We start from the raw sequence: 71,862 nt of genomic DNA on the forward strand, positions 1-71,862 counted from the left end.
GCAACGGTGCTAATGCATCATAGTTGAAATACTGGTTAGCGGGGTAGCCTGCAATAGTACAAGAAAGTCTTTAGTGTTGTCTCGTATCTATATAGTATGTAAAGCAACTTGAGGTCACCACTCCAAAAGCTAGCTGAAAGGGCGAGAGTGCTCAAGACCTTATAAACTCCACATTAGTTGCACATACAACCAATGTGAGACTATATATCTCAACATGCCCCCTCACACGAGAGTCCATTGGGCTTGACGAGTGAACAATGCAACAGGCTCAGCCTACCTGTGCTAAAAAATGCCACGAGAGAAAGTGGGGCGGCGGCGAGGCTCTGATACCATGAAAAGAACCTTGTGGTCACCACCCCAAAAGCTAGCTCAAAGGGTGGGAGTGCCCAAGACCTAATAAACTCCACATTAGTTGCACATACAACCAATGTGGGACTATATATTATAGTCCCACATTGGTTGTATGTGCAACTAATGTGGAGTTTATTAGGTCTTGGGCACTCTCACCCTTTGAGCTAGCTTTTGGGTGGTGACCTCAAAGTTCTTTATATAGTATTAATTATAATTATAGGTAGTAATTATAGATAAAGTAAAAACACCAAAAGCTTACTTACCCAAGCTGCGCAAATTGTACTGATTTAGAGTCTCTGCGTAGCGAGTAATTACTGCAGCCAAATTGGCATGTGTCTCCCCAGTGCACTTGGTGATAGCAAGGTCCATTTGTTCATTATTCTTTCGAATGTCTATATGCTTCTCTTCTTTTTTGAAGAACTTGGGATTTCTGACAACCTTAGGCAATAGCCCTGTGCAATGAGCAGGTAGAATGAAAGCCATTGTCGTGGGATTTTCTTTTTTATCCGTGTAACTATATTATGTGTGTGCGAGAAAAATGCATGAAGTGTAAGAGAGACCCCAAGCTATGAATGTATATTTGTAGTGAGGCTCTTGCATTGGTTAATTTGAAGATCGATAGGGCATCTCTCTCTTGAAATCAATTATGTACACGTTGGTGAATGAAATTTCCAACGTGCAAAAAAAAAAAAAAAAAGAGTAGTTGCCGCATTCTTTACCTACCTTTCCGGTTGGATGGACTGAAGCCATAATTTCATGAGCCAATAGGTTTTGGTCTATATATCTCAACATCATGTAAAGAACTTTGGGATACATCACTCTAAAAGCTAGCTCAAAGGGTGAGAGTGCCCAAGGCCTTATAAACTCCACATTAGTTGCACATACAACCAATGGGGGACTATATATCTCAACACGCCCCCTTACACAAGAGCCCATTGGGCTTAAAGAGTGGACAATGCAACAGGATCAGCCTACCTGTGCTAAGAAACGCCACAAGAGAAAATGGGGGGCGGCGGCGAGAGGCTCTGATACCATGTAAAGAACCTTGGGATACACCACCCCAAAAGCTAGCTCAAAGGGTGGGAGTGCCCAAGGCCTTATAAACTCCACATTAGTTGCACATACAACCAATGGGGGACTATATATCTCAACAATTAGTGACTGATTTAGATAAGTTGTATTAGATTATGTATTTAATTCCCACTTGTATCCAAAAAATAATAATAATAATTTCATACAAATAATCTCAAAATTTATGTGTATGAAAAAACATTGTGAAGGGAAATTTTAGCTTTAACATTAGCGTTTCTCTTTGAGATTAATTTTTTTTATTTATAAATCACAAATATCTTTCACGGGAGACAATCATGTTCGAGTCGGGAACATTCATATCAATGTGAGGCTAATTCTCCCAAAGGGGATTACTTAAGCGAAATCGACTTTAAGATTAATTTCTTATCTTTCTAAGTGAGAGGGTATACTGATCAAAAATAAAAAAAATCAACTTATTTGAAGTAATTAAATAAATAGGTGAGAGATCTTTGACTCCGGTGTAAGAATTAGAAGTCTTACTTCTCATCTCAGCCGTTGATTTTCGTTCATCTAACGGATATCATTTATTTGAAATTAATAATTAATTAATTAATTGATATAACTCAATAATTATAACCGTTAGATTGACAGAAATCAATGACTGAGATGAGGAATAAGACTTCCAAATCTTACGCCAGAGTCAAAAGATCTCTCCTCGAAAAATGGTGTATTTACAGTTCAATATAGTAAAAATATATAAGACTGTACAAATCATTAATAGAAAGTCATTAAGATTGGTCTAGTGGTAAGAGATTTGGGTACTTTATATTAGGTAATATTTCAATTCCCAGCCATGTATTAAAAAAAAATTAATAGAAATGTGCTAAAATTAAAGCATGGAACTGATCACATGAAGTAAACATGGTAAAAGCATCAAATTATACTTTGACAACAATATAATTACTTTTGACATTTTCTTTACAAAATAAACAAAAGCACAATAATAAAGTCGGAGGACCCATAACACCCCAACAAACCAGAAATTTACCAAACTCTCACACCAAACCAAAACATTAATTCCCTGTGACAACTCACCATCTTCCACAAGAAGCAGAGACCCAAACCAGTAGACAATAGACCTCAACTGTAATTCAACCCTGAAACCCCCGCATGCCCCTTTCTTCAGTTGTATTAGGGCTTTTATTTTCCTTGGGTTGAGTTAAAATACTCTATTTTTTCTTCTTCTTTTTAAGAACAAATTTGACTAAAAAACTTAATGTGTACATGGATCTTTCCACTTATAAGGTGGTCACTTAATCTATTCTTTGACCAATGCGGGACTGCATTCACTCACACATGGATTCCTCAACATCCTTTCCCAAGTGTGAGTCCTAGCTAGGCTCACGTTCTTTCCCCTTTCGAGGAAAAATTTATTTGAGTATTCATGGAGTTTATCAATGAGATCAAACGCAAAAAAATTAAGTCATAAATACTTCACGTCATTGCTTTCCTTTTAAAGTTGTATGTGAGTAAGTTTCAAGCACATATGGTGTATAATATTAATTTAAGAGTAAGTTTAGGGACCTCTAAAGGTTGAAGTCACACCATATATATAGACCCTTATGGTGTATAATATTAGTGTATAGCGATGTGCACAAACTCTAGGCTGTTGGAGTTTGTTTGACCTTTGTGGAGTTGTTGTTAAAAAAGTGTGAAAGTAGTTGGAGTGATTGGACACTCACTAAAATTAGTGCACCACATCTTTTACTTATATTCTCAAGTCACATTAACAAGGACATATATCTCTTAGAATCAAATACGTCCACGATTCAATATTAAATGATTGGTGTATGTATCTTCCCAACGTGATTAAACATATTAAGAAGACCGAATTACTGAAGTATCGATAAACCTTCGATCTACCAAATTGTCGATCTTAATCTGATTTATAAGAAAAAAAATGCTGAATTCCCTTATGTTTTTGTTTCAAAATTTGGTTATCCATCCATAGTGGTCCCAATTATGACACTTATCAAGTTGTCCAGCTTGTAGACCAATTCCTGACTATGTTGTTTCCTTCTCTTTTGTTATTCGGGGCTTTGCCCCGCCCAGTTATAAAAAGCGAAATATGTTTGGAATGATTTGATACAAGAAACAACAAAAGAGTTTAATATTTCAAAAAGGATTCCAAATTTTACAAGATAAAGATTAAAGTTGAAGACAAACCACCTACTTGTTAAAACTTCTATTATTTATGGCTATCCTCTTCAGGCCTAGTGTATTGGGCTCAATATCAAAGCTCACATCTAGAATCTTTTAGAGGGTGTTAAGAACCTTGAGGTCACCACCCCAAAAGCTAGCTCAAAGGATGGGAGTGTCCAAGGCCTTATAAACTCCACATTAGTTGCACATACAACCAATGTGGGACTATATATCTCAACACGCCCCCTCACACAAGAGCCCATTGGGCTTGAAGAGTGTACAATGCAACAGGCTCAGCCTACCTGTGCTAAGAAACGCCACAAGAGAAAGTGGGGGGCGGCGAGGCTCTGATACCATGTTAAATAACAAGAGAAAAGAGAGGAACATTTGAAATATTTCTGTGTAGGTTCTGGATCTGGTCTTGTTTTGGTGTTTGGACCTCTTTTTGTGTTGACGCACAGATCCCTCTTCTACCGGTTAGTTTTTGACCTGTGCTTTCTGCTTTTTTTTTATTATGGACACTTCTGTCACTCCTGTCTCCAATGTTTCTGTTTCTGGGACTCCGACGGGACAAAAGTCGGAGTCTACTATTTTCTCAAATTATATCCTTGCTCCGTTGAGTATGGATAAATTGGATGGGTCCAATTATGATACTTGGTCTTCCGATCTGCGACTCTGGTTGGATGGGCAGAATTACACATCTCATCTCACCACTAAGGCTGAATCTGTGGCGAAAAATGAGCGCACACGATGGAAGATGATTGATGCTCAGTTGTGTAGTCTCACTAAAGCTACTCTTCATCCGTCTATCAAACAAATTTTTCGACCTGCTATTACCTGAGAAGCTATTTGGAGTCAGGCAAAGGCACCGTACACCAATGATACCCAGAGACTCTATGGTGTGTGTCAGAAATTGATGACTACCTTTGCTCCTCGGGACTTTAATTGTCCTATGACTGAATATTTGGGGAAAGCTCAGAGTCTACTCCATGATCTTAATGAACTTTTGCCTTTCACTGGTGATGTTACTAAGGAACAAGAACATCGTAATACACTGTTTATGTTGTTCATTTTATATGGTTTCCCTGATCATTTGTCTGCCAATCGGGATCAAATTTTGGGATCTGCTACAGTTCCTACACTGGATTCCGTGATGTCTACCTTGCTTAGAATTCCCTCTAAGCCCTCTACGTCATCAGCACCTCCTATGATGCATATACCCCCAGCGGATTCTGTTGACTCTTCCGCTCTTGCTGCTCAAAGGTATGGTCGTGGACGTAGAGAAGACTCTGTTGACTCTTTCGCTTTTGCTGGTCAAGGATATGGTCGTGGACGTCGAGACGATTCTGTTGACCCCTCTGCTTTTGCTGTTCAAGGATATGGTCGTGGACGTCGATTCTCTAAAGGCAAGCTCTGATGCACTCATTGTCATCAGACCAATCATACTGTTGACCGCTGTTGGAAGCTTCATGGCAGGCCACCTCCACCTTCTCGAAATGCTCATGTTGCTCAGGCTTTCTCTAGTACCTCTGCTCCAGAGTTACCTTCCAGTGCACAACCTCGAGCTGCTCTTCTGAATGAATTTGCGACTTGGTGGTCTGAAAAGCAATCATCAGGTCTTACTGCATCCATTGCTCCCTCTGGTAATTCTTTTGCTGGCATTTCTCAGTTGCACTCTATAGGCCCTTGGGCCCTTTATTCTGGGCTTCTGATCACATTTCTGGTAATAAGTCCTTATTCACTTCTCTTTGTACTACTAGTTCTTTTCCCACAATTACTATGACCAATGGGTCTCTGGTCCAATCAAAGGGGATTGGCACAGTTCTTCTTTTACCCAATTTATCTCTGGATCATGTTCTATATGTGCCCGATTCTCCTTTTAACTTACTTTCTGTTAGTCGTTTGACCAAATCCATTGACTGTGTTGTTTCTTTTACTAAAACCTTTGTCATCTTTCAGGATCGGAGTTCGGGGAAGGAGATTACCAAAGGATGTGAGTCTCAAGGCCTCTATCAACTAGTTCCCTCTTCTTCAGCCTGCTCCACTGCGGATTCTCCTCTTACTATCCATGCTCGTCTGGGTCATCCGAGTCTTGCAAAGCTTCAGAAGATGGTTCCCCATTTATCGTCTCTTTCTACTTTAAATTGTGAGTCTTGTCAGTTTGGGAAACATACCCGTAGTGCGTTTCCAAGTCGTCTTAGTCGTCAAGTTGTTTCTCCTTTTTCTGTGGTCCACTCTGATGTTTGGGGACCAAGTCGTCATTCTTCTACTTTGGGTTTTAAGTACTTTGTTACTTTTATTGATGATTATTCCCGATGTACTTGGTTATTTTTAATGAAAAAGAGATTTGATTTGTTTTCTATTTTTCAGTTATTTTATAATGAAATAAAAACTCAGTTTGGTATTCCTATTCGTACTTTTCGTAATGATAATGCATGTGAATACTTATCTCATCAATTTCAACAATTCTTTTCATCTCATGGCATTCTTCATCAAACATCTTTCCCTCATACACCTCAACAAAATGGTGTAGCTGAGCGCAAGAATCGCCATCTGGTTGAAACCACTCGTGCCTTGTTAATTGATGGTAATGTTCCATACACATTCTGGGGTGATGCTATACTTACTGCATGCTATCTCATTAATCGCATGCCATCATCTGTTCTCAATCATAAGGTACCTCACTCTATTTTATTCCCTTATCAGACTTTATATCCTTTAACTCCACATGTGTTTGGTTCTACGTGTTTTGTTCATCATCTTGGTCCAGGTTTGGATAAATTGGCTCCCAAGTCTCATAAATGTGTTTTTCTGGGTTATCCTCGGTCTCAGAAGGGTTACCGTTGCTACTCTCCCACTTTACGTTGGTACTTTATCTCGGCGGATGTCTCCTTCTTTGAATCAGTTCCCTTTTTTGGACCATCTACTACTCCTGTGGATACTGATTATGTGCAGTCGTCCTTCCCGGGTAATCTTCTTTACCTTCCGCCTTTACCCGTCCATGTTCCTGACTCTCCTTCTATCACCTCTTCTGCTGATGAGATCGAGCATAGTTCGTCAGATGTCTCTGCGGACTCACATTCACCTGCATCTCCTCCCACGGCTTCGGTCCCACCTTCGGATAGTGACCTTCCCATTGCTCTTCGGAAGGGTACTCGTGATACTCGCCCTTCGGCCAGGTATACAGTCAATATTAGTTATCATCGTCTTTCTCCATCATATTTTGCTTTCCTTTCCTCTTTGTCCTCTGTCTCTGTTCCTAAGACTACAGGTGATGCACTTTCACATTCGGGATGGAGACAAGCTATGATTGATTAGATGAGTGCTCTTCATCATAATGGCACATGGGATCTGGTGCCTCTTCCATCTGGCAAACCTGTTGTTGGTTGCAGATGGATTTATGCTGTTAAGGTTGGACCTGATGGTCAAGTGGATCGTCTTAAAGCTCGCTTGGTAGCGAAGGATTTTACTCAGGTCTTTGGCTTGGATTTCATTAATACTTTTTCTCCTGTGGCGAAAATGTCTACTTTCCGCCTTTTTATTGCTATAGTTGTTATTCGCCATTGGCCTCTCTACCAACTGGATATCAAGAATGTTTTTCTTCATGGTGATCTTGAGGAAGAAATTTATATGGAGCAACCTCCTGGATTTGTTCCTCAGGGGGAGTCAGGTCTTGTTTGTCGTCATCGGAAGTCTATCTATGGCCTCAAACAATCTCCAAGAGCATGGTTTGGAAAATTTAGCAGTGTTGTTCAACAATTTGGCATGTCTCGGAGTGCAGCTGATCATTCTCTCTTTTATCGGCATTCTGCTTCTGGATCTATTTATCTGGTGGTATATGTGGATGATATTGTCATCACAGGCAGTGATCGGCATGGGATCACTCGATTGAAACAACACTTATGTCATCACTTTCAAACTAAGGATCTTGGGAAACTTCGATACTTCTTAGGAATCGAGGTGGCCCAATCTAAAACTGGTGTTGTAATATCTCAGAGGAAATATGCTATGGATATTCTTGAAGAAACTACTCTGATACCATGTTAAGAACCTTGAGGTCACCACCCCAAAAGCTAGCTCAAAGGGTGGGAGTGCCCAAGGCCTTATAAACTCCACATTAGTTGCACATATAACCAATGTGGGACTATATATCTCAACAGAAGGCATCACATAGGATCCTCTCTTTTTCTCTTTGCATGATGCCCTGTAAACATAGTGATTTCAGCTTGCCTAGCTTGAAAATGTTAGGTTAGCTATGTAACAACTCCCCACATCTTCTCTCCCGCGCATCACAGAAACACCCCCTCTCTAAATACCCCCTCACACATTGAAGGGGCATATTCTTCGGCATGCAACTCAAGAGCTGTTACTTTCCACAAATGTGGAGCCACCTTAGTCACTCCCATACATTCCCCCATTATAGTATACCTGCGCATCACCACGGGAAACTCATGTTGAGCCTTGGTCTCTACCATTGCTACACATGGTATCCCTAGATTGACATATTTCACCCTCTATGGAACGCATTTATAAACTCTCACCAGTTCAGCTTCAAAAGTAGCAACAACTAATCATACTCCTATTTAAATAATCACATAGCTCATTTATTGATTTCTCTTGAATGATTTTTGGTGGAACCCCCATAGCATCTGTTTTCAATACTTTCGTTAATTAAAAATATTAGAGCCCAATTCTAGCTAGCATCACTTTCCCGAAGCTTATTTTTCACTCCCAATCCATCCTATGTGCCCCGTAATTATGTCACAAAAGGATAGAGTTCTTCCAAAGTGATTGAGTTGTATGTGTTACGCAACAATTAGGGGAGTTCAAAATAGGGAAGTAATATTGATAGTAGAAGGTCTATAAGTAAATATGTTGTTTTCTTATTTGGCGGAGTTATCATTTGGATAAGTGAGAGGCAGAGAAAGATTGCTTTATCAAATATTGAGGTAGAGTACATGTCCTTGACACAAGGAGGAGTGACAATTGGGTGTGATAGTCAAAGTGTTATATTCTTGGCTAAGAACCCATGCTTCCTTACCATGACCAAACACATCGACATACAATATCACTTAATTAGTAAAAAAGATAGTGGAAAATATTGTAGAGTTGAAGAAAGTTTACACAAAGGTAAATATTGTTGACATTTTGACAAAGGCAATAAGTTTAGAGAAGAGTTACCAGAGTGTCCCCCTGAATTGTGTTGTTGCAGAGCCAGTAGCCGCCTGAGGGTCTCTTACATCTGGGATTGGGATTCTTGAAGTTTGAGTTATTGTTGTTCATGCAGTGATTCAGATACATCAAAAGGTGCTGCAATCCATCAATACGTTAATTGACCTCAATTTGCATATTGTCCATACGATGGGTAACATCTTTTAATCGAGTATTTTCTGCCGTGATTTTGGGGAGGAAGGTTATGCAATGAAAGCACCATAATGTTAGGAAGATTCAGGAATTTCTCAGTTAGAGGAGAAAAAGAACCGATGTGAGAGAGAAGAAAATAGGAGAAGGAAAGATTGTCAAACTTTTCATGCATTTTTCTTGCTCCATAGAGCTTTAATACAATCTAATAAATCCATAACTGACTCAAGGCTACTATTCCGTGAGTATCCCCATATTACAACTCATAGACTACCAAGAATTTATAAAGAAAACAAAAGTTAAATGGTTTATGTATTTCCCCCTTAACAAGTGTACTGATCCAAATAACTGGGCCTCTTGCTAATCCTCTTGGGCCTAGTATTGGGATGGTCCGTAACATAAATGGTTTATTCGAATTCCACTCACACCGATAAAAAAAAAAAGTGACAAATAAGTTGTTTTTATCAATGCATATGACTTTCTGCCATTAATCGTAAAAGCAATATATTATTCCTCGAGAAGGTTTGGATTCTATGTATGGAATTTCTTTAGCTGAAAGCATTTACAGAAAATTGTTCTAATCCCTAACAGTTTCTTCTGTCCTTTTCCCCATGCTAGGGAAGTTTTTTACTTTTATTCTTACTTTTGATTAATATTCTCTTTAGGGTACATTTAGTACCCACTCTGTTTTCTATTTTTGTCAGGTGGTGTGTCCAGTTTGTGAAAACATAATGCAGGGACAGCTGAAAATTACTTTATTCGATGCCCAAAATTAAATACAAAATTAAGACTTTTTTTATTAAAGTTAATCAAAAAGAATTAAAAAAACAACCTCCTGAGATAAATTCTTAATCAAACTTTTATAAAAGTTATTGTAATATTATTTTCCAACAGTACATTAAAAATAATAAAGAAAACAAAAAATAAAAAAGGGGAAGGATCCGTTCACAAAACTTTTTTTATAAATTTTTGCAAATTACATTATAGTGTAACCTAGTGTATCTCCAGAAATAGATACTGTAGTTTGTAAGAATTTGTAGACAAAAAGTTTATAAATATAACCCTCCTCAATAAAAAAAAGAATTCCAAAGTTAATTAAAGTACTTTTTATGGGGGAAAAAATGTCTATCTTTTTAAAGGATGATCCTTTTAGGAGACGTTTGGTAGAGGAGAAATTTTTTCGTGCCCGGAAATCATGATTTTCAGGAATATGATGAAAATGTCACTTTCTCATTAATGTTACCAAAAATTATTTGGTAGACCAAAATATTATCGTAATTTTGTCCCCAAAAAAATGTAAACAACACCTGGGATTCCAAGAATATCACTCGATTGATGGTATTTTTGGATGATATTTTGCAAAAAAAAAATTGTACATAAAGCAAAATTTTGGGAAAATCATATTTTCGAAAAAAAAATTCATAAATCTTATACCAAACGTGAATACATAAAATAATAATTATCACTTTTCCCGGAATCTTAAAAAAATTTCCCTACCAAACACCTCCGGTTAAAAGTAGTGATTTTTATTTAAAATTAAAATTAAAGAAAACCTACCACTCTCTCCCTTCATTATTTTCTTTGTCTAACTCTTACTTAAAATGACACAACTTTATATCGTTTAAAAAGATAAACACTAATCCCGTTTTTGATATATTAAAAAACATCAATTTTATGTATATATAGTAAAATAATTATTGATTTTCAACAAACATATATTATCTTAGTTGATTGAAAATGAAAAAATGATTGAGCCTTAGCATTGTGAGTATGAAAAGTGATAAAAATGGAGATTGATTAACCCTCAATTACTGAAATAAGAAAATAAGGTTATGTTATGGGAAAATAGTAGTTTATGTTAGTAGGAGACTACTATATTATGTTATAGACATTTCGATAAGTGTGATGCTAATTTTTTTTCTCTTTTCTCCTTTTTAGTGATGGATCCCATCATTTTGTGCTTTAGCATAAGATATGTTCTCTCCTATAACATGATTTAATAGGAAATTAAATAGTTGGGTGATAAATAATAGTGACGTGAGAAGTAGGATATAACACAAAATTATTAGGCAATTAATTTAGGGAAAAGTAAATCTTATATTGTAGGAGAATTCAAATCTCATGTCATAGACACATTAAGTGTGGGACCCGTCTATTTAAAAAAAACAAAAAACAAAAAAATGAGTGGCACACCTTTTTATGATGTGTGTAGGAAGGGTTTGTTTTCTCATGCAACATGAGAAAAACAAACCCCGTTAATTTAAGAAATGAATAACAATTATATATATTATTGATTTTTCTTTTTTTTTTAGTCTAACGATGACTCAGCTAAACACTAGAGTTTGGCATGCCCAAATTGTAGTGGGTTCAATACCTTAGAATTACAACTTTGGAGGAAGGTTGAGTGGTTTAAACCTAAAACCAAATTGATCGGAATTATTATAGTTTCGGACATCAGTTTGTAAAAAAAAAAATTAACGTGGGTCTACAAATAGCGTGGGAGGCTGGTGTTAAAAAACTCAATGTAGAAGGGGATGCTATCAACGCCATTGCATTTCTAGACAATCCACAGGTTGCTGCAGCCATTTGTGACTGGCTTAAGAAGGATTGGGAAGTTAAGGGTAGTCACACTCCCCGCATGAGCAACGCTTGTGCCCATTGGCTAGCTCATTATTCTCCAAGTAATGTTAATGGGAGACTTGCTTGGCAGGTTCCGCCTTCAGGATTATGTCCGTTACTTGATAAGGATTATAGGGGTGCAGCTTTTGACACTGCCCCTGATTAGTTTTTCTCTCTTGTTTCTGGGCTAGTGCCCCCTTGCGCTGTGCATGAGTCAGGTTAGGTCAGGTTTTTGTATTGACTTGATCCAATTTGATTTTTATAAGTCAGGTATTTTGACCCGACCCGCCTTAATTTCATCCAAATTAGATGTGACTTGGTTTGGACTTTTTTGAACTAGTTCAGAACCAGGTCGGATCTGACCTGACTTGGTTTCTGAAGTTGATCAAATCTGACCTGATCCGTTTTTGACTTGGTTTCGTCACAAAATTTCGTTGAAATTTCTACGTTGCAAATGACAAAAATCTTGTCACAAAATTATTTTTTCGTCGGAATACTTTTTGTCGAAAAGCGACGGAATTTTTTCTATAATGAAAATTTTTACGAAAGTAAATTTTCTATCGAAATTTAGTTTCCGTGAAAAGTTTTGACGAAAATGATTTCCTCCATCAAATGTTTTAAACGAAAAAATAATTCAGTCAAAAATTAGGACGAAATGTTTTTCGTTCAAAATTTCGATAAGAATGTGTTTTGACGAAAATTTCGACGGAAATTGTTTTGAGGGAAATGTTTCATTCGAAACTTTCGACGAAAATTAGATTCTCTAAAGAATTTTTGATAGAATATTTTTTCCGTCAAAATTTTTACGAAAATTTTTGACAGAAATATGCTTCGTTGAAAATTTTGATGAAAATATTTTTTATCAAAAAACTTGACGAAAATATTTAGTCGAAAATTTTCGATGGAAATGTGTTTCACTAAAAATTTCAACGAAAATTTTTTTTTGTCAAAAAGTTTAACGAAAATGTTTTCGTCGAAAACTTTCGTTGAAATTTTAATTCTGTAAAGAATTTTGATGAAATTTTTTTCCGTAAAAAAATTTCTATGAAAATGTGTTTTATCGAAATTTTTGATGAATATATTTTTTTGTGAAATATTTTGACGCAATTTAGATTCCGTAAAAAAATTGACAAAAAAATTTTTCCGTCAAATTTTTTACAGAAATGTTTTTAGTCACAAATTTTGATGAAATTATTTTTCGTAAAACATTTTGACATAATTATTTTACGTTAAAACTTTTCTTTTAATGTAATTGTGATTTTTTTTCACATAATGGGTATGGGTCAAGTTTTGGGTCAATGGGTCATTATTAAAACAAGTCAGGTCTAAAACTGAACTAAATAAATGTGGGTCAGTATTTAAACCAGTTAAAAAAAATAGGTATTTATGGGTCAGGTCAAGGTCAGATCAAGGGCAGGAAAAGTGAACCAGTTTTTTTGCACACCCCTAGTACTGCCCCGTTTATATACAAAAAATAATAATAATATAATAATAATAATAATAATAATAATAATAATAATTTGAAACTTTTAGAACTATATCTTAAATAACAAAACTAATTACCCAATTATATTATGTATGAGATAATTATCTCATGCAAAAGAGACAAGATAGTGGGATTCACTGTTTTTAAAAGAAAAAAATGGTGGACCCTACTACTTTATCTATGTTGCATGAGATAATTATATCTTGTAACATGAAATAATTATTTCCCTTACCTTATATACTCTTATATTATTATAAAATTATGGTACTTTAAACATTTGAAGCCTAAAGCCCTTCTTTATTGCCTTTGTCGTTGGAGAACTTTTTATGTGCTCCAAGCATATGGTCTAGAGATGGTAATATAGGTTAAGTTTGGTGGGTCAACGTGCCAAAATGGGGCGGGTTGGGTTGAGATTTTTAACCCACCAACCCCCCGCTTCAAAGTGGGTCAAAATGAGTTCAACCCTATGCGGGACGGGTTAACCCACCAGGTTATAATTTTTTTTTTTTTTACAATTAAGTAATATTTCATTTGTCATTAAATTGTTTGTGATATTCAAAAAAAAAATTATCTTAGTACTTCCTAGAAAAAATAAAAAATAAAAATTTTATTTATGACATATGTTATATATATATATGAAGAATTGAAAACAAATGAGTTCTTAGAGAATATTTAACTGAATAATAGTATATATTTAAGATTGAGACCGGAAAAAATTAAGAGAAGTGTGAAATATAATAAATAAAATAAATTAATATTAAAAAAATTCATAAAATATAATTTATTTTTAAATTTTAACAAAAAAAATTTAATTAGGGGTTGGTGGGTTGACCCGTCAACCCATCATAAAATAGGGTTGGGTTCATTTTTCAGCCCATGTTTAATGGCAGACCAATTCGCCCCACCCCGTTTTTGGCGGGTTGATGGCGCGTCGGGGTGGTTCAACTCAAATTGTCACCTTAATATGGTCCCCACCCAAAAATAGAAAAAAAAGTGAGATATATGTGAAAATAAATAAAAAAATAAGGATAGTATAAAAATATTACTTTTTATTATATTTGGTGATAAAAAACAACGAGTACAAAGTGATCCTTAAGCATTGAAAATATTTTCTTATCATCGAGTCTCTAACCTTAATTAGCCTTTTTTTTAATTCATGCTAAAACAAAGAAAAAGAAATAAATATAAATATATATATATATATGAAAAAAAGTGTTTAATGTTCACCGAAACGACATCATTTTGGTAATGAAAAATTAAAAAATTAGAATGATAAAGACTATTATAACCCTGAAATAAATTAAAATTATAAAGATACCATGATTTTTGCCCTAAAACGACGTCATTTCGGTGAAAATTAGACAAAGTTATCTAAAATAACTTTAGAAAAAATGAATATATATATATATATATATATATATATATATGGGATAGAATCCTTTGACACCGATGTCAAAATTTGAAATTTGACACCGATGTCAAAATTTGAAATTTGACACCAAATCCTATCCATTGATTTTCGTCAATCAACGATTATCATTTTTGAGAATTAATATTAATAAGTTTGATTCTCAATAAATGATAATCGTTGATTGGCGAAAATCAATAGATATGATTTGGTGTCAAATTTCACCACTATATATGTGCGGGGTGGGGGTCAGGAAGCAGGATCATTTGACACCGGTGTCAAACTTTTAAATTTGACATCAATACTAACCGTTGATTTTATCCAATCAACAATTATCTTTTATTGGGAATTAAACTTATTAATTAATCACTAATTCATAACAAATGATAACCATTGATTGGCGAAAATGAACGGTTAGGATTTGATGTCAAATTTTAAAATTTGACACCGATGTCAAAGGATTTTGTTTCACTAATGTTGTTGTTCCTCGCTCCCTTGAAAACCTTATTGACTGATTCAGACAAATTAGTTGTCGTATGACCGTATCTTCATCCATCCTCATCATAACTCTGAGTCCATTTCTCTTTTGGAATGCTCTCAATCCATGTAGCCACTTCAGTATTAATGTTGCAGAACTCGGCATACAAAGCGTCAAAGTGGATTTTGTTTGGAATATATCTTGCGAAAAATACACAATGACATAGCATTAGCAAAATAGACGTGGATCTGTTTGAGTATATTACCTAGCTTCTTTATATTATCCTTCAAGTATTGGTCCTTGAAACATGTATTAAAATTGCTCCATACATAACGAAGGCAAAACACGTGGTACGTATTAAGAGGTTGCCAACTAAGGACCTCATTGCCGACTGCTGATATTATGCTTTTGTGTTGATCAAAAATAAGACATATACCAGTCTTAATTGTAATGTACAGTTGGATGGATGCCAAAAATATTCTCATGCTTCCTTTTTTGAATCTCATTATTTTTTGAACTTATTCTTCATAATTTGTTTTAAAAATAGTAAAAGAAAAATACATGACTTATTCAAAAAAAAAAATCTAAATTTGTTTTATACAATTATATTGCAGAACAACAATATTCAAAATGTTTTTGTATTAAAAATGAGATTATTGTTTCTCATATTATATGAGACAAAATTATCTCCCACATACATATAAAAGTGTGTTTCATTTTCAACAACTGCAAATGTAATTAGCAGCACCTCATTATTTCTATATCGGGCTGTGGCGATCAATAATGTTCTTTTATATTTACCGTACAGATGGGTACCATCCACCTGTATAATTGGTTTCCACCATTTGAACGCCTCACAACATTGATAGAAAAATCCAAAAAACACGTTGAAAAACCTGAAACCCATTAACAACCTACTGATTGATGACATATGGTTCATCTTAAATATGATAAATAGATTCCGAGGAAAAATGCAATTTGTGCCCGAACCATCTTGGCAGGTGTTGCGACTTCGGCAAGTGCATCGGTCGTAAAAGTAATAAAAGTGTACTGAGTATAAGATCGTTCCCACGAGGATTGGTTTTCAAGCACTAGTTCGCTAACAATGATTTAGTTGGACAATCATCAAAAGAAAGAAAATCAATAACAAGAAAGAACATGCAATTCCACAACAAGCAAAGAAAAATAGTTTAGTTTTGAAAATCAAAAAAGAGTGTAGTTAAGGTTTTGATTTCCCCAATATCCTTCTTATGTTATGGATTAAACAATCAAATAACTGCCCTTAATATAATGTCAACCGATTCCTCTAAAGTAATTAAGGTTCAATCCCTTGTTACCTTAATTCTATGTAATCTTGAAAGAATCCTAGTTCTCCAGTTGTTCCCCAAGAAAACATGCATTAACAACAAGAATCTAAAGATTGCATAATTATCCTATGTCTATCCCTAGATCATAAGAATTGTGATGAATTTATCAAATCAGGGTTCATGCACCAACGTCCCTACTGTCATATAATTCCCCTAAATCAATCTACAAGGAGTAAACTCGTAGAAAGCTAACACGAGCTGTCGAACTCGCACAAATTAATTAAATCAGATTTATTAAAATTTTGTAGTAAAGCGTCAACCTGAGTCTTTTCTCAAGGAGTTTGTAAGAAACTTAATCGCTCAGATATAAAAATAAAAATAAAAATAAAATGAAAACCAAATGAAAATGGAAACTAAATGAAACAAGAACTAAATGAAAACAGGAATCAAATAAAAATGGGAACTAAATAAAAAATAACTAAGGAGAAACGGAAACTAAAAAAATGAAAACTAAAATGGGGGTGGGGTTTAATATGATTGTAAATTTAAACGAAAATGAAAAAAAAATTAAAAGCAACTAACCCAAGAATTAGGATTCCAATAATTATCAAATCGTGGTTGACCCTAATCGAATTGGAATCCCTGCATTCGCTTAGGAACCCCTTTCTAGACGATCGCTTAGCGTTTGATCGAATACGGCGCGTCTACTCGCGCAATCGCGGAATATCAACTAGTTCGACTTGAGTTCATTGGGTTAATCAAACTAACCATTAAATCTAATGGTTAATCTCTTTCCTAAGAACACAATTGCGAATCTCAGATTGAACACCCACAATCGCATGATGCCAAACCAAGTTTGGAAAAGAAACGGATTTGGTTCAAAATAAGGCGCAGGTCCTCATGATTCAACCATGGAATCCTCAACCTTTGGGTTGATTAAAGAAAAGAGGAAAGAAAAAAGATGAAAATTCTATTAATTTTAAAACTGTAAAATTCAAATTAAAACGAAAGATGGTCCACCTCTCGCCCTTTGAACCTCTAATCAAGCTGGACTTCAGGCTCTACAAATCCAACCCAAAATAAAATAAAACATTAAAACATGGTCTTGGGCCCTAAACACATTGGGTTCTAATTTAATTTAAGTCCAAACGTCAAAATAAATTTCCAACAAAACATGTCCATCTTGGGCTCAAGTTTCAACCATCTTCCCGTTCGAATTGGGCTTCAGTTTCTGAAATAGCGATTGTAGCGCTTTCTGTTATCTGCAAAACACAATAAGAACGGAGTCAATCGGACATCTGTAGAGTGAGATATGGCCAAAATATGAAAGTAGTGTAAATTTGAAAAATTCTGACGAAAATCAATTAAACCCAATTAAAATTTAGAATTCTAATTTGACTCAAAAGACCTTTATTTAACTCAAATAAATCCTAAAAATATTAACCAAGAGTAATAAATAAGTGTAATAAAATATGTGTTATCAAATTTCCCAACACTTATCTTTTTGCACTCCTAGAGAAAAACTAAAACAGAAAGCAAAGGCTAAGATTAACCAATCCTTTCTAACAATTACCAAGCATACAGAAAATAAACAAATATCACAAGTCTTCAACAGATAAACCAATCAGGACAAAAATTCTCTAATCTCAAATCACAAGACCTGCTAATTTCAACTGCACATGCCAATTATAGAAAATGGTTCCTTACGTGAAACTCTCAATTTTTTTCTCTTAAGTGTATCAGGTAATCAGTGTATCACTCAAATCTACTCGAGAAAATCATTCTACCTTAGGCTTGCTCAAGTTCTACTTCTCCACTGCTACTAACACATGCACGCACAAAAGAGGACTTTGTGCAGGGTTGTAATAGGATGAGTTGAAAGTATTGATGAAATATGGAAAAGAAGGTTAAACACCCAAGAAATCTACAAGAGCAAAAGTTAAGAACTACACTAAAAAAATAAAATAAAGATAATGAAAAGATAGAAATAAACACATTATTTATTTTTTATTTTTTTATTTTTTATTTTTTTTGAAGAGATACACTCAAAACACATAGCGGAAATGAATCAGATAGTCACCCCCACACTTCAACTTTTGCACGTCTCGGGTAAACCCCCACACTTAAACACAACATCCCACTGAAACCAATGCTCAGTAAATCTCCAGGGTGTGGAATTAATTGGTTTTTCACTTAGACTTGTAATGTGGCTTAAGAAACAAAGAATATAAAGGCTCAAAGGGGCTCACCAAAGGATAATAATGTAAGGGATGGCTATCTGGCTAAAGTGAGTAAAAAAATAAAAATAAAAATTGAATGCCTCAATCATATTCATGCATGTAAATGAAAAATACAGTTTCAAAAAGAACAAAAGCAAGTTCTAGAGAACACTAATCATGAGTAGAAACACACAAGAAAGAGAGAGAATGGTAGAAGATGAAATCCATTAATACAGGCTCAAAATCTCACAAGGGTAAAACCAAGTTACGCAATCAGCATAACAAAATCAGTCAACAAGTAATATAATCCAAGAGTCAAAAATTAAGCCTGATCAGAATAATCTATCAAAAGAAATATGTCCAAGTTCACTCTATGTATAACTCAACAATTATCAGAAAGAAAAGGAAAATTCACTTATTGACAATTAAAGTTGAAATTAAAAATGCAAAGAAAAAGGAAATAAAGAAAAAGGAAAAGAAGACTTTTTATCCTCCTTAGAGAGGGTAAGTGGCATCAGTGAGCCTGATTTGTGCCTCTACAGGCTGCTGCTGGAGTCCCTCATAAAAAGGCTTGAGGCAATGTCCATCCACATGTGAAGATCCTCTCAGTCTGCTTATCACACCATTCTCTATGAATAATTTTCTGCATAATTGAAACAAAAGGAGGAAGAGAGTAAAGAACGATAGAGAACGATGCAAACTTGCCGGCAATGGCGCCAAATTTGACACGAGTTGTCAAACTCGCGCAAATTAATTAAAACAGGTTTGTTAAAATTTTATAGTAAAGCGTCAACTTGAGTCGTCTCTCAAGGAGTTTGCAATGAACTTAATCGCTCAGTTATAAAAAAAATGGAAACCAAATAAAAATGGGAACTAAATAAAAAGAAAAACTAAGGAGAAACAGAAACTAAAATGGGGTTTTTTAATATGATTGTCAATTTAAACGGAAATGAAAAATAAAATAAAAAAGAATAATAAAATTAAAAGAAACCAACCCAAGAATCAGGATTCCAAGGATATCCATCCTTTGACAAATAATTACCAAATCGTGGTTAACCCTAATCGAATTGGAATCCCTGCATTCGCTTAGGAACCCTTCTCTAGACAATTGCCTAGCGTTTGATCGAATACAGCGTGTCTACTCGCGCAATCGCGGAGTATAAACTCGTTCAACTCGAGTTCATTAGGTTAATCAACCTAACCATGAAATAAAATGGTTAATCTTTTTCCTAAGAACGCAATTGCGTATCTCAGATTGAGCACCCACAATCGCGCGATGCCAAACCGATTTGGAAAGAGAAATAGATTTGGTTCAAAATGAGGCGCAGGTCCTCAAAATTTAACTATGGAATCCTCAACCCTTGGGATGATTAAAGAAAAGAGGAGAGAGAAAAGACGAAAATTCTATTAATTTCAAAACTGTAAAATTCAAATTCAAACGAAAGATGGTCCACAAGATCTCTATCCATGCCCTTTGAACCCCTAATCAAGCTAGACTTCAGGATCTACAACTCCAACCCAAAATAAAATAAAACATTAAAACAGGATCTTGGGCCCTAAACACATTGGGTTCTAATTTAATTTACAAGTCCAAACATCAAAATAAATTTCCAACAAAACACGTCCCTATTGGCTCAGGTTTCGACCATCTTTCCGTCCCAATTGGGCTTCAGTTGCTGAAATAGCGACTATATCCCTTTATGTTATCTGCAAAACACAACAAGAACGGTGTCAGTCGGATATCTGTAGAGTGAGATATGACCAAAATACGAAAGTAGTGTAAATCTGAAAAATTCTGACAAAAATCAATTAAACCTAATTAAAATCTAGAATTTTAATTTGACTCAAAAGACCTTTATTTAACTCAAATAAATCTTAAAAATATTAACCAATAGTAATAAATAAGTGTAACAAAATATGCGTTATCAAAGCATTAAACATAGATATATTCATTCAATTATAAAAAGAAAAATTACAAAGACAATTTAATCCATAAACATAATAATCTAATTGGGTTCCATCCTTTAACTACATAAAAATCTAGCCTAACATAGTGAAATCAAAGACGAGAAAGTAAAGAAAATCCCTCAAACTCCATTGGTGTGATGGCGTGAAGAATCCTCAAAACCCCCAGCTTATTCTTCAATTCAAACTACTCCCGATACTTCAAAGCATGAAAGACGTATTTCTCGCTCCAAAGGAGGATTTGTTCTTCTCAATTGTTCAAAAGCTCTCTTGTTTCTGAATGAGCCCCTTATTTATAGTGATGAAATCATATCTTTTAATTTCCCATAATATCTTCAATGGAATCTTTATTATAATCTCAAATCATATCTTTAATCAAATCTTTAAAATATTCTCTTTTATATTTAAAGAAAACAATTTCCTTAAAAATATTCAAGAGAACCTTTAATAAGATCTTCAATCAATTATATGATTTAGAAATTTAAAACAAATCCACTGGAGCTCTCCAATTTATTTTTTATTGAGCTGAAAATTATTGCAAAATATTAAAAAATTTATGAGAATATTACTAAGAATAAAATAACACTTTAATTACAATTCTCATAATTTTTAATTATTTTTAAATTAATTTCATGCTCATATTAAACCTTAGTACATAATAAATTAGAGACTCGTTAGCAGGAACACATATGACTCGTCCTAATCACCGTAAATCTTAGCAATTGCTTTCTATTTTGCCTTCCACGCTTTCTTGTAAGAAACATGAAATTCAAAGAGACCAGTCACCCGTTCTTATATCAGGATCACAGGTACCAAACGTGAAGCCTTGACTATGTTTGCAATCTCATTCACAACATATGCGCATAAGGAATGTTATTTACATTCACTGATAAACACAAATAATTATCAAAACGAATAATTAAAGAATGTGTAGTACCTATTATGGCCTCAGAAATAAATCAGAATCAAGTTGTATGTGATCTTGGGAGAGGATTTTGCTCACATAACTATGATTTCCAACCCATTTACAAACCACCCAGGTGCTTCTATTATTTTGTTTAATTGCTCTTACTCGCCAATTACAACCTTGTTCATGGTTCCGACATTTCATAGGCAACTTGGTCGTAGAACTCTCAACCATTACAGCTTCTTGATGTTCCTTCATTCAGTAATGTTTTATTGCATTTTGGACATCATGCTTGGACTCGAACTCTTGTTTCATATACATTTCCCCTCCTCTTGTCCACAAACCACGGCCTAAGACTTCAACATCTAGTATATCTTCGTTTGGGTAATCCTAATTAACAGCCTCATAGTGTGGAATCGCATTCCAAAATGGTGTAACATCTGCATATTCACACATAATAGGGTAGATGCGAAAAACATGGTAACTAATAAAAAATTAATAAGTAATAATACAACTCACTCACTAACCTGATGATGATGGAACAACCGCGGGATTGGACATAGGGATACCAATCTCGTATGACATGAGATTATCATGATGTTTATCACCTGCATTGTTGTCATTCTAAGTATGGTCATTTGCCAACATAGTGTCTTCATCTTCCTCTTGCTCCTCATTATTAGGTTTAATGTTGTGAAATCGGCAAGTATACCGTTCGTTTCAAGTAATAAAGTGATAAGTAGAGTATCGTTCTCACGAGGATTAATGCACCAAGTACTAGTTTAACTATTCCCCTTAAGTTGGAAAATAAAAATCGGTTTGATTTGTGAAAGTAATCGAGTGTTGGAATTTTAAAAACAGAATTTTAAAAACAAGAATATTAAAAAGCATGCAAGAATTATCAAGAACGTCAAGAAAGTATGAGTTATGAAAAATTACAAAAAGACTGTAGCCATAATGCACTTCACCTTCGATCGTCCCTTATATTCCTATATTGCATTTTATAATTAACTAATTGGTTTGCTCAGACAATTAATTATTTCTCTATAAAATAGTTGAATCTTAATGTCTTAGTGATTTCAACCCTTTAACCCAATTAGAATTCTAATGTCTTAGTAATCCCTCTTGAATTAAGCATTAAGTAAATGAATTATAAGTCTGCAATCTATGTAAGCCTATGTCTAGGTCATGCACAAATTATTATTCTACCCTTGTGTCGTAACTAGATCGCGACGTGACGACGAAAGAAATTGAGTTTAAAATCAATGGAGTCGCCACAAAAGTTTATTTGGGAAAACATTGAAAAAACCCTTTTGTTTGAGAAAACTAGTCTTTGAAAACAGAAATGGATTCGGGAGTCGATTACGAGTAGGGAAGGTGTTAGCACCCTACTCCGTCCGTTTAAAAAACGGTCTCCTTATATTAATTGTGCAAATTATTGATAAAATTTTAATATTTTATTTCACCCACAATAATTAAATAAAATTTATTAAAGAAAAGAAAAATAATTTTTGTATATTTATTTTTGTGCTTAACGGGATGGGTCCCGCTCCGACGTATCCTCGGTACAATAGGGAACTCAAAGCTACGTCGTTCTATAGAAAGGTTTGTTTGTTGATTGATTTTAATTTCTTTAAAAAAATAACTTTAGAGAAAACTTATTGGAAAGTTTTGGATTTGATGAACTATATTTATTCAAATAATTTTTATTTTTTATTATTGTAAATTTTACAATAAATTCTGAATCACCAATTCGTCACGGCTAAAATGATTCAACAGGTTATGGGATTAACGAACTGTCTCAACTCAACTAATCCTTTAAAAATAAATTTGACGTTATTGCCTTTTTATTATTGTAAATTTTACGGTAAATTTTGAATCACCAAGCCGTCACGGTTAAAATTATTCAAAAGATTACGAAATTAACAAGTTGTCACAACTCAGCTAATCCATTTTACTATAAATACACAGTGTAATTCTATTTCAAATCAATACATAATGACAATTATAATTATAATAATTATTATTATTATATTATTGACCAAATTCACTAGATAAATATAGGACAAACACAAACATACATTATGTGAGCATCGCACACTGATCGATTCTATGCTAACAAAGGTCATCAAATAAATAAATAAAAGCTCACCGTTAGCTTTTCCTTCGTCTGTACCCAATGGATGCAGCTCAGTTGGTAACTTGGCGCTGAGTTAGTGGAGTTGGATATGTGTTCGATTCCCGCTGAATGCATTCTTGGGGAGGGGGCTGAACCTTTAGCCATCATTGTTCCTCCGCACTCCGGATTAGTCTCCTAGCCGGTTCAAAGAGTCGAAGCTCGTGGAAATACCAGAGGTAACCAACTCGTCTCAAAGAGATAATTAGGGTTGGGTAACTCAAAAAAAAAAAAAGCTTTTCCTTCGTCTGTTATAATTATCATTTTTTTTATACTTTATTTTAACATTAGGAAAGTACCTAATCTACTCTATGGAAAAGAAAGCAATCAAATCCTACGCTGCAGCTTTACATGAATTTGCATATTTAGCTTACTTCTTGTTTTATTTTTTTTAGAAAGAAAACAAAAAAAATGAAAACTAAAACCGACACAATCAGTCCACTTTCATTGTGATAAGATATCCAAGGCTAATGAACAATATAATAAAGGACAAATGGAAGGAAGAAAAATAATATTTTAATAAATGAAAAAAAAAAAAACAGATCCATCAGTGAAGTTAATGAAAAGGTGTTTTCCTATTCAAATAAAAAAGAAAATCGAAGAGTGAATAAGTCCTCTATTACCGTTGTAGAAGAAATGTAATGAGGCTTGGTGTAATCGCTAACGGAGCAGCTTTCTCTACCTTGGAGATGTATGCTTCAGGGAGGTGGCTGTTATCGTGATGGTTTGCGGTTGCTGGGAGTGACCTTCGGACTGGTGGCCGGCGGTTTTAGATGTCTTTCGCGGTGGCTGACAGCGGCGCAAACGAACTAGCTTGGCTTCATGGTGCCAGTAGGTGGTGGCCAGATGAGGGTGCTCCGGTCAGTGTCACAAATCTTACGGTGTTGAGTTTTATTGGATTTGAGTATGAAAGTGTTTAGGTACAAAGAAGTCGGGTATTTCTTCATTTTTCAGAGTAGTCGAAGCTCAGAAAAAAAATCCCTGGTGTTATGCGTTTCTGGTTTTTATAGATGAAGGAAAAAAGGAAGAAATTTCCCGATGTTGTATGGTGGGTAATAGGTAGAAGGGTGCTCTTTGATGTATTGAAAGGGTACCACCTTCAAACCATATGAACATCTCTTCAGCCTCCCATTTTTAGTTTCTGTTTTTTTTCATTCTCACACGTAAATCATGGTTCCTTGCAACAGTATCCAACATCCATTGCAGAAGCTGCATGAGTGATGGGATTTATTTTTATTTTATTTTTTATTTTAAATTTATATCTCTTGGACAAAATATGGTATCTACATCTTGTCCAGATTAAAACACTAATATGTCTATTGTGAATTCTAACCCGCAAAGCCCTATAATTTAGAGTGATCAGTTCTAAACAGGATATGAAAAAATTAACACGGGTAGAATAAAACAAACTAACTAATTAAATTATAAAATAGCAATACAGAAAATATAAAGGATTCACATTGGGTTCGTGATCCCAACTACAAAAACAAACTAGTCAGACATATCTGGCTTAAACAAATTAAAGAAATAAAAAGTATTCATGAAACAATAAAGAAGAAGAAGAAGAAAGATCAATGATCTTTGTTCTTCAACTCCGTCGGAATCCTGATCTCCAGCGTGAGCCTCCAAGAATTCTCTCCAGCCAAAGATTGTTTGTCTCTGAGGTCTGAGTCTCTATTTATAGAGTTTATGCTTTGCTTAGAAATCCTGATCACATCTTCAATGGAATCTTCACTATAATCTTTAATCATATCTTTGATTCAATCCTTCAAATCTTTCCCTTTTTATTTAATGGAAAATTCTTCTTAAAAATATTCAACAAATATTTGATAAGATCTTGAATAATTCGGAAATCCAAAGCAACTCTACTTGATATCTCTAATTTATCTATTTATTGAGCTGAAATTATTGCAAAATATCATAAATCTTATGAGAATATTATTGAAAATAAAATAACAATTTAATTATAATTCTCATAACTTTTAATTACTTTTAAATCAATTTCATGCTCATATTAACCCTTAATACATAGTAAATTGGAGACTTATCATTTAACATATACCATATAGTCGTTTTCTTCTCCATGTGTAATGTTTGATTGTGTGGGCTAGGGTACAGAATACGATACATAATGTGACTGACTATTAAGGTCCAACCCACGAATTAGTATTGATAGATTCTTTGATGTCTTAATATGCACGTATAACTCAACAAATGTTCTAAGGAAAACATCGACGTCCTCATCATCAGATATTTCAAAATCTGCATATTTGCTATTTCCACACGAGACTCTATCCATAACTGAAGATATTACCTGATTTTGTTGCAGCTTCAATTTTCGACGAATCTTCTCATTTAAATCTTCAACGAACATGCTTCGGACAAATACACTGCTCTTTTCTCCCCTTCGAATCTTAAACCGCCTGCACCGTTAACTTTAGAACCATTGTAATATAGGAATGAATGAAATTGATCCGTTGTAGCAGTGTTTTTATGCAAATAAAACAAAAACTTGGAGGGTAGTTATGGCTCAAAATAGAGAAATAAGCAACATCATAAGATACAAATTGCGAGTGATAAACATAGAAATTCTAAGTGAAACACAAAGTAAAAATTCTAGTAGAAGAACGAATATAAGAAACTGATCAATTCATTCTCAGAGCGGAGGTTCTATATATACAGACCTGGTTGTAAACTTTACACAACTATCGTAAGTGTCAGTTACGAGACTCCTATTCTTGTAAGTAGCAGTTACGAGACTCGATTCTCATATATATTAGTTACGATACTCACAACCATGCTAAACATGTTTATAGTGTGGATTGTCGGTGTTGGGTGAAAGCATTGGCGGACCCACTTGCGGGCAAATGCCCGCAAGTGCGGTCATAAACTTTTTGATTTTAATTTTTTTTTTTTTTTTTTGTAGATTGTTATTTGTCTCTTGATTCAATATATATATTAGGAGTAAATAATTTTTTAAGTCCCTAACAAAAAACATGATTCTCAATTTAGTCCTTTACAAAAAAAATTAGTCTCGAGGTCCTTAAAAAATTTAAAGTAGATCAATTTAATTAAAATCGTGGTCCATCACAAATTCAAAAAAGACCTACACTAGTCCCACAGAAAGACCAAAGTGGGTCCATAGGGATCAGGTGACTAATTTTTTTTTTATAATGGACTAAAGTGAGGACCAAATTTTTTTTAGGGACCAAAAAGGATATTTATTCTTATATTAGTTAGCAACGTAACAACGTACGAAGATGATTAAAACAACGCAACAACGCACATTGATTAGAAAGAAAACTTATTCTTCCTCCCTTGTCACGTACTCATTTCCACGTTCTCTTCATCCTTTGTTTCCTTTTTTATTTTTATAAAAAGAGATGATTGATTGTAGGTCTGACATTCTCAAATAAGTTAATATCTAGAGACGAGACCTTCACTGTGATTTTGTTTTACTTCTGTATAGGTAGTGTTAACTTTTTTATTCACCACTATAAAATAGAAGGGATAGATTATTCTACTTACCATTTTTTTGCCTACCTCTACCTACCACCCTCCAACACCGTTAGATCAGAATCTTAACTAACATTTATCTTTTTCTCTCTTCTTGAGATTTTGATCTAACGGTATTGGAGAGTGGTAGGCAAAGGTAGGCAGAAAAATGTTAGGTAAAATAACATATCCCAAAATAGAATGATGATGTATGGATGTACTGGAGTATATTCTCATATTTGTTTTGAAGGATTGATAAGATTTAGGGGGAAAATAATTGGTCAAACTATTGTCTGCAGCTTGTTATGGAAGCAACTAGATTATGAGCGGGTTCAAGCGTTGATTTAAACTTTTATATAAAAAAAAAAATCTGGGGCGCTGCCCCCGAACCCCGCCACTGATTGTGCGGACATAAATTTTTTTTCCTGGGTCCGCCACTGGGTGAAAGCGCAACTAGTTTCATCATGCTGGCTGACGAGACTAGTCCCGTAATGTGTTTTGTTGGTACTAGTCGAGTTAATTACTCTAACGGGATTGATCCAATCAACATGCCTTACGAGACTGCATGTAACAGGCTGACGTGGAGGGGTGTCACGCCAAGAATGCTGATGGCACTGATCCCATATGTCAGACCAATTTGTTTGACTGCTTTACTATGACATTTCTTCTCAAATGTGCTTTGACCTAGACAATCTTTTGCAAAACATTAGTAGTGGGACGCTTTTGCCTTCAAGAGCCTCCTCAATCTTTCAAACCTTATTTTTAAAAATAAAATAATTTAAATAGATATTTATATTTCTATATTTTTATAAAATATATATTTTTATATTTCTATATTGTAAAATGGATTAATAAATTAAACCAAAAATCATAATAAAGACATAGCAAAAAGAGGTCAGTGCTCTTTTAGTTATATTAGTGTAGCGACAAGTACAACTCATCTCAAGTAACAAAAATATAAATCTACACAAACAAATTATAAAAAAGTATTATACTTATTTAAATATACTTCTATATGAACCTAAATCAAAACGGGATTTATTACAAAAAAAAATAAAATAAATCAAAATGGGATAAGTTATTCTACTTATCTTTTTTTTTTGCCTATCAATCTCTAACATCGTTAGATCAAAATCTCAAGAGGAGAAGGAAGTGATAAATGTTAGCTGAGATTCTAATCTAACGACGTTGAAGAGTGATAGACATGAAAAAAATAGGTAGAATAACCCATTCCAATAAAAAATGGCATATTTGTTTTTTTTATCCCAGCAACAATTTTCTGTTATGAAAAACTAAAACACAAAACAAAATTTATTTAATCACCTTTTTTGAATCTCATTGTTTTTTGAACTTGTTCTTCATAATTTGTTTTGAAAATAGTAAAATAAAAATACATGACTTATTCAAATTTTTTTTTATTTGTTTCATACAATTATTCTTATAATTATATTGCAAACAACAATATTCAAAATGTTTTTGTATTAAAAAATGAGATTCATGTTTTTCATATTGTAGGAGACAAAATTATTTCCTAAATACATACAAAAGTGTATTGGCCCCATGTGAGGCCATATAAAAAGAAAAGAGAGAAAACATGAGTTATACATACTTGTATGTGTAGGACATAAAATTATCTCCTACAATACAAAAAAACACTAAACCCTTAAAATATTAGGAGAATCGATTCCCATGTTACTAGAGAAAGAAATTTCTCCTACACATTAATGGGAAATCGTGGGAGCATCTTCTTCTTTTTTAAGTGGTGAGACCCACTTCAAAAAAAAATTCAAGTGGTGGGACCCACTTCAAAAATTGAGTCTGCAATATGAGATAATTTATATCTGTGCAGGTGAATTAATTTCCCCTAAAATATTTTTTAAGGCAACACAACAAGGGCATTTAATTTATTTTTCCCTCAAAATTTCATTATCTGGTTAAAGTATTTTTTACAAATTTTATTTATTTATTTATAATAATAAAAATAAATATATTTGTATTAATAATAAGAGTTTGGTTTTTCTAAAGTTAATTTAGACAACTTTATCTAATGTTCGCCGAAATGATGTAGTTTTGAGGCAAAAATCATGATGTATTTATAATTTTAATTTATTTCAGAGTTATAATAGTGTTTATTATTCTAATTTTTTAACTCCAAATGATGTCGTTTCAATAAATATTAGATAAATTATCTAAAATAATATTATATACTTTTTTTCCTAATAATAATTAATATAATTTTTCTTTTTGAAAGCACTTTCAACCCAAAGTCTGCAGTCTGAGTCGAACTACATAACATATTTGAATACTCGCGTTAATAGTCAACATGATGCTATCATGTTTTCATAAAAAATAAAATAAAAATAAACTTAACAAATTCTATATAAACAATAATAGAAGTTAATGTTTATCATATTACAAGAAATATATATATATATATATATATATATATATATATGTATGAAGTTTATATTTCTGCAGCTGCTGTACGTGCAACAATCAAATATTTGTCATATATATTTGAAATTATTAAATGCAGAGAATTATAACAAAGATGAAAGAATTAAATGTGGGGAACCATATACCTGTCATCGCTGTACGTAAAGTGACTACAGAAATGATTTAATTATGTATATAAGTGTATGAGCTCTGTGGGAAGGGAAATTATAAGTCCCGATAACATTATTTATTATTACAATGAGAAATAATAATTCTATAATAAAAACCATTATATTTATTTTTGTGTTTTTTTTCCTCCGATATTTCGTGAGCTAGTATTAGTAACATAAGATTATTCACGTTTCTAAGTTATAACTACCTTGTCTTTCTCTCTCTTCGCTTCACTCTTTTCCTAAAATTCTGCTGCTGCGTCGCAGAGGCAGTCCCGGCGGACGAAATTGCCCTCCCTTTTCCATTGAAATCACGAAACCCTTCAATTTCTTTCCCACTCAGATTCTAACCACACCACAGTCAAAGATCCTTACTCATTCTCTCTGCACGCCAAGATTTTCTCAGAAATTAAGCTTATTTTCTTGCACTTTCTTTTCCGATTTTTTTCCACTCTCTTTTCCGGCCATGCGACCTTGAACAAAGAAAGCAAGAAAGAAGGAAAGAAAGAAAAAGAACCGTGCGGCAATGGATTTCGTTGAAGGCGTGGGAGAGAGCTCATCGCCTCCGCGCACCTTCAGCGGTTACAGCAACTACGATGTGAGGAACGACGTGTACAATCGCTTGATGGAAACCGGCCACGACCAAGCCGTGTCGAATCCCGAGTTTCGCGAACAGCTGGAAGCTCACTTCAATCGCTTGCCTCCAAGGTTCATCAATTTCATCGCTGCTCCACAGTGTTGTCAATTTATTTATTTTTTTGTTATTATTTTTGGATTATTATATTTGGATGCACTCGTATGTTTCTTTGTTTGGTCAGTATTATGAGGTGTAAGCAAATGAAGTCATTAAAGAAAGTGTGGAATATGTGGTGCGCTTGTTAAGCAATTTGTTGCTGTTGTTTCAGTTATGGACTTGATGTTAATATCGATAGAGCTGAAGATGTTCTATTGCATCAGACCCTTCTTGCTTTGGCAAGAGACCCAGACAAGCGCCCCGTCTATCATATACGCTTCTTGGAGGTAATTTGATTCGAAACATTAGATTTTCTGTCTAGAAGTTTGTTTTTAAAAATGCTGCTGGGAAACTTAGGAAATTCAATATGAGTAGCGCATCACGATAAGGCCTTTTATCCCCTTTCTTCTGCCCTATAATCCATTTATATTGCTGCTATCTTGAAGTAATATAGAATCATTGATGATTGATTTTATTGAATCTTTCTTCAAACAATTTTCACGTTTCCATATTTCTGTTAGTAAATAATATTGTCTTATTCTTTTGAATAGGTATCAGATCCTTTGTTGATTTTAAAATTTTAGATTTTTTTAATATATATATATATGGGGCATGATCATGTGTCAAACTAAAAAGTTTGATTTCAAATTTTAACCGTTGATTTTCATGAATCTAATGGTTATAATTTATTGGGTATATATAGGGAGAGATCCTTTGACATCAAATTTTAACCGTGATTTTCGTGAATCTAACGATTATAATTTATTAGGTCATATTTATTAATTAATTATTAATTCCCAATAAATTATAACATTAGATTGACGGAATTTAACAGTTAAAATTTGGTGTCAAGTGATCCTGTCCCATATATATATATATATGTATATATATATACTGAATATTAGATGCCTATCCAAAAGGTAAACTAAATTAGATTACTTGTTTGAATGTCTTTGTTTCTTTGTTAGAAGAATTCTTTGCAAGAGTCTCACTTCCTGCTCTTTCCTAATTTGTACATATGTATATTTAGTTGAACATTCAAGTGTGCGTATGTCGGTAAATTTTATTTGGTATATTCCTACTATTACCAAAATAAGGTTACATCATGTGGCTATTGCATCAGCATCAGCATTCGGTGGAGGCGCAATGCTTCTGCTTTCAATTAGTCTGTGTATATAACTTTGTAATTTGAACTTAGATTTGAAATTCGTTAATATAAAAGCTTTAATTTTGAAATTCTGCAATGTCTTCCAATTAAACCTTTTTGTTATCTGCTTTCCTGGAAGGCCTTGTTTTTTATTTTGCATGTCATTACACTTGTGCTTTGGCATGCAAGTGTCAATCTTACTATATCTTAAACAAATTACAACAACAACAACAACAGAAAGCTATCTGTTGTTTTCCTTTCCTTTGTCTTCCTGTACATCTGTTTAGTAGGCTATCCTCCACCTAATAAAATCTTCTTAGTGTGGCCTCTATTGGTTTTCTCCTCATAGCCAACCATCTTGGGTGAAATTCTGTCATCTTTTTCTCTATAGGTGCTACTCCAAGTTTCTCTCTAATACATCCATTCTTGATCTTTTCTTTTCTTAAACAAATTATGCTTTCAATTTTGATAGCAGTTCTCTTCTCACTTGCCTGATTTTATATTCATGCAATAAGTCTATCATATATCTCTGTCAGTTTTTCATGTCTATACCAAATTTCTTCTTCTCTCAATTTGCTGGGCAGAATATTTCTACTAGAACAGATGGTGAAGATCAACAAATTGTAAATACTCATTCTGTCCTAGGGTCAACTTCACATGCAACAAATGGGGGAGCTGTATCATCTCATAAGAGGTATGCTATCCGGTGAAGTATAATATAAATATGCTCATGCATTTACAGGAAGTTCTCCTGTAACTGTTGCTTGAAATTTCAATTCTGTCTCTTCATAATTTATGATTTTATATCATTTCTATCAGTACAATGAGGGATCTTGCAACTGAGTTTGAGCCCTGCTCGAAGCTTGAGGACCTAAATTTGGATGTTAGAAAGAACTCCAAGGAGACAGAGGAAAAATTTCTTACTGACAACTTTTCCCAGAGGTACCATATGAATAAAATTATAATGCTGATTCCTACTTTTTCTTTTTAATTTTTGAAATACCAATATTGCTACATCCATCAAAACTGGCTATGGTTGCAAAATTTTGTCCTCTTAGGAGAGCAGGAAAGTATCTCTGTACCTGTTGCCAAATTTGTGTCTGTGTGATAGAACTGTAACTTTCTGATAATTCAAAATCTATTACTATTGAAAATTACAAGTTGAATAAGATAATCCTGATGGATGCATTCATGTTGATAGCAGTTGTAGCAAAAACAGTTTCAAAATTATGTGGCCTTTTCTCATTTCCATGCATATCTAACTCTTAAAGGGAGAAATTAATCTTATTTTGGGGGGAGGGAGGGAGCAAATGAAAGAAGGAAGCTGTTTTTTCCTCTTGTATCAGTCTGTTTCCAGATTCATATAAAGTAAAGTAGACAAGAGGCCCCAACAGAAGCATCGTGTGCATTATAGAGAAAGCCCTTCAGGTTGTAACATTTGTTTTGTATTATTGAACTTGTTTATTTTTTAATTCTTCTTAATTTTTTCATTTATAGTGTACCTATGTATGTGTTATTTATATGTGACTTACAGCTTTCAGGGATATATCCATTATGACTTGTAGAGTTTAACCTTCTTTCATGTTGTTGGAGGAATTGGACCTTTTAATCTTGAGTCTTTATCAATGAGTATCTCACTATACTGCAAAATAAAATATTACTTGTGCTCCAAATGTTACCTGCATAAATAGATTTTTTTTGCTTGTGGCAAATAAGTTAAACATTAGAATTAAATTGTAGGCATGAACTTTCAAGTGTCCCAGTTCATGAAATAATATTTTCCACTGTTGACAAGCCAAAGCTTTTAAGCCAGGTATGTTTGAAAAGCTTTTCTTTTCTGTTTATTATTAAATTTTATATCTTTTCTAAATTAATTGAAACTCCGAAATAAAATGAGCTAAAACTTTTCAATCTACTTTGTATAAATTGTATATGTTTTATTTTCCATAGTTTTATCAACTTAACTGATTTATGAAATGAAATAAAACTTTCCTCAAAATTAAAGGTATTTGATAACTAGAGATTCATGAAGAAGTTATAGGCTATATTGTCATATAAAGCAAAGATAAAGTGAAGCTGATAGGATAATTTTTCCTACCAAAGAACAGTGCTTGTATATTGATTGAAAAAGGAAATTACATGTAAAGAACCAATTCAACCACCAATTCAACCCAAAAGCTTAGGTTGTTGGGTGAGGCTACATTAATAGTTTTTATATTTCTCTAACATGCCCACTCACACGAGAGCCCATTGGGCTTGAAGAGTGGATAATGCACAGGCCCACCTACCTGTGTTAAAAACTCCACAATACTTAATTATTTATTAATTAAACCGGGGTGGTGAGAATTGAACCCGTGATACCGAGGTTCTGATACCATGTAAAGAACCAATTCAACCCAAAAACTTAAGCCTTTTGGGTGAGAATATATTAATGGTTTTTATATTTCGCTAACATGACAAGAGGAGAATAACAAGGAAAAAGTTAGAGCAAATGCTCCCAGCTCTGGAGAAAGATTCTCCACACCCCTATTCTGCTAAGCAGAAATCAACAAACATTTTTCATGCCCCCTACTAAATGATTCCCTAATCATTTATACGCCATATCTCTTTTGATTCTATTCTTCTCTCATCTAACTAACCTCCATTAACTCATCCCCAAATAACTAATAATATATTTGTCCTTTTTGGCTTGGCTGAATTGGATTAGTATTCCTCACATGCTTCCTCATATACACTTGAAGTGGTTTGTTTGGTTTAGACTTGGACCCATTCTGTTCTGGCTTGCTTACTGTTGCTGGGCCCATTTAAATTGGGCTCATCTATAGCAATTCTCTCATCAATACCCTCTTCGAGGCAAAAATCAGGGAGTTGGCCCTTGAGGACATCCTCCTCGATCCATGTCGCTTCTTCTACAGGCTTAGATTTCCAAAGGACCAACGTCTCAGTAATAGGCTGCCCTTGAAAGTGAACAACCCTGGTTGCAAGTACAGCTTCAGGTTGAATAGGATCCATATCATCCATTGCCAAATTAGGAAGAAAATAATTAGGAAGAAAATAACACTTAACTTGAGCAGATCCGATAGCTCTTTTTAACTGAGACACATGGAAAAGAGGATGCACTCTTGTAATGTCTGGAAGTTGCAGCTTATAGGCTACTGATGCTCACCGGCAAGTATACCGATCCCACAAGTAATACAGTGATAAGAAAAGTATCGTCTCCACAGGGATTGGGATCGAATATCAAATAATTGTCCTTTTAAGATGGGAGGAATTCAAATAGGTTTGTGAGAATTGTTGATTTGGGTAAAAATAAGAACTAAAAGTAAAGGCTTATTTTTGGCTTTTTGTTATGAGAAATAAAACAGAGATTGATTTTGTAAAAATATGAGAAGGCATTGTAGCTAGAGTGCACTCACCAAATGATTCCCGCTTCTTACTCTGGATTGATTTACAATATTCATTTATATAATTACTCAGATAAATTATTATCTAAAATATTCAGTAGTTAACTCTCAATTCCTTGCAAGATTAACCCTTTAACCCCAATTGGAACCCCAATTCCTTGCAATGTTCCTAATGGCATTAAGCAATGAACCCAATAATTTAAGCATCTGCAATTAAATATACATCTATTCTTAGCATGCATATAAATTGTTATCCTACCCTCTTTCAAGATCAAAACCCCAATATTCCTATCTAGGGCTAGGGTGAGGTTCTTCTAAGATTCGTATCAATTGGTATCAAAACCTTCCACTATGTCTCAAATGCAATAGAGTGGCGTGGCTGGTGACGTTGGCATTGTATGTTCACCCAGGGCTAGTAAAAGACTAGCGTAAAGCCAGACTGCGTGGGTGCCAGGGCTGCAGAGTGTGGTGGAATGTTACGATTTTATTGCAAGGCATGAGACTTGAGTCCTACATTGGAAACATAAGGATTTGGTGTGGGGTTTATATGGATTTTGGTCTCTCCTACCTTACGAGCTAGCTTTTGGTGGTGAGGTTCTCCCAAGGTTTGTATCAATTGGTATCAGATCCTTCCACTATGTTACCCAGTTGCAATCGAGGGGCGCAACTGGTGACGTTGGCATTGCAATGTTCTCCTTGGGCTAGTAAAAGACTAGTGCAAAGCCAGGCCGCGTGGGCGCCGGGGCTTCGGAGCGTGGTGGGATGTTATGATCCTATTGCAAGTTATGGGACTTGGAGTCCCACATCAGAAACATAAGGTTCTGGTGTGGGGTTTATATGGACTTTGGGCTTTCCTACCTTACGAGCTAGCTTTTAGGATGAGGTTTTGCCATGGTTCGTATCAATTGATGTTATGATCCAATTGAAAGGTATTAGACTTGGAAACCTACAGCGGAAACATATGATTCTGGTGTGGGATTTATATGGTCTTTGGGCTCTCCTACTTTATGAGCTAGTTGTTAGGATAAGGTTTTCCTAAGGTTCATATCAATTGGTATCAGATCCTTCCATTATGTCTCTCAGTTGTAATCAAGTGGTGCGGCTGGTGACCCTGACATTGCAGTGTTCGCCCAAGGCTAGTAAAAGACTAGGGCAAAGTCAGACCACGTGGGCCCCGATGCTGCGGAGCGTGGTAGAATGTTACGATCCAATTGCAAGTATGAGACTTGAGTCCCACATCGGAAACTTAAGGATCTGGTGTGGGGTTTATATGAACTTTGGTCTCTCCTACCTTACAAGCTAGCTTTTGGGGTGAGGTTCTCCCAAGGTTCGTATCAATACTAGCCTGTTCTTATAAAAGAGCAAGTCCCCATGTATAGTAAAACTAGATTTAGCTGCTGGATCCCGTTGTAAATCTGCAATAAGCTGTGACAAAAAAGTATCAGCTTTAATTTCAGATTTGACCACATCTAAGTCCACCCATAAGAACCAGACACAATATGATGCAACTCTGCCAGATCCTCCATTCGTGAGAGTGCATCGGCAGCTTTACTTTTTGGACCCGGTTTGTAAATTACTTCAAAATGGTACCCCATCAATTTAGATAACCAAGGATGTTAGTTGGTTGTGGTGATCATTTTCTCTTACATGTGTTTTAAGCTCTTATGATCTGTGAAAATTTTAAAAGATATCCCAAGCAAATAGGGACGCCAATGCTGAACAGCCAAGACTAGAGCCATAACTTCTTTCTCATAGACAGACTTTGCTAAGTTAGAGGGAGCTAAGGCCTTGCCAAAGTATGCAATAGGCTTCTACTCTTGCATAATGACAGCACCCAGACCATTACCGAAGGCATCACATTCAATAACAAAATCTCTTGTAAAGTCTGGTAATGTTAGGACATGAGAGGTTGTAAGCGACTTTTTCAACTCATCAAATGCCTGTTGAGCCTCTTTGTTCCAAACAAACCTTCCCATTTAGTAAGTTCAGTGAGAGGATGAGCAATCTTGCCATAGTCCTTGATAAATCGCCTACAATAACCTGCAAACCGAAAAAGCCTCGAACTCCCTCGACATTCTTAGGTACGAGCCATTCCAACACAGTTGGGACCTTGGAAGGATCCAATGATACTCCTTTATAGGAAATAATGTGGCCAAGGTAATCAACAGAAAGCTGGCCAAAAAGACACTTTTTATAGTTAGCAAACAAGTGATGGTGAGGCAATAATTCCAGCAATTCTCTGAGAAGGCTGAGATGTTTCTCCCAAGAGTGGCTATACACTAAAATATCATCAAAGAAGACCAAAGCATGTCTACTTTTTGGGAAGTCATCCTCGTAAGCATGCACCGTTCTCCCTTACAAATCAGCCAAAGCTCTCAATGAAAGCACTAATTTGAAAGGATAATTTTCCTACCAAAGAAAAGTTCTTGTATATTGATTGAAAAAGGAAATTACAGAAGGAGAATAACGAGGAAAAAGTAAGAGCAAATGCTCCCACCTCTGGAGAAAGATTGTCCACGCCCCTATTTTGCTAAGCAGAAATCAACAAACATTTTTCATGCCCCGTACTAAATGACTCCCTAATCATTTATACACCATATCTCTTTTGATTCTATTCTTCTCTCTCATCTAACTAACCTCCACTAACTTATCCCCAAATAACTAATATTATATTTATCCTTTCTGGCTTGGCTGACCTGGATTAGTATTCCTCACATGCTTCCTCATATACACTTGAAGTTGTTTGTTTGGTTTAGACTTGAACCCATTCTGTTCTAGCTTGCTTACTGTTGCTGGCCCATTTAAATTGGGTTCATGTATTGCAGTTCTCCCATCAGAAGCCAATTGAAGCAATGTGAAAGTGATAGAACCGTGGCAATGGTGTATTGTAGAAGTGGCCATAGGGAATTAAAAGTGGCATAACTAATCTGTTAGAAGAAAGAGGTGATGGAATCTGCTAGATTCGAATGAGTGGGATTCTGTTAGGGGCTGTATCATGTAAATATGAGAGAGAATGGCATCACAGAAGGGTATCACAGAATTTAGCCTTACACAATCAGAAAACATTGGGTAGAAAAGAGCTTGAGTGTGTAAAGTAAATAACTAGAGTGGATTTTACATAAGAGCTTGAGGGTGGAAATTGGGGCTTTACTTTGTTAAACGTAGCTTCATTCTGTTGACATATTCAAGTATGAGGTTTTAGTTTGTTAATGCCTTAAAATATAATTGATGGGTAGCATGATTTCTTTTGATGGATATTATTTTCTTTTAGTTGTCTGCTTTGCTGTCTGAAATTGGGCTTAACATCCGTGAAGCACATGTTTTCTCCACAACTGATGGCTACTCCCTTGATGTGTTTGTGGTGGATGGATGGCCAGTAGAGGTACACTGCTACTTATGATGAATTTGATACTATTTTCTTTCCCCTGCAGACCTCGGTAAAGTTGTATCTTCAAACCTGTTATTGTTCATTAATGCTAATTTTACAATGGCATTTGTGTTGTTGCATACACTTGATAATTGAATATACAATTTTGTACTTGGTGGTTCAATTCTACTATGTTATCTTGAGCTTTGATGGCAGATGAACACAATTATTTATAAATGTGGCATCTGCATCATGATTATTTATAAATAATATTTTCTTCAGACTTTTTAATTTAGAAAAAAAAATGAATTGGTCTATACCAGGAGTTGATCTTGTAGGTTAATTAAGGAGCATTGTTATTATATTTCTCTTATGACAGGGATCTGTGCTGACTCCAAATGTCCCTGACTTTGCAATCTTGTGCTCAGGAAACAGATGATTTGTATGATGCTATGGAAAAAGCTGTAGCAAGAAGTGAGGTGCATTGTGTTTCCTTGACTTTGTATCTGCAAATTCATATGTTGGTTTTGTTTGAGATTTTGGAATTATACCTCTCTGAAGAATGAATAAACGAATGATTTTTTATATTCATTGGCTTGTTTTTCATGGAATATATTTAAGAAAAATAAGTAATAACTCTAAAGTCTAAAGTTTCCTAAAACATGGCTCATGCGTATGGGCTTTAGGAAGGAAAAATGTTTGGATTCCAAAACTGGATATGAAGGAATAGACCACTGATAACAAATTTAGGTAAAACAACTGTTTAGTAAGAGAAAGCGACTGAAAAGATATAGACCACATACTCTCCAGTCAACCCTGATGAATGTTCCAACAGCTTGGGTAGTGAGAAAAGAAATGGCTATCTTTATTAATGAGAGAAATGGAATACAAGAAGGCGTTCTTGCCAAGGACAGGGTCCCTAACTGAAAAACTCTCTCAGCCTCTCTCTGAGGGTATTCCTTAGCCTCTATTACAAAATAATAATCCTCCCCCCCATTCACGAAAGCCAACTCAATTTCCCCTTAGTTTGACAAACAATCATAAAATCCAATGTTGTTAAGAATGAGATTTTACCTAAGATCGGGAGGGAATAAAAAAATTGTAAATCGTGAGATTGATACGAATCGTAAGATCGTAACTATTGATATAATATAATATTAAAAAAATTAGTGATTACAAAAAAAAAAATTACATAATTAAAATCAAGGCGTAAAAGCAAATTGACATTTATAAGTTAAATAAAAGTTAATTAATTCATTTTCTAGTTTCGGGTGCAGAGAAGCATAACCACGACAAATACCAGTCCTTTTGTTTTCTTCTTTTCTATCCCCCAAAATACCAAAGCTACAACCTTTACCATTTTCACCATCGAAAGTCACCATTTTTTTTTCTGGGTAAGAAAGATCTATCATTTTTTTTCTGGGATTGGGCAAAAAAAAAAGAAAAGAAAGAGAATGGCAGATTGGGAACTACTGTTAATCGGCGTGGTGTTGATCATGTTGCTCCAACCGGGGTTGCTGTTTTCCTTTCTGGGAAATGGTAAGCAGTTAGAGTTAGGTGGCACGAAGAGAAGACCAACGAAAAAGCTATATTCATTTACACACATATCTTCTTCGCTCTCTATGCCATACTTATCTTGGTCGTTCAAGTTCATATCTACACCGGCTGAAATGGTTGCCCAGATCTGGCCTTTTGTCTTTTCCTTTGTCAGTCCAAGGTATTTTACCATGAGATGAAACCCACCATTGTTGTAACTTGTAACTGGCTGTCCTTTTGTTCTTGTCGACATTTGGGGCTATTTGAGTTGAATCGCAAAAACGGTGGGATCATACGATCCCACCGATTCCACGTTCTTGCATGATGATCTCACGCAACTGAAGAAGAAAACAATACTACTCACGATCTGGATCGCAGCAACTACAAAAAACGTAAGATCGACCGATACTGTGTTTTTACACGCGATCTTAACAACCATGATAAAATCCACTAACTAACTATCTGATTTGGAATATACCTACAAGAGTATACTCTCCAAATTGTCGGTTTGCTTCTTACACTCCAGCCATATCAATACCTTCCCATTGAAAATCAACCTTATCCCCAAGGTTTAAAATCAGGGAATTGACCATGAATCATCTTGTCATCTTCCCATGAAGCCACTTCATGAGGTTGATCCCTCCACTGAATGAAGATCTGATCAACATCTTTCCCCTTGTTGTTGTTGGACAGTCCTGAATCCCAACTCCTGAACTGGAGTAAATTTAAATCCATCAAATTGAATATCAGCTGGCAATTCTTCCTCCACGAAATGTTCACCTACTGTCTTTTTTATCTATGAAACATGAACGGTGGGGTGAATGCAAGCCCCTTTTCATTACTTTAATAAAAATGCAATAACTCCAATTTGCTTAAGCACAAGATAAGGCCCATAAAGCCTTGCTGCTAACTTCGGGTGTAACCTAGATGGCATAGTACTCTGTCTATGGGGTCTAATCTTAAGATAAACCTAGTTTCCTACCTATATGTCTGACTATCTGCAATGCTTGTTGGCCTTGCAAGCCATGTGTGATTGGGCCCTGTGTAAATGAAACTTAAGTTGTCTCAGAGCTTCATCACAATCCATAAGATCTTGTGCTAAGGCTTCTACTAAAGTTTACATAATGAATTTTGTGAGGGCAGGAAGGGGTCTCCCATATACCACCTCAAAAGGGTACATTGTGCAGCTAAATGGAAGTTAGCATTGTACCAATACTCAGCCCAAGGTAAGAAATCATAATTCTATGGTCACTCAAATTGGTTAGGTTTAGGGTTTATACCCTTAGTTAGCATTACTAATTAAGGTCTTATCTTGGTCACTCAAATTGGTCAAGGATATACCACGCAAGCGCACTATCTTCTTCACGAATATTTCTGGCACCATCTTTTCTATCTCCTTCTGTAGGTAAGGATATCTATATGGTCAGGGATATCTCCTGCCAACCACTCCTTGAAAAAATATCTGATTTGGAACATTCCTATGATAGGTATACTCTCCAAACTCTTGGTTTCCTTCTATCACGTGACTGTCCAGCCGTATCAATTCCATCTGTATATTTACTAGAGAATCCCTCGTGCCAACCACTCCTTGAAAAATTATCTGATTTGGAACATTCCTGAGAGTATACTCTCAAACTGTTGGTTTCTGATACGGACCCATATAGCTGAAATAGGGCCCAAGCCCAAGCAGGTCTAGTTGTTGCATCAGATAGCTGAGAGTTTGTTAGGAGGGGAAGGATCTGGAGGGGATGTGCAACAGAAAACGGTTAAGGAGGAAGAGGCGGGAAAGTTAGTGGAATAAAAAGGGAAGGCATTGGATGCTTGAGGGATCATCTGGGATCTTGGAATTAGGCTGGAACTTGGGAGAGACTAGGGCCTCTCGAATGCTCTAGAGTTGTCACTGTTATTGTCTATTTCCTTTACTGTAATTACCTTTCATTACTGTTATTGTAATTACTGATACATTGTACTTCTGTTTTCATAGTAAAATGCTTCTGTTTAGTTGTTTCTTTGAATTTGTTCTATCGATGTCTATTTTCCTTCTATCATGTGACTGTCCAACCATATCAATTCCATTGTATATTTAAGAGAGTCTCCCCCACCAACCACTCCTTGAAAAAAATCATGCACTGAAACCCACAGGGATGCCAAAATGAGTACTCTATTGCATGGAAGGTATGAAGGAAGGAAGAAATATCTGATTAAAACCCTAACATCTAATTTCCACTATGTACACCAGAAACCTGCTTAACCAGCACCATTGCCAAAATATCTTACACTCCTTCATGCCACCAAAGCCTATAAGGTGGATAATTTAAAAAATGGTAAAAAAAAAAAAGCTTGACAAACCCACTACTTACGCAAAATGCCAATATGTCTATTCCAAAGCTGCCAAGCAACCGCACTGTGTAAAAATTAATGACCGCTTGTCCAATCTCCAAAAATACTTAATACAAACATCATGTGTAACAAACCTTGTGAGGCCAACTATGAGTATGTGTTAGGAACCCACTCATCATTAGGGTGTAACAAACCCGCTTTGTTGATCAGAAATCCACTTTATTAATGGTAAATGTAATGTATATTTCATATGATCTCATGAAACAACCATAACTCGTGATGTTGGTTTAAAAAAAAATTACAATAAGCATAATTAAAAAAGAAAAGAAAAGAAAGAAATCTGATGTTAAATTTCATTCAAATCACAATCAATACATAGTTGAACAAAAGCATGAAATTTCCACAGTAGAGGTTATGCAAGCGAGTGGTTTCACTCTGCTGAGGAGTTTTGGTGGTTTCCAATGATCATGTGGATTTGAATTTTCTTCCTTTCTCTAGGGGTCATGGTCTCGTTCTTCAAATTCTCATTCAGCTGTGGAGAAAGCCTTAGCAGCAGAAGGAAAATCTGGAGATTGGGAAATAGACAGGAGGTTGTTAAAGATAGGAGAAAGAATAGCATCTGGATCCTGTGGAGATTTGTGAGTTGGGTTGATTTACCACTAATTATTTATTTATTTTTGTTTTTTTTCCTTTTTTTACTTCTTTTCCTTGGTTGTATTCTTTCTATTCCTCTCTATATCATAACATTCATCTTTCTTGCTTCTAATTGGCTTTATGATTCATACTCAGATATCGTGGAGTTTATATTGGTGAAGATGTTGCTGTTAAGGTTCTGAGATCTGAGCAACTGAATGATGCCTTAGAGGATGAGTTTGCTCAAGAAGTAGCAATTCTGAGGTCAGTATTTTTCTGCTCATAGTTTAAGACCATACTGCATAGTGCATATTATGTTTTTCTGCTTAGAGTTTCTTATGAGTTCTCTTCCTGAAAGGTTATCAAACATTTGTTCGTATTGTAAGTAGATTTTATTTATTTTAAACTCATAATTATCATTAAAATATAAACTCAAGTAGCAAGTCTTAAGAAGTGGTGTGTTATGCTACAATCAGTCTTAATTTTTTCCAAAAGGAAAGAAGAATAGGCAAGTGCGTAGATCATGCTAACAAAATGCTTAGTTGGCTGCATCCTTATAACTTTTCAATTGGTTAACACTTCAAGGATTGGATACCAGTCTACTAGAGACTTTTTAGTTTCTCAATTGATGTTTTCTATGTTGGGATTGCTCCATCTGCTACTTAGTTTTTTATTGTCATCAAGGTTATCAAATTGCAATTCAAACCCTCAAACACAGCTAATTTTTGAACCATAAATCTTAAGTGTATGGCAACTAATTTAACTCAAAAGCTTAAATTGATAGGTGAAGGCCACATTAATGGTTTTATATTATGTTTCTCTACTATGTCCCCTCACATAAAGCCAATGCTTAAAGGATGAACAATGCACATGTCCACTTGCCTGGGCGTCGAACTCATGACCACTTGGTCACATAGGCTCCAATACCATGTAAAACAACCATAGAAGTCAAAAAGCGGCGCTACCCGCGCCGTTCGCGGAATGCGGAGGACCACCACGAGAATCCGCGCCGCACCGCCATGGAAAGAGGTCGCGTCTGAAGCGGCCGATATTGCGGAGAAAAATGGCGGAGATCGCGTCTGTCTCGCTCAAAATCGCGGATGGAAAGTAAATAGAGAGAAGAAACACTGTTTTGCGTTAAAAAAGTAGATATTTTTGACATTTAATTTTTTATTATTAAAAGGGTAATGGGCCATTCTTTTCATCTTTTTTGAACCCTCTGCTTTTTATATATACTGACACACTCCACCGATTGCAAAAAGCAACATACCCACTTCACCGATTACAAAAAGCAACAGATCCACTTTTTTTTATATTTTTCTTTTCTATTCCACAACGGACCTGCTTCTCTTTTTGTCCTTTTATTCGTTGGCACTTGGCAGCTCTAGTAAGTAACATTCTAATTTTATTTTCTCTTATTCTTTTTTCTAACCTCTTATTTTTTTTTCTCTTATTTTTTTTACCCTCCTATTTTTGTTTTCTCTTACTCTTTTTTTCTACCCTCCTTTTTTTTTTGGTTTTTTTTTTTTTCCTGAATTCTTCTCTTATTTTTCTATCCTCCTTTTTTTTCTGACTCTCAGAATAGGTTAATGCTGCTGTGATCATATGTTAGGCTCATTCATACATATATTGAAACACACAACAAACCCATGTTTATTTGCTAGACACCTCTGATTAGATTAATTTTGAAAAGGAAACAAAAATATGTTTACCCACTATTTTCAATTTATTTAAATAAAAATTTTGTACTTTTTTTATTTTACAAACTGTGAATTATTAAACACACTTAATAATGTTTAAAAGTTAATAATTTTTTGTTTGTAAAATAAGTAAAAAAAATACATAATTTTTATTTCAAATAATTTTAAAGTTTGTATTCAAATACAAAATAATCTATTTTGAAAAAAAAAATTATAAATTAAAAAAAGGAGGTTATAGTTATAATTTTTTTACTATCTTGTATAATTATTTTGTTACTATCACATAAAAATAAACTAATAACTGTTACTATTGTATAATTATTTTGTTACTATTGATTGTTTTTATTTTTTAGCATATATATGTGTGGTGTATCTAGGTTCTATTAATCTATTCCGCGATTTTCGTTATTTTCGCAACCGCTACCCGCTATAGCGCTATAGCGTTTTTCAGGGTTGGGCACAACAGGCCGCAATCCGCTTTTAACTACTATGAAAACAACCAATTCAACTCAAAAGTTTAAGTCATTAGGTGAATGCCACATTAATGATTTTATATTATATTTCTCTAATATTAAGGCATACTAAATGGTAAAATGCAGAGATATAATAAAAAAATAGCTTGATATTATCATATAAATGATGTATAATACTCAGATAATAATTCTAAAATAAGAATTGACGAAATAACTTTACCATAAGTTTCACTAAACAAAATAATAAATCATGTCTCATGATCTAGTCACATGAAGTGATTGCATGAAGCCTATGTTTTTGTAGTACAAAAATAGAGCAACGATATAACCAAATAAGGTGCATAAGGTGAGCAAGTGATTGTGTGAAGTTTCTATTTCAGAAGAATGAACACAATAATGGAATAGCCAAATAGGGTGCATATGTGAGTAACTATGTGAAGCTCATGTTTCATAAGCATGAAAACAAGGTAATGGAATAATCAAATAGGGTGCATGCAGTAGCACTCTTTTAGTTCCTTTTTATTTAACAATTTAAGCTTATTTAGATTTCAATTTCTTGTATGAGACTTGATGAAAGAAAAGCAAAAAATAAAAAATTAACGAATTGTTAAATCGTGTGATTCATATGGGTGATACGAAATCACACTGATTCATGCATGTATCACATGATTCAAAGCCATCTCCAATTCATGACATCATGCAAATCTTTGGTTTGCCGAATCGTATTGAATCATACGATTTGACTCTGACAACTATGTTTGTCATTGCTTTTGTTTATATTATCTATCATATACATCTTTAGGATATAAGTTTAGAGATCAAATACATCGCTCACTTTCTCATTTAGGTTCTGTCCATCTGCCTCTCTCTTCCCTTAAAATATTTTTCACTTTTGTATTTCTGAATGCAGGCAGGTCCATCATAAAAATGTTGTTCGTTTCATTGGTGCATGTACAAAGTGTCCACATTTGTGTATAGTAACAGGTATAGATCTATCCATTTAGTTCCGCAGATATATAGTTGTACGTTATCCAATTTTATATGGAATTAATAGTCATTCCTTATTTGGAGATGTTTTACTTAAAACTAAACACTATTCTTACATCCATACTCCTCTTGGCCCCTTTTAATAGAATAACAATTGCCAATAAAAATTTTCGGAGGGCCTCTATGTTCACGACAGGATTCAAGAAGTTAGTCCCATAACTTTGTGAGAAGAGGGGGGGGGGGGGGGAGCTACCTTATTACTTACTAAAAGGCTCGCTCTCTTAAGTATTTGGAAGAATGTTTAGTTAAAATTGTTTGAAGGCATACACTTTAATTTGGCTTTGTATAGTTAAACTGATATAAGCTCAGGAACATAACTGATTACTTTGAAAACTGTACCTCTTTTTTTTATTGTATAATTTGTCTATTCGTTTCAATTTAATCTGTCAGTATATTTTAAAATTTCTGTTCTTGCAGAGTATATGCCTGGAGGAAGTCTGTATGATTATTTGCACAAAAATCATAATGTGTTGGAGCTGTCTCAATTACTAAAGTTTGCAATTGATGTCTGCAAGGGTATGGAGTATTTGCATAGAAACAACATAATTCACAGGGATCTGAAGACGGCCAATTTGCTGATGGATACACACAATGTAAGAATTCATTGAGAGTTTGAAACTATTAATTTTCTACACTATACAGCATTACCCTTTACTAAAATGGGCGTTTTCTTGTAAGCAAGCATCGTTAACGAACCAGATCTATGCAATTATCTGGGTGTCTGTATTTGTAACCCAATAAATTAATTTAATTCCTTTTATTCTATAATTGTGAGATAAATTATCCACAGGTTTTTCTGAACAATTTATTGATGAATTATGACAGATTTCATAATAATTGTAGTACATATGTTTAATTGACATTATGATTCACCCAAAGTACATGATAAATAGTATTAGTTGACAAGGTGATATGAAATTTGGAGCAAATTGAACTTTCAGAAACAGTGAATCCTGTTTCATATCATAATATATCTATGGATAATGACTTGCTCGTAATTTGTATGAACTGCTTCTGCAGAATTTTCAAAATTTTCTTATTCTGATTGACAATAACATTTATTTTGTTTTGGAGGAAATATTTCTTGCATATGTATGTATTTTTATAAAATTCTATACCATTTAATTTTTTAATTACTTTTTTTTTTCTGGATTAGGTTGTTAAAGTAGCAGATTTTGGAGTTGCTCGGTTCCTAAATCAGGGGGGAGTAATGACAGCAGAAACTGGAACGTATAGATGGATGGCACCAGAGGTTTGTTATTTGAAAAAAAAAATAAAAAAAATAAAAAAAATAAAAAAAATCTTTAGTTCTTTTTGATATTTTCATATCAACGTTGGTGATTAAGTAATGGATATTGCAAAGCCAAGGGTGCTAGGGCTTTAATAATAACAATTAAATATTCCTTCTGTTGAGTGTTGACTACTTGAGTTTCACTTGCTCTATGGAGACTCTTATTGGCCTCTAGAAATTTAATTTGCATTTCTTTTTTCAACACACATAAACCATGACAGATTCTCTTAGGAATTCCAATAATCTATCTTCAGACTCAAACTTGTACATCTGATGAAGACAACTCTTACTTTGTGCTGTGATATTTCTAAATGGTAAAATCTCAGAAGAATATTGAAGTTTTCTGTACAGAGATGTCTGATGTCTATCTATTAATGTTTTTTGCCATGCTGTGTCAAGTTCTCATTTTATAAGTCAGATGTTGGTATTTGTATTGAGGTTTTTTTTCCCTATTGTTAAACTGTTTATCTATCTGTGTGTTATTATGCCTTTTTTGTTTATTAGATAAAAGAAGAGATCTTATTAGGAGGAAAGAAGGGCGAAAAGAATGAGGGGATATGATATTCTCTTCAAACAATTCTTATAAAAATAAACATTGGAAAAAGAATTTCATTTATTAATGTAGAAGAGCTCTCTAATTTCTCTCAAAATATGTCAGTGACCTTAATTAAAGAAACCTTGGCATGTGCTGAGCTCCAAAGCAAGGACATGAACATAATTCTATCTGATAATAAATATATATACATATATCTCCTTGGTGTCCATACAATTACATCAAAGAAACGGACATAACCCTCCATTACAAAACTGTCCTCATACTCCTGTAAACTATTTCTGAAGCTAATCAGAAGTTGCTCAAAGCTCTCCCGCCTTGGGTTTCTCAACACACTAAAATTATTATTCCTAACAGAATTGACAGCTGGGTATTGTAAGAATAAAACTTCTATTCTGTAATGTACTGGTGTCAAAAGAATGGGAAATACGATGAGAACACAAGACAGTATTCAGGACAAGAAGAAAATGTTCTTGCTCAAAGAAAAATACAATGAAGGTTACACTAAAACTCTCCTTCTCCAGAGAATGTCTCTGGCCTACTATCTCTATCTCTCTTGATAACAAAATTCTCGATCTCCTTTTTCTTCTCTTACTCTCCCTAATTAAACAGAAACTTCTTTGTAGTTCTATTTCAAGACAGTTAGAAATTCCCTAATTGATTCCCACCCATTAATTGCATTCGTTTATTTTGTTCCCCCTGGCCCACTTGGTCTGCCCCCCTTTTATATCTTCTAACATAGGTATGAATTATTGGGATTTTCCTTATAATACTTCCTCCCAAACTTTTCACCTTATCCTCGAGGTGAAAGTTTGGAAACTGCTGCTGAATAGTGTTATAAGGTTCCCATGAATCTTCAAAGGATGGTAGGTCTTGCCAGTGGATGAGCATTTCTGCCTCTCCTGTAAGATTCACCCTATAATTCAACACCTGTTCTGGTTGGAGTTGCAGCCCCCGAGTTTCACACAACATAGTAAGTAGTGGTTCAGGTTGAGCTTGAGGGGTCTTCTTGAGTATAGACATGGAAAACAGGATGCACCTTGCTGTCAGGTGCCAACTCTAACTGATATGCTAATGTCCCTATTCTTCATTCGATTTTCTATGGCTCATAAAATCTAGGACTTAACTTCCCATTCACTTTCTTAGCCAGAGAGTTAAGTCAGTAAGGCTGTATTTTTTAAGTAAACCCTCCACTTGCAATTTTAGGTGCCCGCGATGCTTATTAGCATAGAAACACAAGCAGTCTTGAGCTTGCAACAAATTAGTTTTCGGGTCATTTAACGAAGTATCTTTGTCCACAACCATCAAATTCTCCTCTTCAACTGACGAGGGAATTGCTGAATGTTTGAGTACTATAGGGAATTTATCCGGTATTGTTATTTTATTCAAAGCCCTAAAATCAATACAAAATCTCCAACCTCCATCATTCTTTTTTACTAGGATCATAGGGCTTGAATATGGATCAATACTAGGTCTAATGATACCAGCACTTTGCATTTCATTAACAAATTTCTCAATTTCATTTTGTTGGTCACAGATTAGGGATTTCAGCGCATTCGTTGAGTACAATGACATGGTTGTGCCTTCGGTTAGGAGGTAGTCTTGGTGGCATTACAAAAACATCTGCATATTCTTCTAAAACTCCTCTAAATGCTCCAATAACTATCTCAGTTGCAGCTGACTCTACTTGGAGTTCTTGGTAGTCAATGAAGTACCCTTGTCCTTCATCTTACAAGGCTTTAACAACACCCTTAAGAGAAGTTGCAATTCTTAATAAAGTCGTATCTCCTCTCAGCACCCTGAATCCTCCATCAGTCTCCACCTTAATAGTCAAATCTTTGAAATAAGCCCTCATCTCTCCTAGGCTGGCTAGCCACTCCATCCTCAAAACTACATCAGCTCCCCTCAAAAATGTAAAAGTTCTGTTGAATTGGCCACTCTTGGAGCCATAGAGTCAATTCTGAACATACTCCCTCAAAAAGAGATTTTCTTACCATACCATACTTCCACTTGATATGGGTGTCTCACCATAATAGGTGCTTTAATCTCTTGCACCAGTGTTGAAGATATGAAATTGTGTGAAGCTCCATAATCTACCAACACAATTACTGCCTTGTCTCCGATTTTCCCCCACAACTTGAGTGATCTCTTAGATGTCAACCCCTTAGTTTTGTGCATGGATAGCTGCAACGCTTGAGATTGCCCATTCACCAGTCCTTGCCCTTCCTCCTCTTCTTCACTACCATCCCCTTCTTTCATCTACATCAAGTGAAAATTCTTATTTTTACAGGTAAATATTTTTCATCACACCTAAAACATAAAGCCCTTTTAATCTTTTCTCGGAATTCAGCCTCTGGCAGCCTCCTAAACCCCTTAGTCCGCCCTTTTTATTCCCCACTATATCTGCTAGTGTTTGATTCTATTACAGAATCTCCATTTCCCGTCATTCTAGATGGCAGCACAACTCCCACTTTTGTAGGTAGCAGTCCTAGCTATTGGAAGACTGCACTTGTTTTTCTCATCAATAATTTGCCCGAAATCCATTAGCTGTGGCAGTGAAGTGGTGGAATGAAGTTTCAATTCAACCCTGATTTCTTCTTGTAAGCCATTCAAAAAAAAAATACCCTTTAGGTATTCACTTCAAAGGTCCAACATAGAGCTCGAATTCAGCCCTGTATTCTTCAATTTCTGTGGTTTGTTTGGGCTCCATGAGGATCTCATATGGATTCTGTACCATGGTTGGCTGAAATCTGCGAACCACTGCTTTAAAATCTGCCCATGTAGGTGCTTTTGCTCCAATCTCCCACCATTGAAACCATGATAGTGCCTTCCTTTCCATGGCTCCCATCACCACCTGTAATCACTCTCTTTCTTCCACCTTCTTCAATCTCCCACCATTGAAACCAAGATAGTGCCTTCCCTTCCTTGGCTCCCATCATAGCCTTTAATTCTTCCCCCTTCTTCAACACGAAATATCTTTCCACAAGATTTACCCAGTTACACGCTTCCTTTCCCAATAACAAAGGAATCTCCAATTTCCTCCACTGTTCTTGCTTCTTTTCGATTGGGTCATTGCTGCTCTGTTATGGGTGTCCACCAAAAGAGACTGATGATGTACCCACAGTCGTTTGCCCATGGGATTGGCCTTCTATCAGCTCCTCAATCTTGTAATTGCAATTCTTGGGTATCTGCACGAAGCTGGAACTCATCTCGCATTTTCTGGTGGTTCGCTCCAATCAGTTTGCAAGACGCTTCAATTTCCTCTCCAGTGAATCAACTCTGGTCTCCATCCTTGTCAAAACCATAGAAGAGCTCGCTGGACGGAGCTTTGATATCAGTTGTAATGTACTAGTGTCAAAAGAACAGAAAATATGATGAGAACACAAGATGTTATTCAGGACAGCAAGAAAATGTTCTTGCTCAAAGAAGCATACAATGAAGGTTACACTAAAACTCTTCCTCTCCAGAGAATGTCTCTGGCCTACTCTCTCTCTCTCTTGATTACAAAATTCTTGATCTCCTTATTCTTCTCTCCTCTCCTTATTTAAACCAAAACTCTTTCTAATTCTGTTACAAGACAGTTAGGAATATACTAACAGATTCCCACCCATTAATTACATTCGTTTATTTTGTTCCCCCTGGTCCACTTGGTCTGCCCCCTTTTTTATTTCTTCTAACATAGGTATGAATTATTGGGAGTTTCCTTACATATTCATTTCTACAATAGCCGAATAGGAGAGAATATGATGCTGTTTTATTCGTCATCTTTTATGATTTAAGCTTTATAATGGACACAATAGACATTTTACTTCCTCTCCATTTCCTTTTCTGCCTAAGCCTAAGCTAGAATGGAAGGAAATGAGCAGAACAAATTAGTACACAGAATCTCTTTTCTATACTCGGAGATGTCTCATTATTATTAGACGTACTTGCCATGTGATATATTCGTTTTTGTTCTGGTTTTACTTTCAGTATCTTACTGTTAATGGATTTTCTCACAAGGTGATAAACCATCAGCCCTATGATCAGAAAGCAGATATATTCAGTTTTTCCATAGTACTGTGGGAACTAGTGACAGCAAAGGTATATTCTAAATTGGAAGTATAATATTTTATTCTCTTATTATATTCCTTCTTGAGTTTGAATTTGGATTACAATCTTTTTGTAATTATGCAAGAGTAAGATTGTGTACAAAAATTGTCTTCACCTCTACCCTCACTAGTCAGTTTAATGAGGAGTGCTTTTATATTCTTTTCTCATTCCTTGAATTGTATGATTTTTTATTTAACAAGGAGATTCTTGTAAAAACAATTTTTTCTTCTGGAATTTCAGGTACCATATGATACCATGACTCCATTACAAGCTGCCCTGGGTGTGAGACAGGTTTGCTCTTTATTTATCAATGATATTTTAATGCGTAAAATTGAAACCTCAATAATTTATTGCTGTAAAGCTGCATGGTAACACCATACCTAATTGTATACATGCCTCTTCGTTACGAAGTAGTGCTTTATTGCTCCATTTGTTTGTAAATCTTGAAATGGGGTTTGCTGATACAAGATATTGTTTGGCTTTTCCTTTCAACTAAAGCAAAGTTTAAGTCAATAATTGATGTTTTTGTGCCTCATATTAGTTGTGTAAAAGATTCTTTGTACTTACTTATTTGAAAATAACTATATTATGTGCGATTGTTACGAAGTATATATTGGCCGTCTAAGTTCTGTCCTCAAGTAGGAACGACATGACTTGGTTTAAGTAGTTTCGAATTTTTTTTTTCACTTTAATAGTCTTCAGTGATTGCTTCTATCATATCTCATATTTTATTAGGAAGAGATAAATGCTGAATTAATTTGAAGTCACATAAAGCTAACATGATAGAAGTCATAGGTCAATAAGAGGATCGTCAAGAATGTAATTGGTGAAGTTGACCATGAAGTTATAAGTTTGTAATTGTGCAAGCATTTCAAGCTTTTTTCTTTCTTTCTATCTGACGGTAAATTATTAACTTTGTAGCTTCAATATGTAAACAACAAATAAAGTTTCAACATCAACAATTGATTAGGGCCCGTAACATATGAAACCCAAATGAAAAATACAAAAAGATTGGAAAAAAATGGATAATATATATATATATATATATATATATATATATATATATATGGGATAAGATATTGTGACAACCAAATAATGTTACTACCAATGTTACTACCATATCTTAACCGTTGATTTTCGCCAATTAACGGTTATCATTTATTGCGATTTAATAATTAATTAATGAGTTTGATTTGAAAAATGATAACCGTTGATTGACGGAAATCAACGGTTAAGATGTGGTAGTAACATTGGTAGTAACATTATTTGGTTGTCACAATATCTTATCCCTATATATATATATATATATATAAAACATTATACATTAAAAAATAGCAATAAACAATTAAAAGAAAAAATAAACTAATCAACAACAAATAAAGCTTACGTGAAAGAATTGTTTTTTTCTACAAAAATAATTATGTTAGCTCAGTGAATGCATGCTTGTGATAGCATATGTGCAGTAAAATGAGGTTGGACCTGTATTCATGTAACGGGTATCCACGTTGTGTCTGACCCAGCTGTGGTGTTGTGCATCCTTTCAGGGACTACGACCAGAACTTCCAAAGCATGGACACCCTAAACTATTAGATTTGATGCAAAGATGTTGGGAAGCAATTCCAAGCAGTCGTCCATCCTTCAATGAGATAACAGTTGAACTTGAAAATCTTTTACAAGAAATTGAGGTAAATTATATTAACTGTTATTTTTTGAAAACTATTCCATCTTTTGTTATGTAGTAAACATTTAAATTAGCTGGCCTGATTATAGTTTTAAATGTGCAAATTGTAGAACGATTCGGAAGCTAACGGTGCTTGACATATTCAGCACAAAATGTTGTACTCCAGTTATACTCCGACTGTTGGGCGAGAATCTGCCCTTTTTGTTCCCCTCCCTCCTTAGCTATGCAAAAATAGCTGTAGAGTTTTTCGAAGGAGTTCACAGAAGCTGACATATACAAAGTGAGAAAATGTAAAGAGGCATACTAATGTTATAGTTGATAATAGAAAATATATATCTCAGGCAAAATCACGTCAAACTTCACTGTGAAAAGTTGTTTTGACAAGAGGAATGCGTTCCACGCGGCTATTGAAATGTGTTCTGTTGAAATTTCAGCTATGTAATCAATGAAGTGCATAGTGAGATCAATTATGTTGAGCATTAATGTATCGTATTGTAAATGGATGGCAGACATGGAGCGATGAGCTCCGGTGTTAAACTAGCTTAGTCGAAAATGTTACATTTGCCTTCCTTGTATTATTATTTCCTTCTGATATTTTTTTATTTTTATTTTTATTTTTATACATATTTCCTTCTGAGTTATTTATTGTTTGGTCCTACAAATCAGTCTTCAGTATAGTTATACAGATAACGAAACTAAAGACTGATTTGGTGGAAAATATAAAACGAATATGATACGGGGTTGGATAAAAGTAGGAAATTATATGGGTTTGGTAAGTTCAAATTTTGTCCGATGTTTAATGTGCACTGAATAAGTGGTTACTAGGATAACTTTATCCAATAAAGTATGGGAAAAATATTTTTTTGCTTTTATTATAAAAAAAAATTATTTGTCACAGAGTGGGTTTTATTATAAAAAGAAAAGAGAAAAAAAAATAACAAGATCCACTTTCTTTTATGTGAGTATGGCAAAGAGATTTTTTTTGAGGCAAAAGTAGAAACATTAAATCGATAAAGTATTTGAGGAAAATTGATTTAGATTTTTCTTCTCTTGATATATTTATATATTATTTTTTATTTTAAATTATAATAAACTTTTGAATGTCATTTTTTAATACAAAAATTCTTAATTTTCAATAAAATATATAACCATTAAATATGGGAAATCATAATCATACTACAAAAGTAGAAATAAATATAAAGTATTAAATTTGGAAAATCATGACCATACAAAGATGAAAAGTAAATATAACTGTTGGATCAACATAATCGATCTAACGGTGAGATTGATTGGTAGTAACATGTTAGTAACACAACTTAGTTGTTACAATATCATTCCCCCTTTCTTTATATAGATATTGATGATAGCTGACTAATGGCTATGGATAGTTATGGTGGTGGTGGTTAGCAGGTGATACAACTAGCTCTTTTGTCACCAACAAAGTTTATTTATATGAGAAAGCATATGGTTGCATTCCTAAGATGAGAATTTGCTATTCTATAATGTGTAATCTTAACCAAAATCCCATTTATTAAGATAGCTTATCATGCTATGGGTAGGAAAAAATTAACCAATAGAATAAACTTATCATATAGTGTCAACTCACCAAATAATGAATAAGAACATGATAGGAGATAAATTTTATTAAAGTTAATTTTATTTGTTTTTATGAGGAAAAATGACATATTGAACCATCATTGATGACCGGGGTACATAAACCCCATTGTATACTTAGTAAAAATTTTATGAACAAAAGATTTTATGACCGGGGTACATAACTAATGGCTTCGTCATGCTCAAATTTTTGGCTTGCTATTAACACTATGCTTAGCTAGGTTATCACCAACTGCTATACATCCTATTGATTTGTTTGGTTGTGACTGAAGACTTCATTTCCCGGGAAGGGATCTTATATGCGTTGAATCTGGCTACTATGAAACACCTAAAGCTAAAAGATTCAACGTGTGCTATGGGGTGGTTATAATCCAGTGGATGGTAATGTTCTTTGTGTGTTATCCTTTTGAACAGCAACTTATTAGTCTGATTCCATCAAAGTATTACCCAATCCACCAACTACGTACGTTCAGTACAATAAAAGACGTACAGATTTCAGCTAGCAAAGAGTTTAGAACCCTGCAAGCGTCTACTCTTACTCATTATAATCGCACGAGTCAGAACCCTGCATCCAACAGACCTGGATTAACTCAAAACCAGAATAATGGCAATTGGGCTCATATTTCACTCGGAAGGCATTAGACTTATTAATGTCCACTTATATAATTTAGAGTTTAGAAAGAAAGTTTATAAAACTTTATAGCAAAACTAAATTTTTTATTTAATAACTTATTAATAACATTTTGTTTTTCAATAAGTGTGTGCAATAAGAAAAGCTATCCACTCTTATATAATAATAAAATAGAGTAATCACTTTCAAGAGTGAGGTTATAATTATTGTTCTATCTTTTTTTTTTTTTTTTGGAAGTTACAAAAAATTGAACACAACACCCTACACTACACACACTCCTAACACACACACCCCACACCACTAGGCTAACCCCAGTGGTGCTCCTTTCTTCTTAAGACATGTGAAATTATCATTGTTTTAACGTTCTTTTTTTTTTTTTTCAAAACTCTTAAATTATCAATTACTTTCTGAATTTTCTTTTTATAATAAAATTTCTTAAATTTCTCTACATATCTCAATTCTCTCAAAATAATTATTTTATTTATTTATTTTTGCATTAAGATTTCTTTTGTACCAAATCTCAGTTACTTATACTTTGAAGTTTATTTATTTTAGGTTTATTTACATTAAAATTTTATCTATACCTCTTAATTTCAGCTGCTTATATTTATTTACTTATTTATTTAAATTAATTATGTATATTTTCCTTATAATTTTAAATATTTTTCTTGAATATATTTTAAATTATCATAATTTAAAAGTATATGTATAATACACATAATACTCCGTGCTTGTTTGGATCCTCTCTTTTTTAAGCTAAAAGCTACTTATAAGCATAAGTTAGGCCAAACAGATTTAAAAAAAAAAAAACTCTTATAATTAAAAGTTCCTTTTTTTATAATGAATAAAACAATTAAAAGTTAAAAGCTCTTAAGAAGAGTTTTTTTTAAGCTCTTATATGTTATTTTTGAATTGTGAACTTTTTTTTTTAAATGAAGAGCTATAAAAATAGAGAGAGATAATTTTCTTAAAATATATATTTTTAAGTAACTTTTAAGTTAAAATTTTTATGTAATTATCAAATAATTTTTAATTTTTTTTAACTTTAACTTATAAATAATTTTTAATTTAAAAAAAGAAAAAATCCAAACATACTGTTGCTAATTTATACACTGTGTGTCGCCGACACAACTTGATACAAAAACTGATAAGTGATAAAGAATATGGGATGGGTACCACAAAACGTCCAAATTCATCTTACTTGCGGGGCCCAATTACAATGATCAAATGACAAGAGTATAAAGGCACTTCATTCCATGAAATGAACACTCGCTTGCATCCTGTCCAGATTCTTAGTGTCCAGTAGTTTCATTTCAATTATTTGAATGATTTTTTCTTTTATTTACAAGTTCGTTTATTTTGATTATTTATTTATTTGATGATTCTGTTCTGGCCAGATCTGGATCCAAGCACGATGACTGTTTGAAAAACAAAAACAAAAATACGAAATGATTATTAAAAAATTTAGGGTGCGCATGACAATTTTTTCAGAATCAATTTTTTTTTTAATTTCTGTTCCCAGGAACATAAATGGATAGAAAACTCGTTTGATAAAATCGGTTTATTTTTTTTGTTCCCGGATGAACCGGTTTAATTTTTGTGTTGAGGAACCGCAAAAAAAATCAGAAAATTTTCGTTTTTTTTCCTACGCACAAAATGATAAACACTTATCTCTCTCAATCACTCTCTACCTCTACCATCTTCATCACCACCACCATTACCACCACCTCTACCATTGCCGGCAACCACTACCGTTATCGCCGCCGCCGCCGCCAACCACCACCACCATCGTCACAGCCACTATCGTCACCATTGCCACAATTACACCACCCCCGCCACTACCATCACCATCACTCTCACCTACTACCATCACCGCCACCGCCACCGCCACCATGCCACCGCTATCATTGTTGTCGCCACCAACGCCACCAACCATCATCCCCACCACCATTGTTGCAGCCACTTTCGTCACCTCCACCACCACCATCCCCACCACTACCGTCGCCGCCGCCACCATTACCATCGTCATCGTCCCGGCCACTACCGTCACAACCACCACCACGTCACTGCCACCACCACTACCGTACTGCTGCCGCCGTCATCACCACCACAACCACACCATATGGAAAGGAAAGTGATAATCCAATTTTTTTTTATATTTAATAGAAATTATTTTTTATTATATTATTTGTTGTGTTATCAAACACAATTCTCATTCTCGGAATAAAAATAGAACATGTTATCAAACACATTTTTTTTCTCAAAAACTGTTATAGGGCACAGAAATAGAAAAGAATTATTTCTTTTCAGAAACAGTATTAGGGAATAGAATGGTTGTCATGCACACTCTTATTTTCTGAGAATTGGAGAGTTCTTTACTTTTAATACGAATTTCACTCCATTTAAGAAAAACCAAACCTTAGTAATAGTTACAAATTACAGAGATCCTATCTTATTAATTATCTTGGCACAAAAAATAAAGTATTTTGTAAGGAGCTATTAACCGCATTTGGTGCACACATTATTTTGTTCGGATCTGGATTCTCTCATGTGAAAATTCACATGACTATGACATGTGAGAAATTATAACCATATAAAGATGGATCAATAGTAATAAAGGAGGAGAGAGAAAAAATGTTAAAATAGATAGTTACGAAATCATAATCGTTGACTTACCTTTGTATGGTTGTGATCTTCTCACATGACCATATCATGTTTTTTTTTCACATGGGATAATCCATTTCCATTTTGTTCATATATATCACTCCTTTTTGTGTGTTCTGTAACTTTTGGAGTGCTTTTCAAATATCATTTCCTTTTTCTCCACCGTAGCACCTATCAAAATAGAAGATTCTAAAACTAACACGGGACCATGGGCGGAGCTAGGGGGAGGTTAGCATGGGCGGCCGGCCCCCTCCCCACTAAAAAAATGAAAAAAAAAATTAATGTGATTGAAGGCTAGATGTGGTACGGTTGTTATTGTTAAATCTTTTGAAAATTCTGATTTGAGATCCAAGTTGAAATCCACCTCCACTTCACCTAATGTGTGTGCGTTATGTGTACCCTTATTTGCAGTTTCCTTTTTATTTTCATTTGCTATGTTTTGGTTAATGAAAGCTTTGGCTTTTATTTTCATTTGCATGATTGTTGTTCTCTTTGTGTAGTGGTTTCGTATAGAAAAAAATGAGTTTGCTCTAACTTAAAAGATTCAATTTTTGGGGCAACTTGGTTGCAGTCTTTTTATTATTATTTTTTTAAAAAAAATATTTTAAAGCATTGTTTTTGTTAATGTTAACGTTGAATGAATGCATTTTTTTTAATTATTGTTTTAAAACTACTTTTTATGTCTGTTAGACCCGATCAATAATACATTTTTTCAGTCTTTGAAATGTTGTTAAATGTTAATATTTTGATAAAAAATTACCTAAATGAGTTTTATAAAGATATGAGGTCAATAGGTAAAAAAAATATTAAAATTATGTAAGACAAAAATTAAATTTTTGTCTCCCCTCCCCTCTAATCCTGGCTCCGCCGGACCTGAGTATTATTTCAGATTTTGAATCAGTTCAGATTCCAAACTAAATTTATTGTGTTTAAAGATCAATAATAGGACAAAAATTTTGTTAATAAGTTTGATAATCATATTGAAAGCATTTACTATCATATATCATAATTCAATATATTCCTAAAACTATTAACTTTTCAAAATAAGCGGGGATTTTTATTATTATTTCTTCATCGATGTAAAATATTGACTAACCGGTTCGATCTTTTTTCGGACCTATATAAGCACGATTCTCTCAATATCTCTTTTTAAGGATAATACGATCCTGACTAAGTTAACTAATGTTTGTTGCTCAAATAAGTACATTTTTAACCTGAATAATTACGATTAAGTTTTAACTAAAATTCTCCAACAATATAAACTGACATTTGAGGGTGCAACCTAAGAAACCCGGACACGTAATTTTTTTTTAAAAAATGACGTGTCAGACACGTGTCCGACACGGACACGCTCCGACATGTTTGAATACGTGTTCGACACACGGTCAACATTTTGGGGCACGTGGTCAACTCTTCGACACGCTCCGACACGTTTTTTGGGCAGACAGTCAACTTTTTCGGACACGTGGTCAATGTTCGGACACGCTCGGAATATTTTTTTTTAATTTTATTTTTATTTTATTAACTAAAAATAAAAAAATATTTATAAATCAATTTTTTTCTTTTATTAAATTTGACATGAAAAATTAACAAGTTACGAAAAATTATTATTATTTTTATTTATGTTATGAAATTTGAATATTTGATTAATTATATGACTAATTATGAACTGTTATATGTATTAAATATAAATTATATTATGTATATTAAAAATATTATTTAATATCAAAACGTGTTCTAACGTATCGAAATATGTCATTTTTTAGAATTAACGTGTTGACGTGTCGTGTCGTGTCGTGTCCCGTGTCAGTGTCCGTGCATAATAGGGGTGCAAGCATACAATTATTTTTATTTATGTTATGAAATTTGAATATTTGATTAATTATATGACTAATTATGAACTGTTATATGTATTAAATATAAATTATATTATGTATATTAAAAATATTATTTAATATCAAAACGTGTTCTAACGTATCGAAATATGTCATTTTTTAGAATTAACGTGTTGACGTGTCGTGTCGTGTCGTGTCCCGTGTCAGTGTCCGTGCATAATAGGGGTGCAAGCATACAATTCCTTTTGCAATTTGCGACGTTGAAATTTCGTGATTTCGACTTTCGAGAAAAAATTCGTATATGCAAAATTGCAAATTTCTCGTGTGGCACGTGGATTCAAATGGAAGCACAAGGGTTGACGTGGAAGACCACAATAAAAGAATTTCAGTGGTCCCGGCCCACCATTTATTCAGTAATCCGGATCAATCAAAATCATATAACTAATGAGAAGAGAGAAGAAATAAAAAATAACTTTTTGTTCAAGTGTCATCTCATAAATAGAAGGACCACGTAAGACCGGGAGCACCAAAAAAAAATTCCCATAATAAGAACAAAAATTCGATATAAAAGGAGTAGCTACATCTTTATTAACAAAAAAAAATAAGAATATGAAAAGAAATAACCATAAAATTAAGAATAATGTAAATATATTACTTTTTTATATATTTGATAAATAATATACCGAGTAGTCGGTACATTCGTAATATTGAAGATATTTCCCCACAAAGGCAACATGAGAATCAACATAAATAAACTATGAAATTATTATTTCTCATATTATAAGAGATAATTTTTTTTTTTTTTTTTTTTTTTGATAACAATAATTTTATTTCTTATACATATATAAAATGTGTGAGATTTATATTTTCTTTTTCTCTCTCTTCTCTTCATATAGCCTCACATATTTTTATGTGTGTGCTTAGGAGATAAAATTATCTCTTATAACATGAAAATTATTAATCTCATAAACTTTACTTGTTATAAATACCATTTTATAAAGGAAAATCAACTTCTCCTTTCAAAGGAGAACAACCATCTTATATGGTAGACATAGTTGCTCCGGGTCCCATTTGTTTTTTTGGAAGAAAAAAAAAAAGGCTGGGCACAGGAATTGATGTGAGAGCTGCAAAAGTTTTTTCAATGCAGTGAAATGAGAGGTATAAACCCCTTTTATAAATTATACATTGATTATATAACAATTAAATAAATATAAACGATAATGCCAAACAAATGTGAAGCACTAGAATGGCTACTTAAAAACTAAATTATGGTAGCTCAGTTGGAGTTAGGGTAATAAGCAGATGAGAAATGAGAATATGTGTTTGATCCTCCTCGAATTAAACTAATCACAAAGTAATGAACCGATTACAATATATAAAAATAAATAAATACATAATATGAAGTGATGGATGTCAAAACAAGATACTGATGGATATGACTGATGGTCGCCAACGACACATGAAGTGGGACAAAGGGACAATGACCATACTGCCACTTTTTAGGCAAAATTTTACCTTTTTGCCACTTCTGAAAAAAATTTTGCCAAAATGCCACGCCTGAATCCCGCTGGTCTGACAAGCGGGAATGGACTGGACACGTGTCAGCGTCTGAATGGTGAACCATTCTCGCTGGGCTGCTTAGCTAGAATGACAGAATGCTGACACGTGGCAAAAGCACAGGCATTCTCTGGATGTCTGTACTTTTGCCACGTGTCAACATTCTGTCATTCTAGCTGGGCAGCCCAGCGAGAATGGTTCACCATTCAGACGCTGACACGTGTCCAGTCCATTCCCGCTTGTAAGACCAGCGGGATTTAGGCGTGGCATTTTGGCAAATTTTTTTTCAGAAGTGGCAATCAGGTAAATTTTTATTAAAGGAGTGGCAATATGGTCAATGACCCGTGGGACAAATGCTGTTTCCATGTGGACAGGTTTGTGCTTACCGCTTGTCACCCGTCATTAAATTTTCGAACAATTTTTTATAATTTTTTTCTTTTTTCTTCTATTAATATAGGTTATAAATACCTAGTTTTTTTAAATAAAAAAAATTGTGGTTTGAACTAAGGGCTTGTTTGGATGAGTTTTTTCTCTCCAAAAGTTATTTTTTCTTGAAAAAAGCACTTCTTATTTTTAGTTTATTTGGATGTCTGTTTTAAAAAAAATCAGAAGTCACAAATAAACATCATTAATGCATAGGCTATTTGTCGCTTACAAGTGAGAGAAACATGAAAATATATAGAATCTAACTAGCGCGAGCTGAAGGTTAATTTTTTTTATTGTTGATAACTTAATGATATGACAAAATGACATCATTAATGCAAATTTAAAAATAAATCACTCAATTAATACATGTTTGAAATTATATTTTCGAAATATTGCTATCATTGTGCATGAGAAGAATTTACAACCAATTGTGTACAGGGGAGAATGCGTAAATGTCATATAGGACAACCAGGTGAGTTGCACTCACCCATGCACAAGTAACCAGATAGTGTCATGGTCGGACTAACCACCTGCTAGTGAGCTAAAGATAAGTCTTATTCAATTTGTCTGCATTTCTACATTTCTACAAACCTATAATGAATATTCAATTAAAGTTTATTACACAACAAAAAATATATATATATAATGAAGGAAACAATTGTTGGGCTTTTTCCCCCTTCAAAGCACAAGCCCAATATTGAAACTTGGGGCTCAAGTAACTCTAAATTTTCTTTTTTTTTTTGGAGTTACCCAACCCTAATTATCTCTTTGAGACGAGTTGGCTCCCTCCGGTATCCCCACGAGCTTCGACTCTTTGAGCCGGCTATGGGACTAATCCGGAGTGCGGGGGAACAGTGATGGCTAAAGGTTCAGTCCCCTCCCCAAGAATGCATTCAGCGGGAATCGAACACATATCCAACCCCACTAACTCAGCGCCAAATTACCAACTAAGCTGCACTCGAGTAACTCTAAATTTTCTTCCTCCCCTATATATAAGCATTAGTTATCGGATGGAGGAAAGATTGGCTTGAGAGATTTTTAGGGTTTTCAGATAAAAACTTAAAACTTTGATTTTGTGAACACCTCTAGAGGGAAGTTAGAAAAGTGAGACCTCTCTAGCAAAGTTAGAAGAGTGAGACCTCTGTTGTAAGTGAGGTTTGAATGTACCACCACTATTGGTGAAGCTTGATTCTTGTATCCATTATTTTCATAGTGAAAGTTTGATTCTGAACTAGTGTCCTGTGATTTTTTACTTCTTCACAATGGAGAATGTTTTCTCACATTAAAATCCGCTTGTGTTCATTTTTTATCTTTTTTCTTTGCAATCTTCTGCTTTTGCTGCGCATAGGCCGACCTCTCTGATAGTCAAACTCCTAGCTCGACGTTTGACTTTTGCAAAAACTTTCGAGCCGAGATTGAGGGATCGAGTTCGTCCAAACAACAATTTGGTGGACCTACCAAAAAAATCTTGGTCATCTAAAATGAATGGTTAGAACTATTCATGTAAATGATTATGGAATTTAGGAAAGTTCAATTTGTCTGTAATTTAAGCTTTTTTATGATTTGTCCTTTCTTTTCTTTTCATAATCTTTCTTTTATACTTTTAAGCAGACCCCATCTCCCACTATATTTTGTATCCTAGTTTCCCACCATTATTATTCTTTCGTAGCAAGTTGGTAACAATTATCGGCTCATACAGCTGCTATAATTGGTTATCCTTGCAAGTTGTAGAAGAGATTAACTCCTATTTACTACGTTATGACAAGGGGAATTAATTATGAGATATTGGATGGGACAAATATCACACAAATCACATTGCACAAAAATGGATGCATTGAGTTTTAAATCACATAAATATTAATATGGGCAATACCTAATGTTGTTTTATTGCCTAACTTTCTGAGAATGTAGCAAAAATTAATTGAAATTTAATCTGCCCACTCAATTCATAAAGTTCCAAGAATCAGATCCAGGGTTTCGTGTTTATTTTGGCATTTGCTTGAGGGGGCTAAAAAAAAAATCGAAAAATTTTCACTCCAAAACTTGCACGTACGATTTGGTAAAATCATACTCTCTTTTTTTGTTATTACCGGCATTTACATATTTTGGGGAGTTTGATATAGGAAATTTTTTTTTTAAAGGAAATTTTTTTTCCAAGAATATGGTGGGAAATATTTTCTTTCGAGTAAGTTATGTGTTTAGTAGGCCAAAATTTTACTGGAAAAGGGTTAATTTTACTAATTTTATATTTTGTTGGTGGTAAAATATTGATGGAAATCTGAACCAAAATGACAAAATTACCCATCATTTTGACATATCTGTTGTTGTCTTATCAGGACATTTTTGTCTTATCAGGACATTCACCAAATGAAAACACGTTTTCCGATGTGGAAAAAAAAATCCCATAAGTAACGAGTGATTTTTTTTTTGACCAATGTGTAGTTCAAAACCAGATTAATAGGAATCAAATTATACCAAATTTTTTTTTTCTTTTACTCATACCAAACATGGTAAACAAATTTTTCCCACTCCACTTTCTCGTCATTTCACCCAAAATCTACCTACGAAATAGAAATTGTTGCTTTTGGCCAATATGAATCCCGCATCATGGGGATCCCATTGGATTGCAATTAAACGCCATTTACTTTATAGAAAAAAATTATCATATGAGTAAATTACGAAGAAATTGTTGCTTTTATAATTTAAAAAAGTTGAGTCGATTTTTTTTAATTTACAGAAATTTGTCAAAATTCTTATAAATTACTTAAATAATATTACTTTACAAAACATTTCCTTTATAATGATATTCTAGAATTTTATACAAGAAAGATCTATGACGATGTGAGGATTTCTAGGAAACGTAATTCTATGATCCAGCCAAGTGTAATTGGTTTAGCTGAGTATTATGAGATGATGAGTTATGTTTGGGCTTGAATCTCGGGTCCATGAAACCAATATTTACTCAGTCTTGGTTGGTATCCCATTAATACTCAAAAAAATTCACTTAAGGTGAATTAAGTTGATTGTTGAAGGACTTGATGTGAAGATTGTTGGCAATTTTAGTGTGACTGATAAAGTGCCGCATTGAGAATTAACGAGCTTAATATGAAACATATAAATAAAAAGATCATAAATTTAATATATTAAAATTTTGCGTTAAGATATGATGCTCTACACACTTATCATGGTAGATTAATTATGGCTTAGCCCATTAATAACAGTTGGCAGTTCTCCTAGACTTCTTACCCAATAGTGTTCCATGCTTAGCCCATCCCAATATGTGAATTTATCATTCACAATTATATTCACAACAAAATAACTATGCATATTAATAATAACATTAATTCTCAAAAAATGTATTATATAAAGCATAGTTATTAAGCAATCAAGCTGTAATTATCTGTGAACCACACGTATCAATAATCCCTGTATTTTATTTAAAGGCATGGAAAAGAAAGGGGTTATTTATTTGATAATTATTTAGAGATGTAATTATTATTATTTTTTTAATTTTTGATAATTTTAGTGTAAGGGAGAGAAAGGGCTGGTCATAATTTTTTAATTATTATATATCATCTAATTAAGCTTAAATATAAAAGAAATATATAAAAGAATAAAATTTTAAATACACTTAATTTGTTGTTTTAATGATTTTTAAGTACTTGTCAACTTCTCGTAATGTAATGATTGTTATTTTGAGAAAAAATTTGTAATTACATTTTCTAATGTTTATTAAAAACAAAAAATATATATATTAAAAGATATGTTATGTCCGTTAAAATTTCAATTATAATAAGACCAGTGCCGGGTCAGTATTTTCCTAGGAAGGGAATGAAATTACATATATTTTAAATTTAAGATTAAAAGAAAAATATTTTTTATAAAAGAAAACAAAAATATATATAATTTAAAATATTTACTTGTATTAAACTGATGTCTTTCTTGTTTGGATAGGAGGACTCTTTCTTGTTTGGATAGAAGGAAAGGAAGAAACATATTGTCAGTCTTATTCTTTATTGCCTATTATCTTTTGCGGTCTTTGTGATGGGAGAGTAAATGACAAAGTCAAATCCTATACTAAATAGGCTAGAGAGAAAATCTAACAAAAAAATTTCTAATCATTAGAATATGTGTCAATTAGATCTACTTATTATGAAAATTAAGGTCACATAAAAGCTTACATTACTATTTAGTTAGGTCCAATTATCTGATCAGATACCAACGGGTTAAAAGCACAATATGATCATAATAAACTTAATTAAATAATTAATTGAATTGAAATATTATATATTAAACCAAAACAAAATCATCTTGTGTTAAACTTTATTTTGCATGAGATTAGTCAAAATGATTTCTAGCTCCTAGGAAGAACCAAAGTGTAGTTGTTGGGCTTTTTGACCACTATAGTCTTTTTTAATAATTAATTATCAAATTGACTCTATTTATAAATTATTTTAAAAATTTAACCTTTCCAGAAAACATAACACTAATCTGCTCTTGTTTGACCGTTGACCATGAAGCCTACCCGGGTACACCTCTCCCTACCCGAATACCCGGGTAGGGAGAGGTGTACCCGGGTATAGTTCTTGACATCTAGAAAATTGCTTGAATTATTTACTCGGGTAGGGAGGGGTGTACTCGGGTATAGTTCTTGACATCTGAAAAATTGCTTGAATTATTTACTCGGGTAGGGAGGGGTGTACCCGGGTAAATCTCGACCAGAAATCCAAAAACCGTTCGAATATTATCTCAACTATTTCAAATATTTATGGCATCTCAATGTGTTGTTATGCACCACAATAATTGATACCCATTGATTGCACCTCAATAAATACGCTCCATCATTGCTTGATTTCTGAAAATTATTCTGAAGTTATTTATTTTTGAATTAATATTTATTTTCTTCCTAATCTGTTATAATTTTGTGGAAATATGCAGCACAATAATTGATCCTCATTGATTGCGCCTCAATAAATACTAATTCAAAAATAAATAACTTCAAGATAATTTCCAGAAATCAAGTAACGATGGAGCGTATTTATTGGGGCGCAATCAATGGAGATCAATTATTGTGGTGCATAACAACACATTGAGATGCCATAAATATTTGAAATAGTTGAGATAATATTCGAACAGTTTTGGAGTTTCGGGTCGATATTTACCCGGGTACACCCCTACCTACCCGGGTAAATAATTCAAGCAATTTTTCAGATGTCAAGAACTATACCCGGGTACACCCCTCCCTACCCGGGTAGGTAAAAAATTTCAAAATATACCTGAGTAGGAAGGGGTGTACCCGGGTAGGCTTGGTGGTCAACGGTCAAACATGGGCAGATTAATATTATGTTTTTTGGAAAAATTAAATTTTTAAAATAATTTATAATAAAGGTTAATTTAATAATTAATTATTAATAAAAAGTTAAAAGGATCAAAAAGCCGTACTTTTTTACAGTAGTTTGTTAATTATTTCTGCCGTGAAATTTACACGTTAATTTTGGCTGGTGGGGCTTTCACCGATTTGACATGCAAAAAGTTGTTAACATCGAAGTAGAATGTATCTAATGTAATCATGCAGCTCAATTTATACTATTTTTAGATTTTTGTTTTGTTTCTGATCCCGCATTAATTAAAATAATTTTTTTAGAGATACTTTTTTATACCACCTATCGTAACTTTTCATTTTTAATTATGTTGTTGAAATTTTTTTAAATAAAAAAAATGAAAATATAAGAAAAATAGTGTATGTTCGTATCTAAGCACTTGTAATGAAGGATTGAAGCATGTAATGGAAAGATCGAGCACAATAGGATAAATAATTTTAAGTAGGGTCCTCCATACATAGATCTGTTTCGTTTAGTGAAAAGGTCCCATTTATTGTAGCAGGTTAATGCTTTATCATTATTGTGGAACCCCTGGACCCTAAAATATCAGATCTTGTCTCCTTTATCTTTTCTTTTTCCCTCCTTTCTTGACTCATTATTCATTGTTTATTCAAACAATAATTACCACCCAAAGCCAAGGATCGATATTAAATATTAGAGAGACAAATGTCACATATAAATAATAACTAGTGTATTACTGGTTGTCGTGGTTGGTTAATCTCTAAAAAAAATCAAGAACTTCATATTGCAATAAAGTCCTAAATGATACAATGGTGGAGGTATAAATATGAAAGAACAAAATAAAAAAGGGATATATTTTTCTTATGTTGTAGGAAAAGAATTACCTTATGTTGTAGAAACAAAAGTATAAGTGGGACCCACATATAAGAGGAGAGAGAAAAAAAAAGTGGTGGGACCCAACCCCTTTTGTGTGTAGGAGAGATGTTTATCTCATGTAAAATGAGATAAACATAACCCAATAAAAAATGCAAACCTTTTACTTGAGAAATATATGAAATAAAAAAGAATTGTATTGTTATTTTGTGCTATTTTGGCGTGGTGGGCCAGCCCCCGGGCCAAACCCATTTTACCACTTTTAACTGTTAGCATTTTATATCAGCATGTAATAGATTTCTATATTTATCCACACAAAAATATATCGCTATACTTTAGCTTGTCCTGTGGTCATTCCAGAATATATCGCAATATTTTAGCTTGTCTCAAGGTCATTCAAAAATTACAAAGTTTGACTCGGCTTCATTTAGTATTTCTCAGATATGGAATTTCATTTATTACACTCAAATTTATAAAATAATAATAAATAATTATTTTTTGCAAGGATTTGTGTCGTTAGTATTTGAAATTTTACAAATTTGTATTTACAAAAATTAAAATCAGATTTAGGAATTTAATTATAAAAGAAGAAGGATGAAATTTTAATTTAATTATAAAAATGTGTTGGCAGACGAGGCGGACATGCCCTCCGGGACAAGCTCAGTTTGCCACCTTTAACTATTAGCATTTTATGTAAATATTTATTTTTTTGCAAGGATTGTTGTCCTTAGTATTTTGAATTTTACAAATTTGTATTTACAAAATTTAAAATCAGATTTAGGAATTTAATTATAAAATAAGAAGTATGAAATTTTAATTTAATTATAAAAATAAGTTGGTGGGCTAGCCCTCCAGGTCGAGCCCAGTTTGTCACCTCTAACTATCAGCATATAATGGATTTTTACATTTATCCACAAAAAGGTTCTTATAGTTGCATTTAGGTTTTTATATTTTATCTTAGAGATAGACTTTTATTTATTATAATCAGATTTACAAAATAATAATAAATAATTATTTTTTACAAGGATTTGTATCGTTAGTATTTAAAATTTTACAAATTTGTATTTACAAAAATTAAAATCAGATTTAAGAATTTAATTATAAAAGAAGAAAGATAAAATTTTAATTTAATTGTAAGAGTGTGTTGGCGGGCCAGCCCTCCGTACCGAGCCCAGTTTGCCACCTCTAACTATCATCATGTAATAAATTTTTATATTTATCCACAAAAAAAGGTTCTTGTAGTCTCATTTAGGTTTTTATATTTTATCTCCGAGATGGACTTTCATTTATTACAAACATATTTAAAAACTAATATTAAATAATTATTTTTTGCAAGGATTTGTGTCGTTAGTATTTTAATTTTACAAAGTTGTATTTACAAAAATTAAAATCAGATTTATGAATTTAATTATAAAAGAAAAAGGATGAAATTTTAATTTAATTATAAAAATGTGTTGGTGGGCCGGCTCTCTGGGCCGAGCCCAGTTTGCCACCTCTAACTATTAGCATGTAATAGGTTTTTATATTTATCCAAGAAAAAAGGCTCTTACAGTTGCGTCTCGGTTTTTATATTTACTCAAATATAAACTTTCATTTATTACAAACAGATTTATAAAATAATAATAATTAATTATTTTTTGGCTAGGATTTGTGTCTTTAATATTTGAAATTTTACAAATTTGTATTTACCAAAATAGAAATCAGATTTAGGAATTTAATTATAAAAGAAGAATAGTGGAATTTTAATTTAATTATAAAAAAGTGTTGAGAGGTGGGGCGGGCAGGCCCTCCGGGCCATGCGCAGTTTGCAACCTTTAACTATCAACGCTTTATGTAAATAATTATTTTTTTACAAGGATTTGTGTTCTTAGTATTTTGAATTTCACAAAAATTGAAATTAGATTTTGGAATTTAATTATAATAGAAGAATGATGAAATTTTAATTTAATTATAAAAATAAGTTGTGGGCTGGCCTTCCGGGTCGAGCTCAGTTTGTCACCTCTAACTGTCAGCATTTTATATCAGCATTAGTATGTTTTTATATTTAACCACACAAAATTGTTCTTATAGTTGCATCTAGATTACAATATATCTATAATTTTTTTTTTTGATAACATATATCTATAATTTTTACAGTTGCCTTTAAATCGACTCTTTGTGGTTTGTGTATTTGTGACATATATAAGCGATAAAGAGTTGAAAAATATTTGAGTTCGTACGTTTAATATTCTATCAAACACTTTATAGTTGAAGTTGAATAGGGTAATATCATAAGACCATTCATTAGTTTAATTACATAAAAATAAATATTACTAATATGCTTAACAAAATATTATTAATAGGCTTAGCAGTTTTCGATGTAGAAAGTTGTGATATTATTAATGGGTTCGCTTTTTCTGCAGTTATTGCAGATAAGTTATCTACAGTAACCCAATGCAACGTCATTTTAGGGCGGAAATCATGGTGTTTTTGTAATTTTAATTTATTTCAGGGTTATAATAGTCTTTATATTTATAATTTTTTAAGATTTTAATACCAAAACGACGTCGTTTTGGAAATAAATGCAGATAACTTATCTGCAGTAACTGCAGAAATATTTTTTCCATTATTAATAGACTTAACAATCACCTACGCAAAAAGTAGTGGGATATTAATATAGCTATTTGACAACCATAATTTTAAAAAAAATATTCCCACCTTTAAGTTTAAATTTCAAATTTAAATTATTTTTTATCAGCTATAAATATATTTTTATAAATTTAAATATATTTTTTTAATCTATAAATTTATATTAATTTTAAACTTATTATATATATCTTTTTCCCATTGCAGAAACATTAAATACTAAACTCTTTTTACACATTTTAAGTTCAAAATTCAAATTTAAAAAGTTTAAATTTTAAATATTAAACATTTTATGACCCAATAGATATAATAATAAATATTATTAATAGACTTAATGATTTTTCATACAAAAAGTAATGAAAAACATCCATAGAAGGTTGTGCACTTTCTCCAAGTAATAGCTTTTAGTTATTTATTCATGACATAAGAAATTGTGTTAATTATACTCTTGCAATAAAAAAAATGAAAGTTTAATTTCTTTCTTATATACTAAATTAAAATTTTCAATTTTATAATTATTAAATTTTTATAATTTATTTTTTACAGAATGATAGAGATCATTTTATTTTATATTTAAATTTAAAATTTAAATTTTTAGTATTAATTATACATTTTTTATATAATATTTTTCTTTTAATTTATGAATTTTATATGTGTTTTAAATTGGTTATACAATTATATTTAAA

General features: G+C 33.6%; 2 protein-coding genes across 3 annotated transcripts in view; one reads left to right on the forward strand and one right to left on the reverse strand.

Annotated features, from left to right (window-relative positions):
* Positions 1–720, reverse strand: part of LOC133288317 (serine decarboxylase-like) — a 2,985-nt gene extending 2,265 nt beyond the window's left edge. Inside the window, exons 1-2 of the mRNA XM_061486046.1 lie at positions 615–720; positions 1–48 (exon numbers count right to left, since the gene is read on the reverse strand). The exon at positions 1–48 is cut by the window's left edge and continues 184 nt beyond it. Coding sequence (XP_061342030.1) covers positions 1–48; positions 615–720 — 154 coding nt within the window. The remainder of the gene's footprint in view (positions 49–614) is intronic.
* Positions 721–29,863: 29,143 nt separating this feature from the next.
* Positions 29,864–54,233, forward strand: LOC133288290 (serine/threonine-protein kinase STY46-like). 2 transcript variants are annotated; one of them, XM_061486013.1, is made up of 16 exons: positions 29,864–30,320; positions 30,518–30,632; positions 32,077–32,186; positions 32,312–32,434; positions 33,233–33,305; positions 38,168–38,278; positions 38,692–38,742; positions 42,638–42,777; positions 42,929–43,036; positions 45,856–45,929; positions 46,410–46,585; positions 47,149–47,244; positions 51,839–51,919; positions 52,169–52,219; positions 53,473–53,613; positions 53,720–54,233. In XM_061486013.1, the coding sequence occupies exons 1-16, from the start codon at positions 30,139–30,141 to the stop codon at positions 53,744–53,746; spliced, it is 1,659 nt and encodes a 552-aa protein (XP_061341997.1). In that variant the 5' UTR covers positions 29,864–30,138; the 3' UTR covers positions 53,747–54,233. The 2 variants fall into 2 exon arrangements, 1 of the variants encoding a protein (XP_061341997.1); XR_009748349.1 differs by lacking the exons at positions 53,473–53,613; positions 53,720–54,233 and adding an exon at positions 47,505–47,597 and having other exon boundaries at positions 52,169–52,220.
* Positions 54,234–71,862: the final 17,629 nt, after the last annotated feature.

This window comes from Gastrolobium bilobum, unplaced genomic scaffold, assembly GCF_033153095.1.
Source record: "Gastrolobium bilobum isolate Gb01-03AN ecotype WA unplaced genomic scaffold, APGP_CSIRO_Gbil_v1 utg2831, whole genome shotgun sequence".
Lineage (NCBI taxonomy): Eukaryota > Viridiplantae > Streptophyta > Magnoliopsida > Fabales > Fabaceae > Gastrolobium > Gastrolobium bilobum.

What these genes read in the sequence shown, in the direction of transcription:
- LOC133288290 (XM_061486013.1), top strand. Translation starts at nt 30,139, where the DNA reads ATGGATTTCGTTGAAGGCGTGGGAGAGAGCTCATCGCCTCCGCGCACC. An exon ending in CTGCCCTGGGTGTGAGACAG is followed by an intron (nt 52,220 to 53,472) that starts GTTTGCTCTTTA and finishes GCATCCTTTCAG; the next exon opens with GGACTACGACCAGAACTTCC. An exon ending in ATCTTTTACAAGAAATTGAG is followed by an intron (nt 53,614 to 53,719) that starts GTAAATTATATT and finishes TGCAAATTGTAG; the next exon opens with AACGATTCGGAAGCTAACGG.